The following is a 69,953-nucleotide window of genomic DNA, read 5'->3' as shown; positions in this document are numbered from 1 at the left end:
CAGGATGGTCTCGATCTGACCTCGTGATCTGCCTGCCTCAGCCTCCCAAAGTGCTGAGATTACAGGCATGAGCTACCGCGCCTTGCCTTTTTTTTTTTTTTTTTTTTTTTTTGAGACGGAGTCTTGCTCTGTCGCCCAGGCTGGAGTGCAGTGGCGCGATCTCGGCTCACTGCAAGCTCCGCCTCCCGGGTTCACGCCATTCTCCTGCCTCAGCCTCTCCAAGTAGCTGGGACTACAGGCGCCTGCCACCACGCCCGGCTAATTTTTTGTATTTTTAGTAGAGACAGGGTTTCACCGTGGTCTCGATCTCCTGACCTCGTGATCCGCCCGCCTCGGCCTCCCAAAGTGCTGGGATTACAAGCGTGAGCCACCACGCCCGGCCGAAATAACGCTTTGGATGTATTGGGTGAAATAAAATATATCATTAAAATTAAATTGGCCTGACTTGGTGCCTCACGCCTGTAATACCAGCAATATTAGGTGGATCACCTGAAGTCGGGAGTTCAAGGCCAGCCTGGCTAACATGGTGAAACCCTGTTTCTACTAAAAATACAAAAAATTAGCCAGGTGCTGGCACACGCCTATAATCCCAGCTACTTGGGAGGCTGAGGCAGGAGAATTACTTGAACCCGGGAGGGGGGGGTTGCAGTGAGCTGAGATCAAGCCACTGCACCCCAGCTTGGACAACAAAAGCGAAACTCCATCTCAAAAAAAAAAAAAGAAAAACATTAAATTTCCTGGTATCTTTTTTAATGTGGTTACTGGGAAGTTTTCTTTCTTTCTTTTTAAAAGTATTATTATTTTTTGAGATGGAGTCACCGTGAGCCACTGTGCCCGGCCTGTTGCTGGGAAATTTTAAATTACATTCGGGGTAGAAAACAGTTTGGTGCTTCCTTGAAAAGCCTCAGAGATACTTATCACATCACCAGCAAGTCCCCTCCTAGGTAGAAGCCCCAAAGAATTAACAGCAAAAGGACGCAAACAGATACTTGTACACCCATGGTCATAGCAGCCTGACTCACAACAGAACAAACAGCCCAAAGGTGGAAACTACCCAGATGTCCATCAATAGAAGAACAAATATACCTAGTGTGATCCATCCACACAATGCAATATCACTCAGCCATGAAAAGGCTGGGCGCGGTGGCTCACGTCGGTAATCCCAGCACTTTGGGAGGCCGAGGCAGGTGGATCAGGAGGTCAGGAGATCGAGACCATCCTGGCTGACATGGTGAAACCCAGTCTTTACTGAAAATACAAAAAAATTAGCTGGGCATGGTGGTGGGCGCCTGTACTCCCAGCTACTTGGGAAGCTGAGGCAGGAGAATGGCATGAACCCAGCAGGCGGAACTGGCAGTGAGCCAAGATTGCGCCACTGCACTCCAGCCTGGGCGACAGAGTGAGACTCCGTCTCAAAAAAAAAAAAAAAAAAAAAAAGAAAGAAAACCTGTCTCTACTAAAGATATAAAAAAAAAGAGCTGGGCATGGTGGTGCATGCCTGTAATCCCAGCTACTCGGGAGGCTGAGACAGGAGAATTGCTTGAACCTGGGAGGCGGAGCTTGCAGTGAACCGAGATTGTGCCACTGCACTCCAGCCTGGGCAACAGGGCGAGACTCTGTCTCAGAAAAAAGAAAAGGAGCGAGGCTCTCACACAGGCCACAGCGTGGATGAAGATTGAGGACATCACACTCAAGGAGAGAAGCCAGACACAAAATGCCACACAGTGTGTGATCCCATTTCTAGGAAATGTCCAGGCCAAGCCGATCCACAGAGCCAGGAAGTACAACAGAGGTGACTGGAGGCTGGAGGAGACGGGAGAATGTTTGTTTAATAGGTCCAGAGTTTCTGTTTGGGGCGATGAAAGTTTTGGAAAGACGCTGGAATGACGGTTGCACAACACTGCATGTGATGCCACTGAATTGTGTGCTTACAAATGCCTAAATGGGCCGGGCGCAGTGTCTCACACCTGTCATCCCAGCACTTTGGAAGGCCGAGGCGGGAGGATCACCTGAGGTCAGGAGTTCGAGACCAGCCTGGCCAACATGGCGAAATCCCATCTCTACTAAAAATACAAAAATTAGCTGGGCGTGGTGGTGCACACCTGTAATCCCAGCTACTCAAGAGGCTGAGGCAGAAGACTCGCTTCAAGCCAGGAGGTGGAGGTTGCAGTGAGCAACAAGAGTGAAACTCCATCTTAAAAAAAAAAAAAAAAGCCTAAATGGTGACTTTTATATTATACATACATGTATGGATATATGGAATTACAATTTAAAAAATAAGGTAACACACCAAAAACCATTGACTTATTTACTTGTACACCTTAAGTGGGCTCACTGTATGGTATGTGAATTACATCCTGATGAAGCTATTTTACTTTATTTATTTATTTTTGAGACTGAGTCTTGCTCTGTTGCCCAGGCTGGAGTGCAGTGGCACAGTCTCAGCTCACTGCAACCTCTACCTCCTGGGTTGAAGCGATTCTTGTGCCTTAGCCTCTCAAGTGGCTGGGATTACAGACACACACCACAATGCCCAGCTAATTTTTGTATTTTTAGTAGAGATAGGGTTTCACCATGTTAGCCAGGCTGGTCTCGAACTCCTGACCTCAAGTGATCCACTCGTCTCGGCCTCCCAAAGTGCTGAGATTACAGGCATGAGCCACCGCGCCCAGCCGATGAAGCTGTTTTAAAATGATGTAGCGGTTGCCTGCTTTCTCCATTGGGCCAAGTTGGTCTTAACCTTGCAGCAGGTGACCTGGGTGTGATAAAGTGATCCAGACACCCAGTCCCAAGCTCATGCCGAGGTTCTGGAAAGAGATTCAAAACACAGGCCCTCAGGGCACAGTCCGAGCCCAGAGTGGGAGGGAGGTTGAACTTTGACCAATTACTGCTTTGTACCACTGGACTCTAGAGCCTCAGGCACAGGTTAATTTTTATTTTATTTTTGAGCCGGGCGTGGTGGCTGGGCCCCTGTAGTCCCAGCTACTCAGGAGGCTGAGGCAGGAGAATGGCGTGAACCGGGGAGGTGGAGCTTGCAGTGAGCCAAGATTGCGCCACTGCACTCCAGCCTGGGCGACAGAGCGAGACTCCGTCTCAAAAAAAAAAAAAAGAAAAAAAGAAAAAAAAGAGAAAAAAGAAAAAGAATGCCCAGGCTGGACACAGTGTCTCACACCTGTAATTCCACCACTTTTGGGAGGCTGAGGTGGGTGGATCACCTGAGGTCAGGAGTTTGAGACCAGCCTGGCCAACATGGTGAAACCCTGTCTCTACTAAAAATAAAATATAATTAGTCAGGTGTGGTGGCGGGCGCCTGTAATCCCAGCTACTCAGGAGGCTGAGGCCAGAGAATTACTTGAATCTGGGAGGTGGAGGTTGCAGTGAGCCAAGATGGCGCCACTGTACTCCAACCTGGGTGACAGAGTGAGACTCCGTTCCCCCCCAAAAAAGCATGCCCAGTTCCTCCTGGTTTGGCGAATCAGCCAGAACCTTCCATCCCCTCCTCCATCCCACCACATGCGGCACCCAGAAAGACCTCTGCCTTCGACTAGGGGCTGCTGGCCAAATTCCAGGCCACTGCACAGCCTGCAGACCCTTCTCCGGGGATTTTGTGCCCATCCACCTGCATCCTGAATCACAGCAGACAGGACCGGCGCTGAGGCGGGAACAAACAGTCAGGACGCCTTTCCTACGAGGTCTCCCGTGCTTTCTGGGTTGGGGATAAAGGTGCCCCAAGACTCTCTCCCCGGATGGCGGGGGCAGCATGCCCAGGATGAGAGCACCTCCCCGGGAGGCTGAGGACACAGTACCAGCTGGATTCTCAGGACGTGGAAGAGGCCAGACCAGGTAGCAGCAGGAAGGAGGAAGTTTACCTGGAGCTGAAGCCAGGCTCTGTCCAACCACTGCACCTGCCATCAGGTGACCCAGTGTGTCCAGGACATCCTCTGAGAGCAAATTGTGTGGCTCCTCTAATCCCCGCTGTAGAACTGGAAAGGGTGCAGGGATTTGGAGGCCTAGGTCATGACCCTGGTCCCACCTGTGGCCTCAATGCAATGTGGCTTTGAGCACAAAGGGAAAAGGCTGACCTGAACCACTAGTTCCCAAAGTAGGTTCCACAGGGACACCAGGGGTTCCTTGGGAGGTGGGAACGGGGAAGTGAGCAGAATTTCCACCTTCCTGCCTTCCTTCCCACCAGATCCCACCTCCCACTTAGTTCATCAGCAAATATTTCCTGAAGGCCAGGCACAGTGGCTCACACCTGTAATCCCAGCACTTTGGGAGGCCAAGGCTGGTGGATCACCTGAGGTCAGGAGTTCGAGACCAGCCTGGGCAACATGGTGAAACCCCATCTCTACTAAAAATACAAAAAAAAAAAAAAAAATTAGCCAGGCGTGGTAGTGCCTGTAATCCCAGGTACTCAGGAGGCTGAGGCATGAGACTCACTTGAACCCAGGAGGCAAAGGCTGCAGTGAGCTGAGATCAAAACACTGCATTCCAGCCTGGGCAACAGAGCAAGACTCTGTCTCACAAAAAAACACAAAACCACAAATATTTCCTAAGCACTTATTAAGTGCCAGGCCAAGCACTCCTGCAAGGAGCTAGAGGGTGAGTCAGATAATACATGAGCCTTATAAGGGAACTAACAAAATTGTAGCCTTCTAAATAAAACAGGGAGGGAAAAGCATTCTGGGTAGAGGGAACAACCTATGCAAAGCCCCCGAGGGAGCAGAGGTCCAGGCACGTTGGAGGAACTGTGGGGAGTCTCAGCAGGCTGGGTCTTCACCATGGGAGAGGAGGCAGAGCTGTTGCAGAGGCCAGGCCGTGGTCAGCCATGGGGTGTTCAGTACCAGGGCAATAGGGAGCCATGGGAGGCTTCAAGCAGAGGGGTTACCATGTTGATGTGTGGTTTGAGATGCTCTCTTTTCTGAGATAGTCTTGCTCTGTTGCCCAGGCTGGAGTGCAGGTTAGCGTGCAGTGGCGCGATCTTGGCTCACTGTAGCCTCTGCCTCCTGGGTTCAAGAAATTCACTTGTCTCAGCCTCAGGAGCTGGGATAACAAGTATCTTCCACCACGCCCGCCTAATTTTTGTATTTTTACTAGAGATGGGGATTCACCATGTTGGCCAGGCTGGTCTCGAACTCCTGACCTCAAGTGATCAGCCCACCTCAGCTTCCCAAAGTGCTGGGATTACAGGCGGGAGCCCCCACGCCCGTCCTGAGATGCTCTCTTCTGACACACTAGGCACAGGCCCCACATTGGCGGCCGAGGCCTCCTCTGGTGGCCTCACCAAGACCCTCTGTGTGCCTCAAAGCCACTCCCTTTCCCCACCCACTCCTGCAGGGCAGTGTAAGTCCAGGGAGCCAGGTAAGTTTCCCGGAATGCAGAAGAGAAATGATGTGGATGTTTTTGACAGAGGATGTCCTTAAACTCCGTCACTCCCAAGCTGGGTACAGAGGCGACAGAGCCCACGTTTCACTTTCAGGGATCACGACTTCCCTGTTCTAGAAATCATTTCCGGGAGGCTGCTTCACACTGCCGCAGACTTTCACCGTCTCAGTTCCCAGCCAGGCCCAGGCCAGTCGGGAGGATCGACTGGCCAGGGCTGGGCCAGGGACTGCGGTCTCCCAGGCAAGCCATTTCCAGAAGGGATGACCTGAGTCTGTTCTCTGTTCATGTCCTCGCTGGGGGCATTGTCTGTGACTGATCAAAACATAACTCATGGAGGCTGGGCACAGTGGCTCACACCCATAATCCCAGCACTTTGGGAGGCCAAGGTGAGCAGATCACCTGAGGTCAGGAGTTTGAGACCAGCCTGGCCAACATGGTGAAACCAGGTCTCTGCTAAAAATACAAAAATTAGCCGGGTGTGGTGGTGCACACCTGTAATCCCAGCTACTCTGGAAGCTGAGGCCGGAGAATTGCTTGAATCCGGGAGGCGGAGGTTTGCAGTGAGCCAAGATTGGGCCACTGCACTCCAGCCTGGGTGACAGAGTGAGACTCCACCACAAAAAGAAAAAAAAAAAAACATAACTCATGGGGCTCTCAGTCTTGGTGTCACTTTGTCCTGGAGCCCCAGCCAAGCCTGGACCAGCAACACTTCCATCCCACATAGCTGTCCTGTGGATGTGAAGACAGGTCCCGAGACATGGCGCTCACCACTCAAGTCACTGGGAGTCTCGAACGCACCAGGCTGTCTCCAGCTGGACTCTCTGCCCCCTGCCTCCTGCTTAATTCCCAGTCATCCTTCAGGGCTTGGTGAAAACAGCTCCTCCAGGGAGCCTCCCCAGATAGGGGCTCTCCTGCCCTCCCAGCCAGATCAGTCCGTTCTACTGTCTCCTCCAGCCACCCCATGCCCGATTCTAGGCTCAGGCCACGAGGGTCTCTTCCCTCTGGCTCAGGTGAGCTGAGACTTGCTTAGGGGGTGTGGTGAGGCCATCTGTGCCCCTCGTTGGGGTCCTGGTCTTCATTGGACACCCCAGCTCCTCCCTCAGCCTGGGCTGGTGGGTGATAAAGCTGTCAGCCTGCTGGAAATTTCTCTTCCCTTGGGGCCTAAGGGCTGGGAGCCAAGCGCAGCTGCCGGTCAGGAGGAGGGAGAAGGCCCCATAGGCTGGGCTGGGTGTGCCAAGAACCACATGTGAGATCTGGGCATATGGGGAGACAATGGGGGTTTGAGGGCAGTGCTGGGGTTCCAGAGGGGGCAGGCCAGAGTCCCCCAGTGTTGGCCAAGTGGCTGGGCCTCTGCCCTTGTGGAACCCGAGGAGGGTTTCCATGTCCCTCTAAGCCTCAGAGGAAATTCCAGAAGGAGAGAAAGAGAAGTTGGGAAAGGGAGCTGTTCACTCTGACATCAGCTCAGGTAGAGGCGGAGACCACAGGGGCTCCAGGGGGTCAGGGGACAGAGCAGCCTGTCCCCACACCTCTTACCCGCTGGGGACTGGGCCTGCTCCAGCCTGTTAGGAAGCCCTGGCCTGGCCTCCCGAGGGCCCCGTCCCCCTCCCGGGACCCCTGGCTTGCAGCCAGGTGGTGGGGAGAGGAGCCCAGGTGTGTGGTGTGGGTGGCAAGTGAGTGATGGGCCCAGCAAGGCTGGCTCAGGCCTGGGGTCACCAGAGGGCTTGGCAGAGACTCTCCAGGCCCCCCACACCTTCCCCACCCTATGTCCCTCCACCCTCCCACCTGGGCCTTGGGGAGGCACCACAGGCACCTCTGCATGTCCACTGTACAGATGGGGAAACTGAGACTTAGATAGCACCTGGGAGTCACCACCACCCTCCACCACCAGGTCCCCCTCGGCATTCTCCAGAGAGCAACAATTTCCCCCAACACTAGAATGTTCCAGAATGTTCCGGAATGGTGCAGACATCCTCATTTACAGTCAGAAGCCACCTGCAGCCCCTAAGTGGTGGAGCAGGGCTCTATGGGGGACTTGCCTGACTTTGGAGTTCTTGACCCTGAGATCTTCAGAAAACCGACTTTCACCTCTGGCAGCTGTGTGGCCTTGAGTGAGTTCCTCAACTTCTCTGGGCGTCAGCCACCTCCTCTGTAGAGTGGAGCCACTGCCAGCACCTTCTTCAGGAAGCTGAGGTGACCTGGAAGGTCACACTGATCCTCCCACCACCCCGCAGGGTCTCTGCATACCCCCTCTACAGGCTGGAATGTTTGGCCTGGGTCCCTGGCCCTCTGTGGGCCTTGGTTTCCCCTCCTGTAATACTTTTAAGAACTCAGCCTCCCCCTGCTCATCTACATGGTGCTGGGGCCACTAAACAGACAGGAGTGCGGGAAGCCCCAGGTGATGGTGACAGAAACCTGGCACCCCTAGAAACCTGACCCTGGCCTCACCCTGGGGCCCCCTGGCACCAACACGCTGGGGTCTGCCCACCCCTGGTACCCAGGCCCAGCCGGGTTCCTGCAGCTTAAATTTCAGCCTGTGGTGGGTGAAGAGGCGGGGGCTGGACATGCTTCATTTTCCAATTTCTAGAAATAAAAGCTGTGGGGCCATCTATTGTGGAGTGGAAATAAAGCCATTGCAAAACCTTGTGTGTGAAAAAATAACAATAGCATTTACCTCCCCACCCGGGGAGAGAAAATTCCAGGGAATACATGGGGCCGGGGAACAAAGAGGCCTTTCTCTCATTCTGGAAAGGTTTTGTGAAGGGTGTGAGTGGCAACTTTAGAATCAGAAAAGCTAATGGAGGTATTTTTTTTTTTTTTTTTTTTTTTTTTGAGACTTGCTCTATCGCCCAGGCTGGAGTGCAATGATGCAATCTCGGCTCACTGCAACCTCCCCCCTATTGAGTTCAAGCGATTCTCATGCCTCAACCTCCCGAGTAGCTGGGATTACAGATGCCCGCCACCACGCCCAGCTAATTTTTGTATTTTAAGTAGAGATGGTGTTTCACCATGTTGGCCAGGCTGTTCTTGAACTCCTGACCTCAAGTGATCCGCCCACCTCGGCCTCCCAAAGTGCTGGGATTATAGGCGTGAGCCACCGCACCCGGCCCAATGAAGGTATTTCCGAGAACAAAAACGGTTAGGAGAAGGTCTGTTGGAACCTGGAGGTGAAAAGCATAATTTTCTTTCCTTTTTTTTTTTTTCAGACAGAGTCCCCCTCTGTCGCCCGCCCAGGCTGGAGTGCAGTGGCACAATCTCAGCTCACTGCAACCTCCACCTCCTGGGTTCAAGTGATTCTCCTGTCTCAGCCTCCCGAGTACCTGGAATTACAGGCACGTGCCACCACGCCTGGCTAATTTTTTGTATTTTTAGTAGAGACGGGGTTTCACCGTGTTAGCCAGGATGGTCTCAATCTCCTGACCTTGTGATCAGCCTGTCTTGGCCTCCCAAAGTGCTGGGATTACAGGAGTGAGCCACCGCGCCCGGCTGAAGAGCATAATTTTCTTGGTTTGTTTTCAGGCGATGTTTTCAAGGTTTCTAAGACACCTGTCTCTCCATCGGCAAAAATTACAGCCAGTAGAGCCAGCGACCTGGGCACCTGGGCCAGCCCTGCAGGGAGTGTATGGAGACGCCACTCACCTTGGGAAGATGCACCAGGATTTACGGTCCGCTCTGTCCCTGTTGGCATTCTCTGGAGAGTAGAAATTTTCCCCTACCCAGACTCTGAGAATGTTCCAAAGACCTCAATTTACACTTGGAATCCACCTGCAGCCACTCAGGCCCTCAGCCCAGCTGTAGCCCCTGGTCACTCCCCCTCCCAGAGGGAGACAGTGTTGAGATTTGACTTCAGAACAAGGGCAGAGCCTTGCAAAAAATGAGCTGGGCATGGTGGTGGGCGCCGTAATCCCAGCTACTCATGAGAATGAGGCAGGAGAATCATTTGAACCCAGGAGGTGGAGGTTGCAGTAAGATGAAATCACGCCACTGCTCTCCAGTCTGGGCGACAGAGCAAAACTCTTTCACTCACTCACTCACTCAATAAGTAAAAATAAATAGGCTGGGCACAGGGGCTCACACCTGTAATCCCAGCACTTTGGGAGGCCGAGGTGGGTGGATCACGAGGTAAGGAGTTTGAGACCAGTCTGGCCAACACAGTGAAACCCTGTCTCTACTCAAAATAGAAAAATTAGCTGGGTGGGGTAGTGAGCGCCTGTAATCCCAGCTACTTGGGAGGCCGAGGCTCAAGAATTGCATGAACCTGGGAGGCGGAGGTTGCAGTGAGCCGAGATCGAGCCACTGCACTCCAGCCTGGGCAACAGAGACTCTATCTCAAAAAAACAAAATTGGCTGGGCGCGGTGGCTCAGGCTTATAATCCCAGCACCTTGGGAGGCCAAGGTGGGGGAATTCCTGAAGTCGGGTGTTCGAGACCAGTTGAGGTCTTTGGAACATTCTGAGTCTGGGTAGGGAAAAATTTCTACCCTCCAGGGAATGCCAACAGGGACAGAGAGGACCGCCAATTCTGGCGCATCTCTTCTCAAGGTGGCATCTCCATACACTCCCCGCAACATGGAGAAACCCTGTTTCTACTAAAAATACAAAATTAGCCGGGCGTGGTGGCGCATGCCTGTAATCCCAGCTACTCAGGAGACTGAGGCAGGAGAATCGCTTGAACCTGGGAGGTAGAGGTTGCGGTATGCTGAGATTGCGCCATTGCACTCCAGCCTGGGCAACAAGAGCGAAACTCCGTCTCAAAAAAAAAAAAAAAAAAAAAAAGATCCTATTTATTTCTTGGTTTGTCAGTGTCTTCCCCAGATTGGGTGGCTCATGGGGCAGGGCTTGTGTCCCCAGTATGACCTGGCACCCAGTAGGCACTCAGTAAACAGGTGCTGAATAAATGTCCTTGTCTGTGATGGAAGCTTGAACTCTCACTTGGAGAATTATAAACAAAGACTGAAGATCTTTGGACTTTGGGGCAGGAGTGACCCTCCCCCTGACCCTTCCCCACCCCTCACTGACCACCCCAGAGATTACAGCCTGTCTCAGAGGGATCTGCAGGTGAGGTGGACCTCACCCCCACTGACACAGGGCGGGACCTCGAAGGGCTGGAGATGGAGGAGGCCGGGTGGCAGGCGTAGGCAGGCAAAGAATGCTGCCGCAGACGAGAACGAATAAACAGGCTCCTTGGATGTCAGAGGCTGGGGGTGGGGGGATGCTTTGTACCTCACGCCTGGCTGAGGATGTTTGGACAAGGCAGGCGGCCAGCGGGTGTCATCAGGGCTAAAATTAACCTCCACTTCCCGCTCAGCCCCTCCCCCTGGGCCAGGAGGGAGGCTGGGGCCCCGGCCATCACTTAAGTGAGTGCTGTATGCCGGACCAAGCTCCTTGAAGAAATCAATGCACTTGGTCCTCTCAACAACCCAACAGCTGCCATCAGTAATGGCATTGTGATTTATCCCCATTTTACAGGTGAGGAAACCAAGGCACTGAGAAAAATGGAGGCTGATAGCCACAAAACTTGCAAGCAGCAGAGTCAGGACTCGAACCTGAGATTCAGGGAGTGTGTTCTCACCTGGAGGCCTCCCTGAAAGCCAGGGGAGATGAAAGAGACCCTGAGTGATGAGTCCTTCGGGGAGGCGGGCATGCGGCCCCTCACTCACTCTCCCCTAGGGACCTCTCCAGAGGTTTCCAGAGTTACAGTAACTTTGGGTCGTTTTGTGCAAATTCCAAGAGATGCCTGCTGCACCAGTGACCTGCTGGGGACCTAAAACACCCTCATTGAGCCAGGGAAGGGTCAAGGAGGGGGCGGGGACAGGGCTGGTGGGCTGTGGAAACCTTGTGCAGATGGTGAGATATTAAAATACATCCACTCCACAAAAATTAGCTGGGCGTGATGGTGCACATCTGTAATCCCAGCTACTCAGGAGGCTGAGCCAGAAGAATCACTTGAACCCGGGAGGCAGAGGTTGCAGTGAGCCGAGATTGTGCCACTGCACTCCAGCCTGGGTGACAGAGCGAGACTCTGTCTCAAAAAAATTAAAAAACAAAAATCCACTCCAGACCAGTGCAGTTGCTCATGCCCATAATCCCAGCACTTTGGGAGGCTGAGGCACGAGAATCGCTTGAACCTGGAAGGCGGAGGTTGCAGTGAGCCAGGATCGCACCACTGGACTCCAGCATGGGCAACAGAGCAAAACTCCATCTCAAAAAAAAAAAAAAAAAAAAAAAGGAATGAATGATGCTGTAAGTATATCCCAAGAATTGCATGGGATACACTTACGCCAAGCCGTGATTCATGATCTATCTGAACTCCAAACTTAACTGGATGTCTTGGATTTTTATTTGCTAACTCTGATGACTTCAGCTGAGTGGGGGTGGGGGCGGTCCCTGTAGGGGGCAGGTGCTAAGAGCAAAGGCAGGCAGTAAGGAGGTGAAATCAGAGCCACACCAGGCGCTCAGGTGGCTTCCAGGATGCGACGCCTTCCTGATGGGCTTCCCAGGTGCCTCTGGGACCAGCCAGATGGAAGAGGCTTTGGGGCCTCCCTGGCCCCCACCCCCTGGGCCAGCCCCTCACCACCTCCCAGGTCCCTCCTGCCAGGCTCATTATTCATCTTTAATGGTCGTCACTCGGCAGGGGCAGTGCGGGCTGGGAACACCTGGGACTCCCAGGCTTGCAGTGGGCGGCCTCACTAATGGGGGTGAGGCCCCCATTAGAGAGGCAGTAACGGGTGGGAAGGGGGTCCCGGCCCACCAAGGAGCTGGCCTGGGGCAGGAAGCATCCAATTTGGGGCAGGGGAAACAGACTTCTGCCACCCCCACCCTGCCATTTCCTTTCCTGTCCAGGCAGGAGTCCAGGGAAGCACCTCTGGATGTCATCACCCTTCCCAATCTCCACCTGGACGGGGTCCTGCTGGGCCCCCCAGATGCAGAGGGGGCTGTTCTGGCACTCCTGCCTCCCCATATCCCAGGCAGGGGTAGGATGGATGACCCAGCCTTGACCTTCCAGCTCCTCATGTGCCAGACTTGCTCAAGAGAGTGGCTCACGGCTAAGGAGTGGAAACTGACGCCCAGAGAAGGATCTAGAACCTCGGACTCTTCCGTGCTCTTAGCCACTCTCCTTTTTGTCTCTCCGCTGAGCCATCACACGTGCTGTTCCTCTCTCCTGGGCAACTCTTTTCCTTTCCTGGCAAGCCCCCCTTCCCCTGGAAGCCTCCTCACCCTGGCTGGGTCAGTTACCTCCTCTGGGTCCCCATGGGTCCCCACCTGCCAGTGTGACTTCATCATACCCTGCTTGGCCCAAGTTGTAACTGCCCAGTTACATGTTGTCTCCCACACTGGGCTGCGAGCCTTGGGAGTGGGGACTCGGTCTGTCTTGGGCAAGGTCCAGCTCACAGTGGACAGACGTACTCCAGTGTCAGTCACAGCTGCCCTGGCTTGGCCCCCATTTGCTGTGTGACCCTGGGTAAGTAACTATGCCTCTCTGAGCCTTGTTTTCCCCGTCTGTAAAAATGAGACACCAGCAACCCTATCGTAACCCAAATTGCACTGAGATGGCAAATAAATCATGTACAGAAGTTGCTGGAACTTGGCCGGGCGCGGTGGCTCACGCTTGTAATCCCAGCACTTTGAGAGGCCGAGGCGGGTGGATCACGAAGTCAGGAGATCGAGACCACAGTGAAACCCCGTCTCTACTAAAAATACAAAAAAATTAGCCGGGCGTGGTGGCGGGCGCCTGTAGTCCCAGCTAGTCGGAGAGGCTGAGGCAGGAGAATGGCGTGAACCCGGGAGGCGGAGCTTGCAGTGAGCCGAGATCGCGCCACTGCACTCCAGCCTGGGTGACAGAGCAAGACTCCGTCTCAAAAAAAAAAAAAAAAAAAAAAAAAAAAAAAAAAGAAGTTGCTGGAACTGTGCTTGGGAAACCAGAGAAGGGGCAGCAGGTGTTTATTTAAAATTTTAGGCAAATTGGCCGGGTGCAGTGGCTCACGCCTGTAATCACTGCACTTTAGGAGGCTGAGACAGGTGGATAACATGAGCCCAGGAGTAGGAGACCAGCCTGCGCAAGATCGGGAATAAAAAAAAATCAGGGTGTGATGGTGCACACCTGTAGTCCCAGTTACTTGGGTGGCTGAGGTGGGAGGATCGCTTGGGCCCAGGTGTTGGAGGCTGCAGTGAGCTATGATGCTCCACTGCACTCCAGCCTGGATGACAAAGGGAGATCCTGTCTCTTAAAAAAAAAAAAAAAAAAAACAGACAAGGCCGGGTGCTGTGGCTCACACCTGTAATCCCAGCACTTTGGGAGGCCAAGGCAGGCAGATCACGAGGTCAAGAGATCGAGACCATCCTGGCCAACATGGAGAAACCTTGTCTCTACTAAAAATACAAAAATTAACTGGATATGATGGCACGCACCTGTAGTCCCAGCTACTCAGGAGGCTGAGGCAGGAGAATCGCTTGAACCCGGGAGGTGGAGGTTGCAGTGAGCCGAGATCACACCATTGCACTCCAGCCTGGTCAACAGAGTGAGACTCTGCCTCAAAAAAGAAAAAAGACAAAAAATGCCCCTACACACCTATTAGAGTGGCCAAATCCAACGCCCTGCCAACACCAACCCCAAATGCCACGAACCCGAGGACAGGGAGCAACAGGAAGTGTCATTCATTGCCGGTGAGAATGCAGAACGGTATAGCCACTTTGGAACAGTTTGGCAGTTTCTTATAAAACTACACATACTCTTACGATGAGACCTAGAAATGGCACTCCTAGGTATTTACCCAAAGGAGCTGAAAACCTAACATCCACACAAAAACCTGCACACAGATGTTTAGAGCAGCATTATTCACAGTTGCCAAGACTGGGAAGCAGCCAAGATGTCCTTCAGCAGGAGAATGGGTAAGAACACTGTGGTGTGTTCAGACGATAAAATATTATTCAGGCCGGGCATGGTGGCTCACAGCTGTAATCCTAGCACTTTGGGAGGCAGGGGCGGGCGGATTACCTGAGGCCAGGAGTTCAAGACCAGCCTGGCCAACATGGCGAAACCCTGTCTGTACTAAAAATACAAAAATTAGCTGGGCGTGGTGGCATGAACCTGTAGTCCCAGCTACTCAGGAGGCAGGAGAATCGCTTGAACCCATGAGGCAGAGGCTGCAGTGAGCCGAGATCGCGCCACTGCACCCCAGCCTGGGTGAAAGAGCAAGACTCTGTCTAAAAATATATATATGTATATTATTCAGTGCTAAAAAGAAATGAGCTGTCAAGCCATGAAAAGACATAGAGGAACCTTAAATGCATTTTTTTTTTTTTTTTAGACGGAGTTTCGCTCTTGTTGCCCAGGCTGGAGTGCAGTGGCACGATCTTGGCTCACTGCAACCTCTCCCCAACTCCCCGGGTTCAAGCAATTCTCCTGCCTCAACCTCCCAAGTAGCTGAGATAACAGGCACTGGCCACTACACCTGGCTAACTTTTGTATATTTAGTAGAGACGGGGTTTTGTCATCTTGGCCAGGGTGGTCTCGAACTCCTGACTTCAGGCCTGCCTCAGCCTCCCAAGGTGCTGGGATTACAGGCGTGAGCCAACACGCCCAGCCCTTCAATGCATATTACTGAGTGAAAGAAGCCCATTTGAAAAGGTGACACACTGTATGATTGTAGCTACAGAATATTCCAGAAGGAGGAAAACTATGAAGACAGTAAAAAGGTCAGTGGCTGTCAGGGGCTTGGGGAGGAAGGGATGAACAGGCAGAACACAGTGGATTTTTAGGGTAGTGAAACTACTCTGATGATACTGTAATGGTAGACATATGTCATTACACATTCATCCAAACCCACAGAATATATGCATACAACACCAAGAGTGAACCCTCATGTCAACTATGAACTTTTTTTTTTTTTTTAGATGGAGTTTTGCTCTGTCACCCAGGCTGGAGTGCAATGGCCTGATCTCGGCTCACTGCAACCTCCACCTCCCAGGTTCAAGTGATTCTCCTGTTTCAGCCTCCCAAGTAGCTGGGATTACAGGCATGCGCCACCATGCCCAGCTAATTTTTTGTATTTTTAGTAGAGATGGGGTTTCACCACATTGGCCAGGTTGGTCTCAAACTCCTGAGCTCAGGTGATCTGCCCACCTCGGCCTCCCAAAGTGCTGGGATTAAAGGTGTGAGCCACCACACCCAGCCAAAAATGACATTTATTACAATTTCTTGGCCAAGCCCGGTGGCTCACGCCTGTAATCCCAGCACTTTGGGAGGCTGAGGCGGGCAGATCACGAGGTCAGGAGATTGAGACCATCCTGGCTAACACGGTGAAACCCCATCTCTACTAAAAATACAAAAAATTAGCTGGGCATGGTGGCGGGCGCCTGTAGTCCCAGCTACTCGGGAAGCTGGGGCAGGAGGATGGTGTGAACACGGGAGGTGGAGCTTGCAGTGAGCTGAGATCGTGTCACTGCACTCCAGCCTGGGTGACAGAGCGAGACTCAGTCTCAAAAAAAAAAAAAAAAAAAAAGAAAAGAAAAATTTCTTCATTGCTGCCCGGTGTATAGTAGCAGAAGACTGGAGGCCAGGACATGTGCTTTCACCAGAACAATGGTCCAGCCTCAAGATGGAATATTACACTGTCATTACAAAAGAGGGGAAAGTTCTGCACTCAAAGAAAAGATCTGAGGTGCATTGTTAGAAGTCAACTACGCTGAGCTGCAAGAAAGCACGGAGAGTGTGATGTTGTTTCCACGGGGAAAAGAAAATATACAGACGTGCTTGTTTCAGCGTGGAACATGGCTGGAAGGAGAAACAAGAAACCGACTAATGGCCTCTGGGGATGGCGTGGGGCTTGGGGAGTGGCTGGTATTTATTCTAAACACCCTCTGGAATCTTTTGAATTCTATGGCATGAGTCTGTTTTACCTCTAAAAGAAGGAGGATAAACTGTAAAATGCATTTTAGAAAGCATGCTGAGAAAGGCCAGGCGCGGTGGCTCACGCCTGTAATCCCAGCACTTTGGGAGGCCAAGGCGGATGGATCACGAGGTCAGGAGATCGAGACCATCTTGGCTAACACAGTGAAACCCCGTCTCTACTAGAAATACAAAAAAATTGGCCGGGCTTGGTGCATGCGCCTGTAGTCCCGCCTACTCGGGAGGCTGAGGCAGGAGAATGGTGTGAACCCGGGAGGCAAAACTTGCAGTGAGCCGAGATGGCACCACTGCACTCCAGCCTGGGTGACAGAGAAAGACTCCCTCTCAAAAAAAAAAAAAAAAAAACAAAGAGTGCTGAGAAAAAAAATGGACAAAATAGAAGACTTTGGATGGGTTTGAAAAGGCTGGGGTGGTGGGGGTGGTGGCTCTAGGTTTCAGGCCAGGCCATCGCCCTGCCTGCTGCCCCCCAGTTTGGGCTGAATCCCCCACCAGGCCCCCCCACGAGGCCACCCAGAGCCCTGCTCTTGTCCTGGCTCACACCTTTCCTACTCTGGTTCAGCGAGGGTTCAGAGCCCAGTGGGGACCCCTGGAAGGTGAGATGTGGGCTGGGCTGGGGCCAGGGACAGGGCCAGGCCTGCCGGAGCCCCTTGCAGCTCGGCCCGACCACCCAGCTTTCCAGGAAGCCTGAGGGGGGGCTTGGCTGGCTCAGAGGAAGGACCTGTGTGCGCCAATGGTGGGGCTGGGGGCCAAACCAGGCCCCTCTGAGCGCCCACGCTCTGAGGAGGACCACAGCAAGTGGAGGGAGGGTGGCTAGAAAAGAGATACGCAGGGAGGGAGGCCCGAGCTGCCCTATGCCTCAGTTTCCCCATAGGCCAAATGGCTCGCTGGCTGCATGGCCCTTGTGGACGCAGGGGATGCCCGAGATGATGTGGGACCAGGGAACTATGGCTCCATTGGGTTCTAGCCTTGGACGCCAAGCCAGATAGGATAAGGGGGGGCAAGTCCCGCCCCGACTTCTGGAGCCCTGAAGTAATGACTAACCTGGCTTTAGGCTTTAAGGCTGGGGCCTCCCACCAGAACACAGCCAGGAGAGCATCACGTCCTCTTTCCTAAGATCTCTACCCCTGTCTACTCCCTCTTCCTCCCTCTGTGCTCTGCTGGGGACCCTGTGGGCACAGGGATGTGGCACCCCCAAGGCATTCAGGGCTCTGGGCCCCTCTTTTTTTAGAGACAGGGTCTCCCTCTGTCACCCAGGCTGGAGTGCAGTGGCAGGACCATAGCTTACTGCAGCCTCGAACTCCTGGGCTCAAGACATTCTCCTACCTTAGCCTCCCGAGTAGCTGGGACTACAGGTGTGTACCACCGTGCCTGGCTCTAGCCCCCTTTTTGGCTCTTTTGGGGGTACCCTAGTGGGCCAGTGTTGGTCCCAGGGGTCTTTGTCAGGACAAGGGAAATGTTTGGCCCAGAAGTGCCTGTCTGTGGTGGAAGCAAGATCCGCAGCTGGCCATGGTGACTCCCGCCTGTAATCCCAGCACTTTGGGAGGCTGAAGCAGGAGGGTCACTTGAGGCCAGGAGTTCAAGACCAGCCTGGACAACACAGTGAGACTCCATCTCTACAAAAAATTTAGAAATTATCCAGGTGTGCTGGTGCATGCCTGTAGTCCCAGCTTCTTAGATGCTGAGGCAGGAGAATTGTTTGAGCCCAGGAGTTTGAGGTTGCAGTAAGCTATGATCTCACCACTGCACTCTAATCTGGGCAACAGGGCAAGACCCTGTCTTCTTCTTATTTTTGGGGATGGAGTTTTGCTCTTGTCACTCAGGCTGGAGTGCAGTGGCTCGATCTCAGCTCACTGCAACCTCCACCTCCTGGGTACAAGTGATTCTCCTGCCTTAGTCTCCTGAGTAGCTGGCATTACAGGCTCACACCACGATGCCTAGCTGATTTTCATTTATTTATTTATTTATTTTGTTCATTTTTTTTGGAGACGGAGTCTTGCTCTATCCCTCAGGCTGGAGTGCAGTGACGCAATCTCGGCTTACTGCAACCTCCGCCTCTCAGGTTCAAGCAATTCTCATGCCTCAGCCTCCCAAGTAGCTGGGATTACAGGCACCTGCCACCATGCCTGGCTAATTTTTGCATTTTTAGTAGAGATGGGGTTTTGCCATGTTGGCTAGGCTGGTCTCAAACTCCTGGCCTCAAGTGATCTGCCGACCTCGGCCTCCCAAAGTGCTGAGATTACAGGCGAGAGCCACTGCGACTGGCTAAGACCCTGTCTTTCTTTTTCTTTCTTTCTTTTTTTTTTTTTTTTTTGAGACGTAGTCTCACTCTGTGGCCCAGGCTGGAGTGCAGTGGCACGATCTCGGCTTGCTGCAAGCTCCGCCTCCCGGGTTCACGCCATTCTCTCGCCTCAGCCTCCCGAGCAGCTGGAACTACAGGCGCCCGCCACCACGCCCGGCTAAATTTTTTTTTGTATTTTTTAGTAGAGACAGGGTTTCTCCGTGCTAGCCAGGATGGTCTCGATCTCCTGACCTCGTGATCTGCCTGCCTCGGCCTCCCAAAGTGCTGGGATTACAGGCATGAGCCACCACGCCTGGCCAAGACCCTTTCTTAGAAAAAAAAAAAAAAAAATATATATATATATATATACACACACACACACACACACACACACACACACACACACACACAGTAGTTGCTTCATGATGGGTATATGTTCTGAGAAATTCGTCATTAGATGATTTTGTCATGCACACACATCCTAGCGTACACACGCCTAGATGGTAAAACGTACTGCACACCAGGCTTCATGGTACCGTCTACTGCTCCCAGCAGAGCATGTGACTGTACAGAATACTGCGGGCAACTGTAACATGATGACAAGTATTTCTCTCTAAACATCCACAAACAGAAAAGGTACCATAAAAATATGGTATAAAATCTTATGGGAGCCGGGCGCGGTGGCTCACGCTTGTAATCCCAGCACTTTGGGAGGCCGAGGCGGGTGGATCACAAGGTCAGGAGATTGAGACCATCCTGGCTAACACGGTGAAACCCCGTCTCTACTAAAAATACAAAAAAATTGGCTGGGTGTGGCGGTAGGCGCCTGTAGTCCCAGCTACTTAGGAGGCTGAGGCAGGAGAATGGCGTGAACCTGGGAGGTGGAGCTTGCAGTGAGCCGAGATCGCGCCGCTGCACTCCAGCCTGGGCGACAAAGCAAGAGAGCAAGACTCTGTCTCAAAAAAACACACAAACAAACAAACAAACAAAAAAATAAAAAATAAAAAGAAAAGAAACAAAAACAAAAAACAAAAAATTAGCTGAGTGTGGTGGTGCACACCTGTAATCCCAGATACTCGGGAGGCTGATGCAGGAGAATTGCTTGAACCCCTGGGCGACAGAGACTCTGCCTCAGAAAAAAAAACAAAAAAGTCTCATGGGACCCCTTCACATATGCGGTCCGTCAGTGACCGAAATGCTGTTATACTGCACATGACTGTTTGTTGAATGAATTCTGAGTCTTGCCCCCAGGCCTGGAGGGCTTCTCTTCCCGTGCCTTCCCACACTCCACTGCAGCCATCATCTCATGGGGGGAGAGTGAGAAGGACCCTGATCCCCCTCCGAGAGCCTACACCACCCAGGCAGTAAAGCAGGGCCAGGCAGGGTGCAGAGCCACCCCTAAGTGGTTCTCAGGCCCCACCTCTGGACCTCCCACCCTTTGCAGACCTGGAGATTCATTCATTTGTTTATCCATTCATTCATTCCACGCATAGTTCTGGAGCCCTGCTGCGTTCCTCGGCTGGGTGCCGGGGTGGAGGCAGAGGATATAACAGCCAGGATATGTCCCAGCTCTCAAGGAGGTACACATAAATAACACACGCGATGGTGACGTGGGATTTAGAAACTGGCATGGGCTACGGGCAAAACTAGAAGGCAAATGAGTGTCGAGTGCTGGTGGCCTGGGGGTGGGGGATGAGGAGGTGGCTTGTGAACTGAGAATTGAAGGAGGTGAGGGGTGAGCTTGGGGATGTCTAGGGGACAGGCATTGCAGGCAGAGGGCATAGCCTATGCAAAGGCCCTAGGGCTGGACTCTGCCGGGGATGTTGGAACAAGAGTGAGGAGGCTAGTGGGGCTGGAGCAGTGAAGAGGGGAGGAGAGGGAGGGGAGGGAGGGGACGGGTCTGGACACACAGGGCATAGTGGGCTGTAGAGAGGATTTGGGCTTTTCCCCCAAGTGGGGTGGGAGCCATGGAGGGCTGTGGGCAGGGGAGGGGTGGGACCTGACTTAGGGACTCACAAGTGCCTTCTGGCTCAGGGGGTAGCCGGGTGACCAGGGCAGAGGGGACTATGCTTGTCGTGATGATGGAATCAGACCAGAGGCAGATCTGGGACAGATTCTGAAGGCAAAGGGGCTCGAGATGCGGGGAGGGCAGGAGCAGCTCTTCAGCCCCAGGAGGGGCACATATCAGCCCTGTGGGGTCTTCTCAGCTATGTCCCACCCCAATCATGTCAAACACATTTATAGGAGCCCACAGCCCACATTCAACACAAGTTTAAAGGAGTACAGTTGTGCTCAAGCTGGCAGCGAAAACACCTTCCTTTTCTCAGTGAGGTATTTTCTTTTTTTTTTGAGAGAGTCTCGCTCTGTCGCCCAGGCTGGAGTGCAGTGGCGCGATCTCGGCTCACTGCAAGCTCCGCCTCCCGGGTTCACGCCATTCTCCTGCCTCAGCCTCCCGAGTAGCTGGGACTACAGGCGCCCGCCACCATGCCAGGCTAAGTTTTTGTATTTTTAGTAGAGACGGGGTTTCACCATGTTAGCCAGGATGGTCTCAATCTCCTGACCTTGTGATCCGCCCGCCTTGGCCTCCCAAAGTGCTGGGATTACAGGCGTGAGCCACCGCACCCGGCCCTCAGTGGGGTGTTTTCGCTTCAATCTCCAAGACCACTGAGAAAGTCTTAAAGGAACAAATTGCCATTTTCCAAACAATAGCTATTCTTAGGAGAAGAAGTAACACTTCTTTTAGCTACTGCCAGGCCCTGGGAAGTCACCTCCTGGGCCTCAGTTTCCTCATCTGTAAAATAGGACTAATGCCTAACACAGCTCACGCAGGGCTGTGCAGACTAAAATGAGCCAAAAATAATAATATCAACTGCACCTGCCTGGCAGGTGGGAAAAGCTTTATATTCCCCCCCGCCTTTTTTTTGTCTTGTGAATGTTTTCTTGGCTCACCCAAGAGCTTAGAGACCCCCGGTGGCGGGGCCCGGGTCAGCGCCAGCCCAGGCCAGCGTTATTTATTTATTTAGTTTTGATACGAAGTCTCACTCATTGTCTCCCAGGCTGGAGTACAGTGGCGTGATCTCGGCTCACTGCAACCTCCACCTCCCGGGTTCAAGGGATTCTCGTGCCTCAGCCTCCCAAATAGCTGGGATTACAGGTGCCTGCTGCCACACCTGGCTTATTTTTGTACAGTAGAGACAGGGCTTCACTGTGTTGGCCAGGGTGGTCTGAAACTCCTGACCTCAAGTGATACCCCAGCCTCAGCCTCCCAAAGTACTGGGATTACAGGCATGAGCCAAGGCGCAGGGCCAGGCCAGTGTCCTTGGAGCCTTGTCTCTGCTGGGGATGTGTCTCCAGGGATGGAATCTTGGGATGCAAGTGCGTGCCCTGCAGCCCCCAGGCACCTCTCCTGGGCCAGGAGGCCCCTGATCGCTCACTGCTCTCCCTCGCAACAGGCCTTTGCTGTCGTTGTGTGCTCTGCCTGGACCACCCTCCCGCTAGGTACACAAAGCCTCTTCAACCTTGGGCCCTCTCTGCTGCACCGCCTCTTCCTCTAGGAAGCCCTCCTAGCTCCCCAAGGAGGTTCTGCCCCTCCTCAGTTCCAGCCCTGACTGCCTGGGGCTGGGAAGGATTCCATGAAGTCCAGGGTAAACTCAGGAAGGGTCCCCCACAGCCCCCCAGGCAGCCTGCTGGGACCGATGTTCCAGACGCCCCTGTGGGGTGTGTGGGGTGGGACTGATGTCAGCCCTCCACAACCTAGTAAATGTTTATGGGCCAGGGGGCCTGGGCTTTGGGGTTCCCTGGAGCCCAGCAAGAGACCACCCCCTCCTGTTCCATTCTGGGGGGCCTGTCCTGCAGGCAGGGTGGGGTCGCCTGGCAGGCCTGCACCAACCCTGGCTGCTGGCCCAGAATGGGCTGGGTGGGCGGCGAGCACAGCCCTGGTCTGAGCCGTCGGCTCCCTTGAACACAAGGGGCACCTGGGGCTGGGAGGTGCGAAGGGGCTTGCTGCCTTTAAATTTCCAGCTCCACTACCCCGGGCGGGCCTTAGTGTGTGCATCTGCGGAACAGGGCTGAGAGATCTGGTACAGGGTTTGGGCCGCACACGGGCCTGGAGGGCTGGGGAAGGGCTTGCAGGGGGCGGAGGCCTGCATGGAACCGGTCCCGGAAGTGGCCGTGGTGCAGGGCTGAGGGTGACCGTCGTGGGGACGTGGACTAGTCTTTTCTCCTGTCCAGCCTTTGGTGTCCTTGGCTGGAGGTTTGGGGCTGTACCGCCCATTCCTAGAAACTGTCACTTCCTGGCTGCTGCGGGCAGGACACATGGGAAGGAAGGGGGATGAGGGACAGACAAGGCCTGGAGTGCAGAGGAAGGGATGGAATCTGATGCCTGTGGTCACTGCGGGACTGGGGGCCTGGGGATGACCACCCGGGTCCACGCTGCCCGGCAGGCCGTGCTGTGGTGGGCACTGCCCCCTGCCGGCCGCAGTAGAGACAGAGGAAGCCGGTGCCTTTGAGTGGATGGGATGCCTGCAGGGAGCTGGAATCTTTTCTTTGTGGGGCATCTCTGAGAGGCCCTTATTCCCATTTACCAGGTGGCAAAGCTGAGGCCTGGGTGCTGCTGTCCTCTGAGGACAGAACAAGGAAAGAATCAAGTTCCGGGATTTGAACAGGGCCTTTAACGATGACTCTGTTAGGGCTTGGACAGGTGTCAGGGCCCCTGCCCCTCCAGGTGCGGGGTGGGTGTGTCCGCCCTTTCTCAGGGAGCCCGAGGCCCGGGCACCCAGCTCCGGAAGTGGACATGACCCTGAGCTGTTGCATGCCCCCCTTGCGCTGGAACACGCGTGGACATCTGTGCTCTTTCCAGAGAGGACGTTCAAGGCAGGCGCTGGAAGAAGGGACCAGAATCTCTGTGCACAGTGGCTCATGCCTATAATCCCAGCACTCTGGGAGGCTGGGGTGGGAGGACTGCTGGAGTCCAGGAGTTTGAGACCAGCCTGTACAACACAGTGAGATCCTGTCTCTACAAAAAATAAAAATAAAAACAATTAGCGGGGTGTGGTGGTGCACGCCTGCAGTCCCAGCTACCAAGGAGGCTGAGATGAGAGGGTCGCATGAGCCAGAGAGGTCAAGGTTCCAGTGAGCCATGATCCTGCCACTGCCCTCCAGCTTGAGAGACAGAGCAAGACTATGTCTCAAAAAGACGAATTTTTTGGTAGAGACAGGGTCTCACTGCGTTGCCCAGGCTGGTTCCAAGCTCCTGGCCTCAAGCAATCCTCCCACCTCAACCTCCCAAAGTGCTGGGATTACAGGCTCAAACCACCAGCCCCAGCCTACAAAAAATTTTTTTTAAATTAACCAGGCATAGTGGCAGTGGCCACAGTCCTGGCTACTCGGGAGGCTGAGGTGGGAGGATTGCTTGGGACTGGGAGTTCCAGGCTGAGTTCCTACTGGGGGGCGGACAGAGAAGGATATGAGGCTGAAAGTGAAGTTTGGCTTTTCACATCTAGGCCCCATGGGTGGGCTTGAGAAAAGGTGAGGAGGGGGCAGGAGGGCCACAGCCAGCCCTGCCGGCTCCTGCTGTCCCCGGCCCGCCAGCAGGGCCCAGATCCATCCCAGCCGGGGCTGTGCACAGCTCTGCTCCCCTGGGTGGAGCCTGGAGCGCCCTAATTTGCAGCCCACCACAGCATGTGGGAGCTTGCAGGCTTCCTCTCCAGCTGCCAGGGAGCACGAGCCAGTTCTGGAGAAGGGGCCTGGGGTGGTGCCAGCATTCCAGGGCCACCTAAATCACCAGCCTGACAGGTGGCGGGAAGGGATCGCAATTCTTTCCCTTGTCGCTGCCACCAGCCAGGTGCTGAGGGGGGTCCTGTCCCACTCTGCCCCAGCCCCAGCCCCAGGGGCTGCGAGTGACCTGCCGGATGGGGACGGCTGCTGGGCCAGCCTGTCCGGGGCTCTCCGCTCCAGTGCCCAAGAATTTGGAGACGGGGCCTGGGCGTGTTTTCCACATGTTGTTGGCTTTGGGGACAGGCCCAGAGAAAGGATGGCTCAAGATCTGCAGGGGGGTTGTGACCACAGCCGACAGCGCTGAGGGAAGGGCTGTGGGCGGCGGGGCCGTTTCCACTTGCTGGCAGGTCACTGGCATGCTCCCGCCCTGCCCTGGGAACTGGTGGAAGCAGAGGCTGGGACGCATCCCAGCCGTCTCCCCTCCTGGGCTCCCGATGGCCCCAGCCTGATGCACTACCAGTTCTGTGGGGCCAGGCTGGTACCCTTGGCAGGGACGGTGGGCGGCAGGCAGGCGCGTGTGCAGGGGGCGTTATCTTATCTCCCTTCCTCACTCCCTCCCAGATCTGCCCTCACCGGCCGCTGTGTCGCCGTCATCAAGCCCTCCAGACACTGACACACACATAGACACAGAATTTATTTCTGGACGCATTCTGCAGGCTGGAGGTCCCGGCAGGCACAGGGCTCACACCTTGGGTTTTGCAAACACCTCCCAGCCCTCCAGCCGGCCCATCTTGACCAGGGAGGCCACTAAGCCCAAGTACACACAGGCGGCGGCGCCAATCCCGTAGTTGTGCGCTGTGGGAGTGGGGAAATGATGTCAGGCCCGGGTGGGGCTCGGCTGGACCAAGACGCTCCACGCCCCGGCCAGTGCCCACCCTGGGAACCAGACTGAGACCCCTGACAGGACACTTTCTTCAGGGATTAAGTCACTCAGGAAGAGGGCCCGAGACTCTGGAGATGTGGAAACTGACGCACAGAGGGAGGCCGGAGTCCAGGTTGCTTCCCAGCAGGAACCCAGGCTGTGGGTCCTCATCCCGCCCCACACTGATTCCCCCCGCGAGAAGGACACCGTGCTGCCCCCGGCTGGGGCTGGGGCAAGGCTGGGCACCGGGCAGTGGTGACACATCGGTGTGTCTCAGTGTCTCCTCTGCCCATGGATGCCAGAGCCAGGCCAAGCATCTGTCCCGTGGTCTGTGTACCGAGGAGCCCAGACAGTGCCCCCACTTCCCCAGGCTCTCTGCTCGGAAGCCTCTGGGCCAGAGGAGGAAGGAAGTGTGTCTCACACACCAGGACCTAAAGGGACTCACACCCTTTGAAGAGAGACAGGGAGGCTGGCCTGGGGACAGGGAGCAGTTCCAGCCCGAGCTGGGCTACAGTCAAGACCTCAACCCACCTTCAACCTCTGACCAGTTCCAGTGGGAGCTGGGGAGGGACAAGGCCTCCCCAAGGTCTTGACGCACAGACAGCAGTGATGGCGTAGGCCCTGCCCTCGCACCCTCCCTCTCTGCCTGCCTGGAACCTGCCATTCATCACTCCCAACATGCCAGGCCAGAGCGGCTGAGCTGCAAGAGGGCTCGTTCACTCCTCCCGCCGGCCCTGAGGGCCCAAGCCTTGGCGGGCTGGGGGTAGGCCAGGGGCACAGGCGGGCACTGACCCCGAGCCCGGGCCTGTGGAAGGGCAGGAGTGGTGTCTGGCTCATGCTCCAGACGGGCTCCCCTGTGCCAAGCGTGGCCTCCTCCACCAGGGCTGCACCCTCTGATGGCTGCAAAGAAGGTCACTTGTTCCTCCAGGTGACCTCGGGCCACTTAATTCCCTCCCTGAGCCCTAATACCCTTTTCTGTAAAGTGAAGGTTGCGGGGGCAGCTCCCCTGCAGGGCTCCAGATGCAGGGAGAGAGATGGCAGGGCGAGACTCCATCCTCCTCTGACTCACAGGCCAGTGGCAGACGGGGGTGAACTTGGTGACCTGTGTCCTCTGACAAGGCATGCAGAAGGAAGGCGGCACAGCGCGAGGGCGGCGGGGATGCTGGCTTATACACAGGGTGGTCAGGACAGTGAGGGGAACAGCATTCCAGGCAGTGCACTGCCCATGCAAAGGCCCTGGGGCAGGACTGTACCTGGCATGTGGGAGGAACAGTGAGGAGGCCTGTGCGGCTGGAGCAGAGTGAGGAGGGGAGGGTGGGGAGGGGACAAGGCAGGTCAGAGAGGGCCACAGTAGGTGCTTAAGCAGCAGCAGCAGCTGTCACTATGACTGAAATGGCTGGTGTTCAAGAAGGCTGCTTTGCTTCTTATCCGGGATGGAACAGAGAGGGTGGAGGATGGGCAGAGGTCAGGGGTCATTCTGCCAGGCTGGGAGGAGGGTGGGGGTGGGGAGGGGCCCACTCACTGCGTGCTCCCAGAGTCAGGCCTCCGGCGCAGCCACCGAGGAAGTAGTTCAGGGGGTCATCGGGCTTCTCGCGGACCTGGGCGCTGATGCAGGTGGTGAGGCCAAACACAGCCCCGACAGCAGCTGTGGGGTAGATGGGAAGAGGAAGGGCCTCGAAACGGGCACAGCAGCAGCCTCTTGGGCGCTCACTGCCAGCATCTGGATGGAGACAGACGCCACGGGTCGGCTGCTCACTGTGCATGGCAGCCTCCTGGCCCCAGTCCTGGAGCTGGTCTCCTGGGCCTCCCCACACTACATGCATTCCTCATAAAGGAACACCCGACTTTCTCTGGGTGGCCGGCACTGTGGACACGGGCCGGGGAGTCAGGGAGAAGAGGCAGCCGTCAAATGTGCTCTGAGAGCTGGGACTGTGCCAGGAAAGGGCCCAGCCACGCCCAGCCCAGCTTGCTCACCTGCAGTGAACGTGTATTGTCCGACCTTAGCCACTCCTTCAAGGAAGGTGCCCGGAGGATTGAGTGTGACTCTGTAGGCAGCGGCGGTCAGGCCTGCGAGACAGAGGAGGGAGGCTGTTCAGACCCCACTGCTGCTAAACCCTTGCTTGGCCAGGCACCCCACTGGGTGGTCTCCCTCCCTCAGTCCTCACGATGCCCCCCAGGTGGCTCCCAGTAGCCCCCCTTCTTTGCCCATGGTGCACCCGGCTGCTGAGTGGCAGAGCTGGATTTGAACTTGGGTTTGCTGCTCCAAAGTTGGGGGGCCTCTCACTTCCTTCCCCACTCCCCGCCAGGCCTCCCTTGGCCACTTTCTCAAGCCTGACCAGTACTGGCTCCTGCAGAGCACTTGCTGGGCGCCCATCAGCCATGCTGGCCCTGGCAGGGCACCGGCTGGCAGATGGAGACTCATCCACGTGGTGGACACAAGAACAGGCCTGAGACCTCGGTTCTGCGGCTGCTTCCGGCCTCACACCGCCAGCTCAGCGGCGCCCCCCACTGGCCCTGGCACCAGGGCCCCAGCTCCAGGTTCCCATCAATGGCTCTATTCTCCTGTGGGGCCCAGGGCTCCTGGGCCTAATCCCCCTTGGCAGCGGCTCCGCTTCCCTGCCTGGCTGCCAACGCCTCCTCCTTGCCACTCTCGACCCCCTCCTGCTGGCAGCTCGGGCCTGGGCTCGTCCCGCACACCTGGCTGCCTGGCTGCTGCCCCCGCCACCCAGCCTCGCCACTCCGGTCAGCTTTTCCATCTCTGCCATTTCCCTGGCTGCCTGGCCCCTGACACTGGCTTCTATGCATGAGGAGCCTGGCAGGTCTGACCACAGCGTACGCTTCACCCGCCACGACCGCCCCAGGGGAGTGGGCTCCACCCCAGTTCCCCATTCAGCTTTAAGGGACTCATGGGACATGCCAGGCCTGGCAGTGACCCCCCCAAATAGCACCCTAGCCTCAGATCCAATTCAGCTCATGTTGGTTCTGTCCCTCAAGAGCGACTGGGGGAACTCTCACATCCAGCAGTGGGGTTCATATTCAGAGCAGCCCAGAGGAGGGACCATCTGCTCCCCACAAGCACAGATGGGGAAACTGAGACACGGGATGCAGAGAAAGGGACCACATATAAAGAGTACCCTGTGGATCTGGTTTCTCCTAATCCCACACCAACCCCTGGGACTCCTGCTCGACCTCAGAAAGGTGGATGGAGGACCAGGCGCGGTGGCTCACGCCTGTAATCCCAGCACTTTAAGAGGCCAAGGTGGGCGGATCATTTGAGGTTAGGGGTTTGAGATCAGCCTGACCGACATGGTGAAATCCCATCTCTACTAAAAATACAAAAATTAGCCAGGCATGGTAGTACACGTCTGTAGTCCCAGCTACTCGGGAGGCTGAGTCAGGAGAACCGCTTGAACCCAGGAGGCGGAGGTTGCAGTGAGCCAACATTGCGCCACTGCACTCCAGCCTGGGTGATAGAGTGAGACTCTGTCTCAAAAAAAAAAAAAAAAAAGAGAAAGGTGGATGGAGCGGAGTGCCAGGTCTGGGGACTGCAGCAGGAAAGGGGGTTGCTACTGCATCCAGGGCAAGGGACTGGAGTCCAGTACAGGGGTCCCCCCAGGACTCCCCACCTGCTCCTGGCCCAGCAGCCCCAGCCTCAGTCACACTTCAGTCAGTGCACACACACACACACACATACACACATCCCCCCCTTCCAAATTTTTATTTATTTACTAACTGAAAGAAAGCTGGAGTCTATGAAGATTTTTTTTTGTTCTTGAGATAGAGTCTCGCTCTGTCCCCCAGGCTGCAGCGATCTCTGCAAGCCCCGCCCCCCGGGTTCACGCCATTCTTCTGCCTCAGCCTCCTGAGTAGCTGGGACTACAGGCGCCCGCCACCACACCCAGCTAATTTTTTGTATTTTTAGTAGAGACGGGGTTTCACTGTGTTAACCAGGATGGTCTCGATCTCCTGACATCGTGATCCGCCTGCCTTGGCCTCCCAAAGTGCTGGGATTACAGGCGTGAGCCACTGCGCCCGGCCTCTTTTTTTTTTTTTTTTTTTCTTTTTTTTTGAGACAGAGTCTTGCTCTGTAGCCCAGGCTAGAGTGCAGTGGTGCAATCTCGGCTCACTGCAACCTCTGCCTCCCGGGTTCAAGCAATTTTCCCGCCTCAGCCTCCTGAGTAGCTGGGATTACAGGCGCCCACCACCATGCCCAGCTAATTATTATTATTATTATTTTGGTATTTTTAGTAGAGACGGGTTTTACCATGTTGGCCAGGCTGGTCTCGAACTCCTGACCTCAGGTGATCCGCCCACTCAGCCTCCCAAAGTGCTGGGATTAAAGGCGTGAGCATGTCCTTTTTTTTTTTTTTTTTTTTTTTTTTTTTTTTTTTTTTTTTTTGGGAGTCTCGCTCTTCGCCCAGCTGAGTCAGTGCGCATCTCGCTCACTGCAAGCTCCCCCCCCCCCCCCCCCCCCCCGTAGCTGGACTACCGCCCCCACCCCGGCAATTTTTTTTTTTTTTAGTAGAGGTTCACCGTTCGATCCTGACCTCGTGATCGCCCCCTCGGCCCCAAAGTGCTGGATAAAGCGTGAGCACCGGCCGGCCTTGAAGATTCTTAATGAGAGGGGACTGCCAGCCCTGCCTGGGACTTGAAGAGTCCTGATCCAGGGCTGGGCCAGCCATGACAGTCTTATAACCCTCTCATCTCAAGAGGGAACCACTGACAAGACTCAGTGACGCCCCCAGAACCGTCACCGAGGGACTCCTGGGCGGAACCTCCTTACGCCACCCCCACATGCCAGCGGTCCTGGCCAAAGGACCCCTAGCTCATGGAGCATGCCTGACATGGTGAGTGCGTCCACCATCCTCCATCCCTTCCAAAGTCCTTGAACTGAGAGTGGACGAGCTGGGACCCCCTGATTATCCCATAGAGGTCAAGGACTGCCCCACCCCAACTCTGCCCCAGCTGTCATCCAGCTGTGGTATCCTGCCACATCCACCTCTCTCCACCTCTCCTCATCCATCCCCTAGCGCCGTTCAAAAGGCCCCCTTCCCTCTGCTTCCCAACTGCTGGTTCCCTCTGAGCCTCCCACAGTGACTGCCAGACCCAGTGTGAATTCATTCATTCATTCAGCTACTGCCACTCATTCACTCATTCACAAAGTTACCGAGTACCTAACAAGGTGCCACATTCACTCATTCATTCACTCACAAATGGTGCCCACAAGATGCTTTATTCATTCATTCATTCATTCATCCATAGTTATCGTGTGCCCACAGGTCCTGGGCTCTGCCGAGTACAGTCTCCCCGTCGTCCAGGGTCCCCAACTCAGGGAAACCAGCCAGGAAACAATTTATCTCCCTCAGATGAGAAGTGAGGGGAGCCTCGGAATGAAGTGAGTGGGGCAGTGAGGGGAGGACCCAGAAACAAGTTTCAGCAGTTCTGCACAATGAGTGGAGCTGGTCACTGAAGAATTTAGGGAGAAGGGCGGGCATACTGGCTCACGCCTGTAATCCCAGCACTTTGGGAGGCTAAGGTGGGCGGATCACCTGAGGTCAGGAGGTTGAGACCAGCTTGGCCAACATGGCGAAACCGTGTCTCTACTAAAAATACAAAAATTAACCAGGCACGGTGGCAGGCACTTGTAATCCCAGCTACTTGGGAGGGTGAGACACAAGAATTGCTTGAACCTGGGAGGCAGAGGTTGCAGTGAGCCAAGATCGCACCACTGCACTCCAGCCTGGGTGACAGAATGAGATTCCGTCTCAAAAAAAAAAAAAAAAAAAGAAAGAAAGAAAGAAAAAAGAAAAATTTAGGGAGAATGAATGTCACCCTCCTCGAAGACCCCTGGGCACCCTTGGAGGGCTCACAGAAGCCACTGAACACCCCTAAATCTAAATCTGATGCCATCAGAGATCCCCTGACGTGGCAACTCTGTCAAAATTTCCGTCAAAAGTTCCAACCTCCCCCTCTAAGACCCTCTGGGAAGCCCCCCTGGTCCCAGAGACCCTTCACTCAGCAGCACCACACCCCAAGACAAGCTGTCTCCTCCAACGGCCTCCTGAGACCGCAGCCCACTCATTTTGTATTCATGCATGAGGAATGCACACACTCTCTCACATGAACACCAACACGCATGTCTTTCTCAGTTTCAGATCCTATCCCCTGGGTGGCCCCCTTCAGCCCTTTCTCTTGAAGACCCTCAATAAGGACCTGATGGGAACATTCCTTGCTTCAGAGACCCCTAGGAGCAGGTCAGCCGACCTGGATTTGCAGCCCAGCTTCAAATGACCCTGGAGCAGTTAATATGCTTCTCCAACCTTCAGTCCCTACCTGTAAGAAATGGAGATACAATAACGTCTGTCTTACTATTAATAAATATGCAAAATATGGGTGTGATGATTAGGTCTGCCCTAATTCAAATGCCTCCCAATGGAGCCGCAACTTTGGCCAGGCCCTGTTTCACATATGCTGGAAATACAGAGTTGACCAAAATGATTCCTCAGCTTATACACACACCAGGTTGTAAAGACTGTTTCTTTGGGGTTTTTTTTTTTTTTTTCTTTTTGAGACAGAATCTTACTCTGTCGCCCAGGCTGGAGTGCAGCAGCACAATCTCAGCTCACTGCAAGCTCCACCTGCCCCGGGTTCACGCCATTCTCCTGCCTCAGCCTCCCGAGTAGCTGGGACTACAGGCGCCCACCACCACGCCCGGCTAATTTTTTTTTTTTTTTTTTTTGAGATGGAGTCTTGCTCTGTCGCCCAGGCTGGAGTGCAGTGGAGCGATCTCGGCTCACTGCAAGCTCCGCCTCCTGGTTCACGCCATTCTCCTGCCTCAGCCTCCCGAGTAGCTGGGACTAGAGGCCCACAACCACGCTCGGCTAATTTTTTATATTTTTTAGTACAGACGGGGTTTCACCATGTTAGCCAGGATGGTCTCGATCTCCTGACCTCGTGATCCGCCCGCCTTGGCCTCCCAAAGTGCTGGGATTACAGGCGTGAGCCATGGCACCCGGCCTACGCCCGGCTAATTTTTTTGTATTGTTAGTAGAGACGGGGTTACACCGTGTTAGCCAGGATGGTCTTGATCTCCTGACCTCGTGATCCACCTGCCTTGGCCTCCCAAAGTGCTGGGATTACAGGCATGAGCCACCACGCCCAGCTGGTTTTTTTTTTGTTTTTTTTTTTTTTTGAGACAGAGTCTCACTCTATTGCCCAGGCTGGAGTGCGGTGGCACAATCTCGGCTCACTGCAACCTCTGCCTCCTGGGTTCACGCCATTCTCCTGCCTCAGCCTCCCAAGTAGCTGGGACTACAGGCGCCCGCCACAATGCCCGGCTAATTTTTTGTATTTTTAGTAGAGACGGGGTTTCACCGTGTTAGCCAGGATGGTCTCAATCTCCTGACCTCGTGATCCGCCTCCCAAAGTGCTGGGATTACAGGCGTGAGCCACCGTGCCCGGCCTATTATTTTTATTTTTTGAGACAAGGTCTCGCTCTGTCACCCAGGCTGGTGTGCAGTGGCACAATCATAGCTCACTAGAGCCTGGAACTCCTGGTTTCAAGTGATCCTCCTGTCTCAGCCTCCTGAGTAGCTGGGACTACAGGTACGCACCACCATGCCCAGCTAATTGTTTTACTTTTTTGCAGAGATGGGGATCTTGCTATTTTGCCCAGGCTGGTCTGGAACTCCTGGCCTCAAGCGATCCTTCCACTTTAGCCTCCTGAGCGCCAGATTACAGGTGTGAGCCACCGCGCCTGGCCCAGTTTGTAAAGATTCTTCATTAGAGGGAAGGGGACTTCCAGCTCCATCCGGGACCTGATGAGTCCCGACCTGTGGCTGAGAATTAAAGGACATGACGCCCATGAAACGCTCAGGCTGGAAGGGGCAAGACTCAGATTTACCCTATGAGAGAATGCCAGGGCCGGCCAGGCATGGTGGCTCACGCCTGTAATCCCAGCACTTTGGGAGCCCGAGATGGGCGAATTGCCTGAGACCAGGAGTTCCAGATCAGTCTGGCCAACAAGGTGAAATCCCGTCTCTACTAAAAATACAAAATAATTAGCTGGGCGCGGTGGCGTGCGCCCATAATCCCAGCTACTTGGGAGGCTGAGGCAGGGGAATTGCTTGAACCAGGGAGCTGAAGGTTGCAGTGATCCGAGATCGCGCCACTGCACTCCAGCCTGGGCGACAGAGCAAGGCTCTGTCTCAAAAAAAAAAAAAAAAAAAAAAAAAAAAAAGAGAATGCCAGGGCTTGTGGGTCCCCCTCATTCCCCTGCAAGGCTACCCTCACAGTAGCTCCTGATCCACCTCACCTAGGACCTCTCTGGCGGTCCCAGTAAAAGCTTCAGGTATCCCTAACCACCCAGCACCCCCTGACCACAGAAAGACCTCATCCCACCCCAAAGCTTTCTCAAACATTGTACCGCCCTCAGATGCCCCAATCATGACTCATGATCCCCTCTAACAATCTGCTACCCCGTTGGAAAGTCTCGTGGTCCCTTAGCTCCTTGGACTTGATAATGGCCCTGTCTCACTCCACAATTTCCCCGAGCCTGGCGATAGCTTGGGACCGCCTCAGACGACCCCAGGGACTAGCTTGTCGCATGTCACGACCTCCCAGTGCTCCCCAACCCTGCTGGACTCCTACCAACATCCATTTCACGCAAGATCCTCCCCCCCACGACCGCCCAAGATACCCCGATGACGACCACGTGAGTACCCGCGAGACTCCCAGACCCGTTCGATCCAAACAGCCCCCAGTAACCCCACGACCTCCCTGCGGCCTCGGCCCTCCACCCTTGGGGCCAGGCCGGCGCTCACCAGCGACGCTGGCAATACTGGTGGTGCTGTAGGCTTTGCGGTGGCAATCGGTGCCATCGGGGATATCCCAGTACTGACGAAAAACCGTCGGCGCCATAGCCTGCAACCCAGATCCCGCACCTCGGCAAGCGCAAGGGCAGCCTCGGCTGGCTATCGCGAGACTTCTCGGGCTGCGCGCGCAACCTTTCGGGCTAGCGGGCCGGCAACAAGTGAGCAACTTTATTGATAGGCGCGGACACGGACATGGATCGCGCGCACGCACCGGGGACAGGCCTGGTGGAAGAGAGCAGCAAGTGCACCCCCAGGCCGATTCCCAGAGGGTGAAACTGAGGACGACTGCGATCAGTGCAGACAGATTTCGCTAGTCCCAGCTCAGGGAGTCCTAGGTTAGGGACGGTTTGACTACTAGAGGCGGGGACTAATCTACTAGGGGAGGGGCCAGGCTCAGACTGGGACGAGCGGGACTCCAGTTGATAGGAGCGAGACATGACGAGACAAGGACTGTGGGGCGGGGCATGGCGGGGATGTGGCCACACCCAGTGTCAGAATCTGTATAGCGAGTGGTCATGCCCTGTGGTCAGTCACCAAGCTGGAGTCTGAGCCGGGTGCTACTGTTTTGGGCCGTGGACAGGATCAGGGGCGGGGATTATCGGGAAAGTGACCAATGACAATACGAGAAGCTCGGCGGGACGTGGCCTCTGTCCAACCCGCGGGTGTCCCACGCCCTAGGCCGGATGAAGTACACAGGCGCTGGACTTGGGGGCGTGGCTAGAATTGGAGGAATAACCTAAAAGGGACTTGACCAATCCGAGACTGTATAAGGGATGAAGGGGCGAGGCCGTGCCTGGATCTACCCCTGACAGGCCACAGGTTCGGGGGGGCGTGGTCAGGCTTGCTGTTTCGCGGAGTACGGGCCAATCCCGGTGTTAGCTTCCAAGTAGGGCGGGGACAGTATCGAAGGTGTGACCAATCCCGTTTTCAGAGCCTGAGTTGCGCGAGCCGCCAAAAAATGTGGCCAGCCTGGGGGCGTGGCTGTCAAGATCTTGTCCAATCCTAGAGTGAGCCCAAACTCAGGGGCGGAGTTTCATGATCCCGGAACCGGTGGTAGTGTTTGGGTTGGAGGAGAGCACGACCCAGCCCTGCGGGGTGGGGTCTAGCGGGGTCAGCGACCAATCGCGCCGAGGTCTAGTGGGGCGGGGCCCTCCCGGGGGCGGGGCCTGCGCCAGTTCGGGGCCGCCTGGGGCCGTGGCCGGGCCTGGACAGCGGCCTGGGACATGTCGGCGCTGCCGGCCCTGTAGATCCAGGAGGCTAACGCACACCTGGCGGCCGTGCACCGGCGCGCGGCGGAGCGCACGGTGCACGCCCAAGCCGAGCACCTGGCCCTCCACGACCAGCAGCTGCGCGCCGCCGTAGACGAACTGGGTCGCGCCAAGGACTGGTGAGGCCCGGGGCCGGCCAGGTGGACTTCACCGAGGCGGTAGGCGGAGGCAGAGCCGAGGCTGGAAAGCGAGGAAGGGCAGGGTGAACCGTGTGCACTTGTATGGAAGCTAGACTGAGTATAGGATTGACAAAAACACCAAAAAACTCGAATTAGTAATCAGTATGTAAAGTTGAGAGGAGTGACACAGGTGTGGACCTCTAACTTCAAACAGGCCCACTTTCCCACAGGTGCTGAGCGACGCAGGGACCACAGACAGCCCAGCGTAGGCATTGGGAGCCATAGCAGGCTCTTCAGCAGGGGAGGAGGGGATCGTATCAGCATTTTAACTTTTTAAATTTATTATTATTTTTTTGAGACGGAGTTTCGCTTTTGTCGCCTAGGCTGGAGTGCAGTGGCGTGATCTCAGCTTACTGCAGCCTTCACCTCCCGGATTCAAGCGATTCTCCTGCCTCAGCCTCCCGTGTAGCTGGGATTACAGGCGCCCGCCACCACGCCCGGTCAAGTTTTGTATTTTTAGTAGAGACTGGTTTTCGTCACGTTGTGCAGGCTGGTCTCTAACTCCTGACCTCAGATGATCCGCCTACCTCAGCCTCCTAAAATGCTGGGATTACAGGCGTGAGCCACTGCATCCGGCCTAAAATTATTTTTGAGGCAGGGCCCCACTCCTATGCCCAGGCTGGAGTGCAGCCTCGACCTCCGGAGCTCAGGTGATTCTCCCACCTGTCTCCCAAGCAGCTGGCACTACAGGCGTCCACCACCACGCATGGCTAATTTTTTGTATTTTTTTGTAGAGACAGTTTTGCCATGTTGCCCAGTTTGGTCTTGAACTGCTGGGCTCAAGCAATCCTCCCACCTCACCCTTCCAAAGTGCTGGGATTACAGGCATGAGCCACCACGCATATCTCTTTTATTATTTTTGAGACAGGGTCTTGCTCTTTTGCCCAGGCTGGAATGCAGTGGTGCGATCTCGACTCACTGCAGTCTCACCCTCCCTCCTCAGCCTCTCAAGGAGCTGGGATTACAGGCGTGCGACAGCACACCTGGCTGATTAAAAAAAAAATCCTTTAGAAATGGGGTCAGACTATGTTGCCTAGGCTGGCCTTGAACTCCTGGGCTCAAGTGATCCTCCCGCCTCAGCCTCCCGAAGTGCTGGGATTACAGGCACGAGCCATCATGCTGGCCCATATCAGCATTGTTGAAGAGTCCTTCTGACAGCTGAGGATGAAAGAGATGAGACAGGCACCCAGGGAGGTGGGAGGAGCTGGGTCCCAGGTGGGAACTATTAATTCAGAGCTAATTGGACGTATTCATTTTTACTGAGCCCCTGCTGTGTGCCAGGCACTCATCCATTCATCTTCATTGAGCACCTGCTATGTATCAGGCATTCTGCTGGGTACTGGGGCACATCAGTAAGACCTACTTAGCCTTGCCCATTGGGCATCCACAGACCAGTGGAGAGACAGACATGTCACTGGGCAGTTACATCATCGGTGGCCAACGGCTGTGGTGAAGGGGCATATGGGGCTCTGAGGGATCTCAGAGGGAAGGCTTCCCAGAGGAAGAGCCTACTAAGAATAGATGGGAAAAGATACTGGAAAAGAAGGAACTGCAGGAAGAGTGAGGGGACGAAATGAGGGTTCTCATAAGAAAATGCCATAAACTGGCTGGGCGGTGGCTCACGCCTTTAATCCCAGCACTTTGGAAGGCTGAGGCAGGCAGATCACCTGAGGTCAGGAGTTCGAGACCAGCCTGGCCAATATGGCGAAACCTTGTCTCTACCAAAAATATAAAAAATTAGCTGGGTGTGGTGGCACGCACCTGTACTCCCAGCTACTCGGGAGGTTGAGGCACGAGAATCGCTTGAACCCAGGAGGCAGAGGTTGCGGTGAGCCAAAATTGCGCCACTGCACTCCAGCCTGGGCAACAGAGAGAGACTCTGTCTCCAACAACAACAACAAAATGCCATAAATTAAGTGGCTTAAACAAGAGGTTTGTTTCTCAGCGTTCTGGAGGCTGGACGTCCGAGAGCAGGGTGCCAGCATGGTTAGGTTATGGGAGGGCCCTCTTCCGGGCTTGCAAATTTCTGGCTTCTCTCTGCGTCCTCACAGGGCAGAGAGAGCCAGGAGTTCTTTTGTATCTCTTCATATAAGCACACTAATCCCATCATAGAGACCCCCACCCTGACAACCTCATTTAACCCTAATCACCTCCAAAAAGTTCCATCTCTAAATACCGTTCTGCTATGGTTAGGCTTTGTGTCTCCACCCAAATGTCAGCTTGAATTGTAATCCCATAATGCCCACGTGTTGTGGAAGGAACTGGTGGGAGGTAAGTGAATCATGGGGGATGGTTTCCCCTTCATGCTGTTCTCGTGATAGTGAGTTCTCACGAGATCTGATGGCCGGGTGCAATGGCTCACACCTGTAATCTCAGCACTTTGGGAGGCTGAAGCGGGCAGATCACCTGAGGTCACGAGTTCGAGACTAGCCTGGCCAACATGGTGAAACCCTGTATCTACTGAAAAAAAAAAAATTAGCTGGACATGGTGGCACACGCCTGCAGTCCTAGCTACTGGGGAGGCTGAGGCAGAATTGCTTGACCTCGGGAGGCGGAGGTTGCAGTGAGCTGAGATCACACCACCGCACTCCAGCCTGGATGATAGAGCTAGATTCCATCTCAATGAATCAATAAGGGAGATCTGAGGGTTTTATAAGGGATTCCCCCTTCGCTGGTCTCTCACTCTCTCCTGCTGCCCTATAAAGGGTGCCTTCCGTCATGATTGTAAGTTTCCCGAGGCCACCCCAGCCATGTGGAAATGAGTCACTTACACCTCTTTATAAATCACCCAGTATCAGGTATGTCCTTAGAGCATCGTGAGAATGGACTAATACACCTCCCACTGGGGTTAGGACTTCATCATATGAATTTTGCGGAGACAGAAAGATTCAGTTCAGGCCAGGTACAGTGGCTCAGCTTGTAATCCCAGTACTTCGGGAGGCCAAGGCGGGCGATCACTTGAGGTCAGGAGTTCAAGACCAGCCTGGCCAACATGGCGAAACTTTGTCTCTACTAAATATACAAAAATCAGCCTTCCTTCTTTCTCCTTTCCTTTCCTTTCCCCTTTCCCTTTCCCTTTCCTTTCTTCTCTCTTCTTCCCTCTGTGGCTCAGGCTGGAGTATAGTCAACTCGCTGCAGACTCCCTGCCTCAGGCTCCCGTGATTCTCCTACCTCGGCCTGCGGGCTGCCTGGGATTGCGGGCACGCGCCACCACCCCTGCCTGCTTTTTGTCCTTTGGCTGGAGGTGCGGTTTCGCCATGTTGGCCACGCTGGTCTCCAGCTCCTGACCTCGAGTAGTCTGCCCGTCTCGGCCTCCTGAGGTGCTGGGACTGCAGACGGAGTCTCGCTCACTCGGCGCTCGGTGTTGCCGGGGCTGGAGTGCGGTGGCGTGGTCTTGGCTCGCTGCAGCCTCCGCCTCCCAGCCGCCTGCCTTGGCCTCCCAGGGTGCTGGGATTGCAGCCTCTGCCTGGCCGCCACCCGTCTGGGAGGTGGGGAGCCTCTCTGCCTGGCCACCCATCGTCTGGGATGTGAGGAGCTCCTCTGCCCGGCCGCCCCTTCTGGGAAGTGAGGAGCGCCTCTACCTGGCCGCCCCACCTGGGAAGTGAGGAGCGCCTCTGCCCGGCCGCCCCATCTGGGAGGAAGTGAGAAGAGTCTCTGCCCGGCCGCCCCGTCTGGGAGTTGAGGGGCGCCTCTGCCCGGCCGCCCATCGTCTGGGAGGTGATGGGTGCCTCTGCCCGGCCGCCCATCGTCTGGGATGTGGGGAGTGCCTCTCTCTGCCCGGCCGCCCCGTCTGGGTTGTGGGGAGCACCTCTGCCCGGCCGCCCCGTCTGGGAAGCGAGGAGCGAGGCCTCTGCCCGCCGCCCATCATCTGGGATGTGAGGAGCGCCTCTGCCCGGCCACCCGTCTGGGAAGTGAGGAGCGCCTCTGCCCGGCCGCCCCGTCTGGGAAGAAGTGAGGAGCGCCTCTGCCCGGCCGCCCCGTCTGGGAAGAAGTGAGGAGCGCCTCTGCCCGGCCGCCCCGTCTGGGAAGAAGTGGGGAGTGCCTCTGCCCGGCCGCCCCGTCTGGGAAGAAGTGAGGAGCGCCTCTGCCCGGCCACCCCGTCTGGGAAGAGGTGGGTGGCGTCTCTGCCCGGCCACCCATCGTCTGGATGTGAGGAGTGCCTCTGCCCGGCCACGCCATCTGGGAAGTGAGGAGCGCCTCTGCCCGGCCGCCCATCGTCTGGGATGTGACGAGTGCCTCTGCCCGGCCGCCCCGTCTGGGAAGAAGTGAGGAGCGTCTCTGCCCGGCCGCCCATCGTCTGGGATGTGAGGAGCGCCTCTGCCGTGCCGCCCCGTCTGGGAAGTGAGGAGCGCCTCTGCCCGGCTGCCCCCTCTGGGAAGTGAGGAGCGCCTCTGCCCGGCCGCCCATCGTCTGGGATGTGAGGAGCGCCTCTGCCCGGCCGCCCATCATCTGGGAAGTGAGGAGCGCCTCTGCCTGGCCGCCCTGTCTGGGAGGTCTACCACGGACGCCAGACGCAATGTGGGGGCTGGATGTGGTGGCTCACGCCTGTAGTCCCGGCACTCTAGGAGGCCGAGGTGGGTTGATCACTTGGGGCTAGGAGTTCGAGACCAGCCTGGCCAACATGGCGAAACATATGAAAAATACAACAGACAAACCAACCAACCAACCCAGCGACAACAAAACAGGTCTACCCTGGAGTCACACTCTAATTTTTTCTATTTTCCTCCCTTTCTGATCCTTTATCCCACTTTCTTTTTCTTCCTCTTCCTTCTCCTTCTTCTTTGTCAAATAGAGGATTATTATCATTGATCCATACAAAGTCCCTCTCTCATTTATTTTCTTTAATTCCCACCCCCATTTCTATTCCCCGTCTTCCCATGTGCAACCTTCCTAATATGTTTGATATGCATCTTTTTGTTTGTATGTATTTTTAGAAAATGTTTTTGTGTGCAAAAAAAATAAAAATAAAATTAAAAAATACAAAAATCAGTCGGGCATGGTGGCGCATGCCTGTAAACCCAGCTACTCGGGAGGTTGAGGCAGGACAGTTGTTTGAACCTGGAGGCAGAGGTTGCACTGAACTCCAGCCTGGGCAACAGAGCGAGACTCTGTCTCAAAAATTATAATAGGCTGGGTATGGTGGCTCACGCTTGTGATCCCAGAACTTTAAGAGGGCATGGCGGGTGGATCACGAGGTCAGGAGTTCGAGACCAGCCTGGCCAGCATGGTGAAACCCCGTCTCTACTGAAGATACAAAAAACTAGCCGGGCGTGGTGGTGGGCACCTGTAATCCCAGCTACTAGGGAGGCTGAGTCAGGAGAATCGCTTGAACCCTGGAGGCGGAGGTTGCAGTAAGCTGAGATCACGCCATTGCACTCCAGCCTGGGTGACAGGGCAAGACTTCATCTCAAAAAAAAAAAAATAACATAATATAATAATAAAAACAAACAAACACTCTGTTCATAACCAGGGAGGACCCTGAGGCAGTGGTGAGGAATGCGGGCTTTATCCCGAAGGTGATGGGGAGCCTCTTGCGGGTCCGGAGCAGGGAGGAGCAGGTGCTGTGGTCCTCAGTTCCGTAATCACCTCCTCTTGCCTTCCTGCCAGTGAGATTGCCACACTCCAGGAGCAGCTGATGACCTCACAGGCCACTGTCCACAGCCTGCAGGCCACTGTGCACCCGGGGGACGAGCTCATTAGGCAGTTGCAGCCCCGGGCTGAGCTGCTGCAGGACATCTGCCGCCGCCGGCCACCCCTGGCCGCGCTGCTTGATGCCCTGGCTGAGGCTGGGTGTGTACCTCTTCCTTGCAACCCACCAGGACCTAACACATCATATCCCCACTTTTGAAATTAGGAAACAGCCTCAGAGGTCCAAGAGCTTGACCAAAGTAACTCAGCTGTTAGGTAGCAGAACCAGGTTGGTATGATTCTTCTTCAATATCCTGCCAGTTATATGGGCAAGTGGCCTCAAAATCAACAAAAGACAAGTAGAGGTTGACATGCATCTATGGAGAGAGGCTCAAAAGGAAGAGTTTATACACAAGAATAGAGCAGAAATGTTCTGGAAGTATGTCTGGCGGTGTGAAGTAGGAGGGGGCACACCAGGTTTCACCTTGGTCAACTGAATCTATAATTCCAACTTGGGCCTCACCCCTGAGCTCCAGACTTAGCTATCTGTTTTTCTCACTCTGATATAAAATCCATAGGGCAGGACTTAATCTCTAGGTTGTTCACCACAAATTAAAGCAGAGTCTGGTTTATAGTAAGTACTTAATAAATAAATAAATAAACAAACTATCAAAGAAGCTAAAGAAACATTCTACACTCCTGGGGGAAGGGATTACCATGAAATGCCATCTGTCCTTTTTCTACTTTTCAGTATTTGGGGTGTTCTTCATTGAAAAAGATTAGCTTCTTGAATGTTCCAGAAAGGGAGGGAGAGGGAGAGAGAGAGGAATAGATAGAAGTTTCGTATTTTAACTATGGTTCAATTCTAAGCATTCTAAAATTGCATGCAGTTTTTTTAAACCATGAATTACAAGGGTGTTTAATTTCCAAATTCCTGTAGCTTTTTGTTAATCTCTTCACTATTGCCTTCTAACTTTAATTGCTTCATATTTAAATTATAAATTATATGGTGTGGATGGTACCAATTGTTTTTAAGTCTTCTGACTTGCTTTATGAATTAATATATAATTAATGTTTCTCCCACAGTCCACATATGCTTAAGAATACAGAATATCTAATTATTGGGTACAAAGGTCTATATTTGTCCATTACACCATGTCCATTCACTGGTTATTCAAATCTACATATGGGGATTCTGTGTAACTTACTTATGGTAAGCAGGGTATGGTGAAATCTCCAAATACGATGGCAGACTCGTCAATTTCTCCCTGGGGTTTTATCAGTTTTTCTTCTGTATTTTGAGGCTATTTTGACAGGTACATAAAATATGAAAATTGCTACATCCTAATTAACAGTCACTTAGCATCAAGTTCTTACTAATGCTTTCTATTCCAAAACTCTTTTCTGTTTGATACGGAAGCTCCATCACTTGTGTTTGGTTAATGTATACTGGCATATCTTTATCACTCTCTCTCATTTATAAAAACTTTCAATCTTCTCATATCCTTATATTTTAAATATGATAGATTAAAACAGCTGGATATTCTTTTATTAGTTCCATCTCTCCAACTGGTAACTTTAGGCCATTTACATTTGTTGTGACTGATTTATGTGGACTTCCTCCTATCACCTTTAGAACTTCTATTTCTCTCACTTTCTAATATAATTTTAATAGATCCTCCTGGGATTCCACTAAGACATATTTTAGATCTCATTCTGATCTCCCTCCCCCCACAACCCCACCAACTTCTGCCCTATCATCTATCCTCATGTCTCTCTGTGAAACATACTGACTTACTTTTGGGAGATAATTGTCTAACCAATTAATTCTTTCTTCTGATGTCTAATCCATCCACTGAGTTTTTTATTTCAACAATTACATTTTTTATTTCTTTATTTCATTTTACTCTGAGACGGAGTCTTACTCTGTCACCCAGGCTGGACTGCAGCGGCATGCACATGCAGCCCTTGCCTCCTGGGCTCAAGTGATCCTCCCTCCGCGGCCTCCTGACTAGCTAGGACAATAGACACGTGCCCTATACCCAGCTATTTTTTTTTTTTTTTTGGTGGTGTGTTGGGGTATTTTTTATAGAAACGAGTTCTCACCATGTTGCCCAGGCTTGTCTCCCCAACTCCTGGGCTCATACCATCCTCCCACCTCAGTCTCCCAAAGAGTGCTGGGATTACAGGTGGGAGCCACCAGACCCAGCTATATATTTTCTTTCTGTAAGTTCTATTTCATCCATTTTCTTTTCAGGTCCTCCTCATCATTCCTGGTGGTCTTAGTGCTTACTCAATTTTATGAGTCCATCTTTCTTTTATATTAGGTTTCACATATAACTATTGTCTCACAATTCTAATATTTGAAGTCTGTGTTCTGTATCTGATAATTCCAAAACCTAGCCTTTGGGAAACATATTCGTTGTTTCTAACAATTCTCAAATATGTTGGGTTGAGAGTACGTGAATGCTATGATTTGACTGAATTCATATTTGCCTGCTTTTAATCTTTGAGAATCCTACGGGCTTAAGTTAGAGATGTTTTCCTACAAAAAGTTGCTGTGTCTGCTTCTGATGAGAACTCTGGGTACAACTAACATGAGACCACTTTACCACCATGCATAATCCTGACATTCTCTTGGAGCATCTCAGCATTACACAAGGTTCTCAAATCTGGCTCCCCAACCTTGCTCATTTATACACAGAAGACTAGACTGCTTAGTATAGGTGGTGACTGGGTTCCTGCTACCCTGGAAAAAACAAAACAGATCTCTCATCTGAATGTGATCACAGACTAGGAAATTCTGAAGGTGAATAACTAGAGGCTGTGGGCAGCAGGGAAAGATAGGTGTCTTTCCTGACCACAGAAATAGGTCAGAAGCTGCCCTAAAGGCTGTGTGCTACAGCATTTCACTATTTAGCTCAACTACCATTCCCTCCATAAGTGTGAGTGGAAGTTGCTTAGAGCACCATGTTGCCTTTAAACGAAATCAGATTTTTGCTCAAAAGTCATAGTCATGGTAAAAAAAAACCTCTGGCTTTGGAAGGCTTTCTCAGTAATTAAGGTTACAGCCTGCATTTCATGTTAACTGAACAGAAAACCAGCCTCCAACATCCTTCTGCCCCATGGCTTTCTCTCAGCTCCTCTTGGTTGGGCCTAGGGCAGTCAGACTGGTTCCAACCCCTGCTCTGCCACCTGTTACCTTGGACAAGTTGCCAACCTTCAGTTGCCTCATCCGTAAAATGCAGATATTAATAATACCCTCTTTTAAAGTTATTAAGAGGATTGAAAGAGCTAATAAAAAGTAAAAAATAAAAAGACTTGGTCAGCATAGGCACAGAGGGAAAGAAAAAAAGTAAAAATAAATAAATAAAAAGACTAGTGCCTAGCACATAAAAGTTCATCAGGAATTAATTCTATAACATGAACTCAATTTTGCAAAACTTCAAAGTACATATAACTTTTACTACGGTATACATAACGATAATAAATTTACAACTGTAGACATGTTTCTCTACAGTAAGTATAAGAAAGACTAAACAGATACTAAATCATTAAGTGATTATCAGTTAGTAACTTTAATTTTCTTATACTTCTATATTTTCTATAGATCATCTTTGTAACAAAAAGAAAACAAACCAAATGAAAATGAAATGAATTCTCTCAAAAAGAATTAAGACAGGAAGAAGGCTCACAAAGTAACATAAAATATATCTTATGGTTTATGTAAAATTCTTTTTTTTTTTTTGAGACGGACTCTCACTCTGTCACCCAGGCTGGAGTGCAGTGGCGCGATCTCGGCTCACTGCAAGCTCCGCCTCCCGGGTTCACGCCATTCTCCTGCCTCAGCCTCTCCGAGTAGCTGGGACTACAGGCGCCCGCCACCACGCCCGGCTAATTTTTTTTGTATTTTTAGTAGAGACGGGGTTTCACCGTGGTCTCGATCTCCTGACCTCGTGATCCGCCCGCCTAGGCCTCCCAAAGTGCTGGGATTACAAGCGTGAGCCACCGCGCCCGGCCCGTAAAATTTTTAATAAAAGTACCTTCTTTGCTCCAAGCTGCACTCTGGCTTTGCCTTTGACTCAGGTGGCATTTATTTGCATGATGACTGATTCTATCGAGTAGGCCCTTCTTCAGCCCTACAGGACGAACAAAACATCTCTAGAACACAGCAGCGTTCCTGATTCCCACTTGAGAAGGCCTAACAAAATGGCATATAACTTAACAGCAGCAGACCAGTGTTAAAAAGTCTGGAGTCAAGGGGAAAAGGTAAAATTGGAACGTTTCCAGAATCTCACAAAAAACAACAAACCGATGTTCTAAGTGCCCAACGTGAGCAAATTAAATCCTTAAATACAGGTCACTGTTAATGCCTATCCTAGCATAGATTCAGGACCAAGTACGATGTCATTTTACTGGTTTACTTTTTCCTTTTTTTTTTTTTTTTTTTTTTTGAGATGGAGTCTCGCTCTGTCACCCAGGCTGGAGTGCAGTGGCGCCATCTCAGCTCACTGCAAGCTCTGCCTCCCGGGTTCACGCCATTCTCCTGCCTCAGCCTCCCGAGTAGCATGGACTACAGTCGCTCGCCATCACGCCCGGCTAATTTTTTTTGTACTTTTTAGTAGAGACGGGGTTTCACCGTGTTAGCCAGGATGGTCTCGCTCTCCTGACCTCGTGATCCGCCCGCCTCGCCTCCCAAACTGCTGGGATACCTTTTCCATTCTTGAAAGTAGGAGCTACGAAAAAACAAAAACAAACAAAAAACAAAACACTACACGTCTTTAAGAGAACCGTCTACTTACGATCTAACTTACATAATCAAAACACTCTATTGAGGGTGAAAATTGAGTATAATAAGAAAATAATCACTTGTTTCGTGAGAAGTTCCATACATAATGCTCCTCCACCCAATACACACCTTAAAAAAAGGAAACATATAAAATTATCTGGAGAATTATTCCTGCTTAAACAATCTCCATGTGGCATTATTAAGAAAGTATGCACACAGTCAAGATAAGAAGAGAACACGCAAACATGAACATACTTGTTAGGGATATAGGACTATGGGTGATTTAAAAATTCTAATGCTATTACTCATGTAATTGCTCTGAAATTCTAGTCAATTGTTTGAAATGGCAATCAGAACAGAATACTTTGAAATTTTTATGATGTCAAAAACTAAGAACGTGGCCCTAAATATTCCAAAGAATAGGGGCAGAAGAACCCATTTCCTTAAATGGCATTTGAGTATTCTTTACAATGGAAACTTTCTCTCCCATCCTGCGATGGCCGAGAGTTTTTCCTTTGACAATGGCACTGACCCTACCCTATCCAAAATATGAACATCTGCATGGTTTCATGGTTCAAACTGTTTTTATCCATTCTGTTGTGAGAATCAAATGGTTCACACCATGCAGCTCCTCTCTGGGACTCCTCAAGTCCTTTCTAGGTCTGAAGACTATTCTCTGAACCAAAGACAACCTCTGGGGATGTACCAAATCTCCCATTAGAAAATTATTTAGATCAAGATGTTTTAACCTTTTAACTCTTTCTCAAACAAAATAATTGCATTCTCCTTTAATGTTATTTTACATTTCAAAATACCCAGATAGCATGCCTAAAGTAAAATCAAGGGAATGATAGTTTTAGAACAAAAACTGTGGTAATTTTGAAAACACAAAAGCTAAGACCACTGATTAGATCTATGTGGACACCAAGTCCACCACAAACTGTTCTGTCCTCCGGGGCTCTGCCCACACCTTTCCCTTGCTTAAGATTCCTTCTGCTTCCAACCCTTCCAAATGCTGTATTTCCCCCCAGAAGACTTGCCAAGACCAGTCTAGCCTGTGCATCTTCCATTCCAGCTAACCAAAGGCATCCTTGCATTGACTAAACCAAATTATTTTGCAGAGAAGGCATCTAAAAACTTCTACTGTAGACCATTCACCTTAATAATTGTTATCATGACATTATTCAATAATAAAATGAAGGAAAGAAGTCCTGTTTAACTCCCTTGCCCTGGAGAATCCAAGCAAGTGTCCCACTTGCTTTGCCCAAACCCTGGGAACTTTCAAAGTGAAAGTTTAATGGAAGGAAAAGAAAATCTAAAAGAAAAACTCTCCAAAAATTTAAACTCAGATAAAGAATCATGGGATTAAAAATTTTTATTCTTTGTGTATTTGATTTCTGAAACACAGAAATCTCTCACTCCTTAAATCTGCCACTGGGCTAAGAGAGTATTGTATATAATGTGCACTCATTGATTTAATAGAATTAGAACATCCAGGCACTCACTTAGATTTTGGTTCCACAGCTGCTCAAAGTCTAGTCATTAGTTAATGAGTTAACACCACACTTGAGGTCGGGCGCGGTGGCTCACGCCTGTAATCCCAGCACTTTGGGAGGCCGAGGCGGGCGGATCACGAGGTCAGGAGATCCAGACCATCCTGGTTAACACGGTGAAACCCCGTCTCTACTAAAAACACAAAAAATTAGCCGGGCCCAGTGGCGGGCGCCTGTAGTCCCAGCCACTCGGGGGCTGAGGCAGGAGAATGGCGTGAACCCGGGAGGCGGAGGCGGAGCTTGCCGTGAGCCGATCCGGGCTGGGCGAAAGAGCGAGACCCCGTCTCAAAAAAACAAAAAAAAACCACCACACTTGATCTTCAAATTTTGGAGATGCTGATGGTAGACAGGAACTTGTTTTGGGAAAAGGAACTATATGGTAGACATTGTTACCCATTATCCAACCATCACCACCTTTCCTTTAAAGTACCCCACTCTTCCTTTAAGGTTGCAGAGTCTCAGAAAGTGGGAAGAAAGGAAGTTTTTGCATTTTCAGGTCAAAAGACAGTACGTTTGTACGACCACATAATACCTATGCAAATGTTTGTTGAAATCTAAACAGAAGACAGAAGTAGTTCTAATACCTTCACTAGGTAAGTAAGATAAGTAAACTTTTCCTTAACATACGCTTTCGGCAGCGTTGACACCAAAAAGTAGTCGACTCTGCTACTGTATTAAATGACATTCATTTTGTCAATATGTGTTCCAAATTCTTACTGCTCTTTGTCTCCAAAGGGGGGTTCCTACTGAATATTGAGACAGTTCAAGAATACTAGGGAAAAAAATTCTAATAATTGAAGTAAGGGTCATCTAAGGATAATATGCCACATATACAGACACAGTAATATTTTCAACTTAAAAAAAATTCAGTTGTCAAAGCTGTACAGCAAACACTATCCTAAGCTTAGCCTCTTCAGGCATTTGCTTTATAATCACTTCAAAGAAAAGTCAGTCACAAAATGCCACATTTTGTATGATTCTATTTATATGAAATGTCCAGGATAGGCAAATCTACAGAGATAGAAATTAGATCAGAGGTTGCCAGGATCAACGGTGGGGGAGATGAGTACAGAGAGTGACTGCTAATGGGTACGGGGTTTCTTTTTGGGGAGAAGAAAAGGTTCTGAAATGAGGTAGTGGTAATGGCTGCATAACTCTGAGTATACTAAAAACCACTGAACTGTACACTTCAAAGGGTGAGGCTTATCATATAAAAGCTGTATCACAATAGTTTAAAAAATGTTTGGGTATGTCAAGAAATAAAGAATAGGATCATAGCTCAAAGATACGGGATATAAAATAAATGGAACAAAACTGCTCAATAATCTATCTAGAATCACATAATGCTTAAGCTTTACCCTGACTAAAATTGCAAGCCTGGTGTTTTATTGGTATTTCACATTTTTTCGTTCTTCCTAAGTCAGGCAATAATTCCTCCTCCTCACTTAATAGTTGACGATGAAGACCAAGCCATTTTGATTCTTCCTCCAATGAGCTTTCACATTTCATTCCACTCCCATGACTACCACACCCATGTAGGTTCTCCTCACTTCACTCTAAGAAAACAGCAGGGCCTAAACAAGGAGAATTCAAACAAGTTTCTAGAAAGCCAAACTACTTTCTAGAAAGTAGTCAAAGATAATTATATTTTTTGTCATGACTGTAAGAATGCCCATTTCATTGCACACTTTCTAACATTTTTACCAATCTGATAAATAAAAGCTGGTACTGAGATGAAAAAAGTCTGGGCACAGTGGCTCACACCTGTAATCCCAACACTTTGGGAGGCTGAGGTGGCCAAATCACCTGAGGTCCGGAGTTCAAGACCAGCCTGGCCAACATGGTGAAACTCCGTCTCTACTAAAAATACAAAAATTAGCCAGGCATGGTGGCATGCGCCTGTAATCTCAGCTACTTGGGAGGCTGAGGCAAGAGAATTGCTTGAACCTAGGAGGTGGAGGTTGCAGTGAGCTGAGATCACGCCATTGCATTCCTGCCTGGGCGACAAGAACAAGACTTCATCTCAAAAAAAAAAAAAAAGAAAGAAAGAAAAAGAAGAAAAAGTTCCCATACAATATAATTTCTTCCATCTCTGGAAACAAATTCAGCAATGAGAACTGAAAGCCACCACGTGGAAGGTTTCAAGGATTTAGGTCTACCTATTGATGTCTAAAGCATTAGTTAAGTTAGAAAAAAATACGCACACACACGCGCATGCACACACACATACCCCTATGTATTCAGTACCAGAAAACATGACTGACTACATGGGACAGTCATCCAACAGAAAGCACACAATAACTGAAGGCAATGCAGAGGAGCAAGTTATAACATGGATCTACAATACTGCTGAGTGAAAAAGCAGATTACAAACAAATATCTGATTTTTAAGGGAGAGGAAACATATACAAGCATAGGAGAAAAGAGATGAGCAGATGACTGGAAAGATACAAATTTCTCACAGTGGCACCTTCTGAGTGGTAGAATTATATAGGTACCATTTTCTAGTTTTGCCTAAAAGTTTTCTAAACTTCTTAAAATAAGAAGGTTTTGTTTTCCATATTATAAAATACCCATCACCCCAGGAAATTTAACCTTCAGCACAAACTCTACAACATGTTCAAAGTTTGTTCAGTTTAATATTTAAGAGACAATCTATTTTGAAAGACATCTAGAATGACCGATATTTAAACCTATGCATTAATATTTTTCAATCACATGTTTTAAATTTTGTAATTTTGATAAGGTTAAGCTTTAGATCCATCTTGAAAAGATAAATTTTCTATTTGTCTTTAAAATATTACCTACAATATGCCTGTTTTTAAACAGTGAATTGTGCTCAAAAATTGCAATATAAATTCAGGCAGTGTTCCTTACATAGAATGTGTAAGTGCTTCTAATACTGCTCTTTTCTCTTTTTCACTGGTTATGAAAACACAGAACAATTATCTAAGCATCTGATTATTCAAGTCCTTTGTTTCTCCTCCATTCTGCTAGTTTTTTACTAATTTCAAGGCCTGTGAGGATGAAGTTGTCTGTGACAGCTACCACAAAGGTTACTATAAGCAGACAAATTTCCAACAAGTTTATCACCACTACCATCCCCACCATAAAACTGTCTCAATCAAGGGCAACACAATTCAAGGTTAGCCAAGACAGCCTCTTTACCTGTCACTGCTTAAGAAAAGGATTTTTTGGTCTTATTTAGAAATAACTTTCTGTATCTATTTTTCTCCATAAATCCACTGAGACCAATATGTGCCTCTATCTCAAGCACCAGCAAGCAAAACTGCCTGCCAGTATGCTCAGTTTTTGTATCTTTCCAAATGTAGGGCACAGCTATTTTTGATATCATAATTTTTTGAAAACTGATGCACAAACTTCTTCTGGAAAGTTCAGCCGGGCACGGTAGCTGACGCCTGTAATCCCAGCACTTTGGAAGGCCGAGGCAGGCAGATCACGAGGTCAGGAATTCAAGACCAGCCTGGCCAACATGGTGAAATCTGTCTCTACTAAAACTACAAAAATTAGCCAGGTGCGGTGGCAGGTGCCTGTAATCCCAGCTACTCAGGAGGCTGAGGCAGGAGAATCGCTTGAACATGGGCGGCAGAGGTTCCAGTGAGCCAAGATCGCACGACTGTACTCCGGCCTGGGTGATAGAGTGAGACTCCATCTCCAAAGAAAAAAAAAAGAAAAAAAAAATTTCAGATATACAGCAGTTGTAATTCTTCTGAAGGCTGCTTATGGGACACATTACTTTCATATTTTGCTGTTCAATAAATGTGGGGTGGAGAATAAATTGGCAGAATTACCATATAAAATAAAATTCGAAGTCCTGTGACAACAAAAGAAACTTAAAATACACACGTACACACACACAGGCACACGGCTTTCCCTGCTAATCATTTTACAACCAAGCAGCTAACCCAGAGCCCACAAAAGCAGAGTAAAAATTCTAACACTTGGTAAAATAAAAATGCACATATATCCCTGTCATCTAAAAAAAATGCTTAAGTATTCAAAGACAGACAGCAATTACAGCTACTGAGAACATCACTGTAAGCAAACTGAGGCAGAGAAAACAAAGGTGCCGATGAGGATTTGAACCACCTAAGCTGCAGAAACCCACTGGATGGTTTCCTAGGTTCTGAGTCGGCATTATCTTTCAGAACGATGTTCTAGAAGAGATCACATAACACTGTTACAAAGGATCTGGAGAAAGGGACCCTGGCTTCATCACTCTGGCTCTCCAGTCATGCTTTACATTTTCACTTCTTACACTCTCTTTCATAGGAAGTCAATTTACAGACTTCCATCAAGCCCTTAGAGACCTTTTTGGACTCTCCATGACAAGTTCTTGATGTTATGTCTGCACTTGGGACAAATTCTTAGCAGTTAACTTACAAGGCAGTGAAGATTTTTGTTCAAGCACAATATAGCTAGAATAGGGTCATACATTCAATAAAACAAATACTTACCAAGCATTTATTGAGTGGAAGATAAAAAGCACAAAGCATAATTATAAAACATTCTCCCCTGCCACCATAAAAATTGTTTTTAAGCCTTACAGAATACAGCATAACATGACCAAAGCAAAAATAGTGAGGACTAAAGAGGGGAGGAAGGGGAAATATCAGCATCAACTAAATATGACCCAGGACAGCCTTGATGGTCAGACGCGTAAAGACAAATTGGGTAGGGTTAGGGGGTGGCTGTCAGGGGCACATTCTACAGGGGAAAAACAGCTGATACAGAAGCCTGAAAGGAAAAGCGGGCAGAGCACCTGGACATGACTCTTACTTGCTGCATCCACGGTACAATGCGCCTTTCCAGAACACAGCAGCTGTCCGGGGGAGAGGGATCGCTCAAACAGCACCAGAGGCTGCATTCCAACTTTTCCTCCATCCACGAGTCCGTTTTCATTGTTAGTTTCTCCTTAAAAACGATTGGCTGAACACGCACATGCGGGAACAAGGAAAACCTGACTGAAGAATGAGGCGTTTAAGCTTAAGGGCCTTGGATCCGGGCGCGGTGGCTCAGGCCTGTAATCCCAGAACTTTGGGAGGCAGAGATGGGTCATTTGAAGTCAGGAGTGCGAGACCAGCCTGGCCAACATGGTGAAACCCAGTCTCTACTAAACAACACAAAAGTTAGCCAGGCGTGGTGTCAGGCACCTGTAATCCCAGCTACTCGGGAGGCTGAGGCAGGAGAATCGCTTGAACCCATGGCCTGTCAAGAGACGGAGGCTGCAGTAAGCCGAGATCGCCCCACTGCACTCCAGCCTGGGCGACAGAGTGAGACTCCATCTCAACAAGCGCCTGCCACCATACCCGGCTAAGTTTTGTATTGTTCGTAGAGACAGGGTTTTACCATGTTGGCCAGGCTGGTCTAGAACTCCTGACCTCAGGCGATCCAGCTGCCTCAGTCTCCCAAAGTGCCGGAATTACAGGAATGAGCACTAAGCCCGGCCAAAAAACCGAAAATCTTAAAGGCCTTTCCCCTTCCCCGCCTGGGCTCAAACAACAGCCGGAGCCGCCCTGCCACGCCCCGTCGCGGTCCCGGGGAGCAGGCTGGCCGACTGAGGGCGATCATGGGCCCCGAAAGGGCTGCGGGCGACGCGGGCTCCCACCTCGGGGCGCGGCGACTGGGGCGAGAGGTGCTGGCAGCCCCCAAGCCAGCCCCGTGCAAGGAGCCAGAGAGACGCGCCCCCCCACCCCGCCCACCCAAGCCTCACGCAGCGGGGCGGGCCAGTCGCGGGAGAAAGGGGCGCGCTCGCCCCGCCCGGGGAACTGGGGCCTCTTCCGGGCAGGCTCCCCTCTGTCCCGGGACTCTGGGCGCCTCCTCTCCGCCCTCGCCCTGCCCCGTGAGGCCGTCACTGGGCGCCTCACCGTGATGTTGCAGTGGAGCCTGAGCTGCGGCGGCGGCTCCTGGTTCTTGTGGAAGATAGAGGCCAGCAACTTCAGCTTGGCCTTGAACCCTCACACGGACATTTTACTCTCACCTCTGGCGGGAGGGGTGCGGAAGGTGAGCCGGTCGGGAGCCGCTGTCATGGCCGCGACCACCCGCGGGACCTCTCGGCGGCGCTCTCGCGGCTCCGCCTCTCCCCGCTGCCTCCACTCTAGTCGGAGTAGGGCTGGAAAATGGCAAGGGGCACCGAGGCCTCTGCGGGGAGCTGTGTGGCGGCCTGGGCGGCTGCTCCCCTTGTAACAGACTCCACCGACAGGAGGCGCTGCTCCCGTCAAGCCGCAGCTTAAAAGGGCAACAGCACTACCGCCCCCACTACCGCCTGGGAAAGGGCTGCCCCTACCCGGCTCCCGTCCCTCTCGCCCCTCACCCCTCACCCCTCACACCCCTCACCCCTCACCCCTCACCCCCGCGCGCCCCGTGCGCACCCGTTTCGGCGGGTGCACGAGTCCAGAGCATGCGCGCGCTTCCGGCTGCCCCCTCCTCGCCTTGACCCAGCACTGTTGGACCCATCTGGTCCGTTCTTCACACTCGCGGACTGGAGGCTCCGGGCAGCACAACCACCAACTCGTGTGTGTGTTGGGGTGGGGGTGGGATGCAGAAAACCCCCAACTCTGTGTGTGTGTGTGGTGTGTGTGTGTGTGTGTGTGTGTGGTGTGGTGTGTGTCTCCCCCAAGGGAACAACACTGCTGAGTTCAGGCTATTAGCTCGTGGACTGTCAGCAAAATACAGTCACAAGAAGGCTGTGTGCTGTTTTGTCTTTTGCGGTGACATCATGTTGCTCATGTTTTATGTTTTTCAGAGTTCATCAGTTTCTGTTTGTTCTCAGTTAATATCCAGCTCAATAGATTGTGTAAGTAGAATACCCCCAAACTGAAACTCACCTACATAAAATATACTGAAAAATATGTCACCCACTTAAACTATAGTTGAAAATATGTACTCATTAGTTTTGTGTAGCCAATACTGGATAATGGGTAAGGGCACAGGATCCCAGGGCTAGACTACCGTCTGGAGATCAGTGGCACGGTCTCGCTCACTGCAGCCTCAACCTCCCGGGTTCAAACAATCTTCCCACCTCAGCTCCCCGAGTAGCTGGGACTACAGGCATGCACCATCATGCCTGGCTAATTTCTTAAAAAAATTTTTTTAGGCCGGGCGCGGTGGCTCACGCCTGTTATCCCAGCACTTTGGGAGGCCGAGACAGAGGATCACCTGGGGTCGGGAGTTTGAGACCAGCCTGACCAGCATGGTGAAACCCCATCTGTACTAAAAACACAAAATTAGCCGGGCCTGGTGGTGTGCGCCTGTAATCCCAGCTACTCGGGAGGCTGAGGCAGGTGAATCCCTTGAACCTGGGGTGGCGTCGGTTGCAGTGAGCCGAGATCGCGCCATTGCACCCCAGCCTGGGCAACAAGAGGGAAACTCCGTCTGAAAAAAAAAAGTTTTTTATTGAGGTGAAATTCACATAATATAAAATGAACCATTTAGAAGTGTACACAGCTGGGCAAGGTGGTTCATGCCACCAGCACTTTGTAATTCCAGCACTTTGGGAGGCCAAGGCGGGAGGATCACTTGAGCCCCGGAGTTCAAGACCAGCTGGGGCAACATGGTGGGACCCCGTCTCTACAAAAACTTTAAAAATTAAGGACCGGGCGCGGTGGCTCACGCCTGTAATCCCAGCACTTTGGGAGGCCGAGGCGGGCGGATCACCAGGTCAGGAGATTGAGACCATCCCGGCTAACACGGTGAAACTCCGTCTCTACTAAAAATACAAAAAAAAAAAATTAGCCGGGCATGGTGGCGGGCGCCTGTAGTCCCAGCTACTCAGGAGGCTGAGGCAGGAGAATGGCGTGGACCCAGGACGTGGAGCTTGCAGTGAGCCGAGATGGTGCCACTGCACTCCAGCCTGGGCAACAGAGCGAGACTCCGTCTCAAACAAACAAACAAACAAACAAACAAAAACACCAAAGGGCTGAGTGTGGTGGTTCATGCCTGTAATCCCAACACTTTGGGAGGCTGAGGCAGGAAGATCGCTTAAGCCAAGGAGTTTGAGATCAGCCTGGGCAACATGGCAAAACCCTGTCTCTACTAAAAATACAAAAATACCAAAAAAAAAAAAAAAAAAAATTAGCTGGGCGAGGTGGTGCATCTCTGTAGTCCCAGCCACTCACAAGGCTGAGGTGGCCACAAGAATCACCCAAGCCTAGGAGGTCGAGGCTGCAGTGAGCCGTGATCATGCCACGGCACTCCAGCCTGGGTGACAGGATTGAGACCCTATCTCTAAATGAATACATAAACCACTAAAGGTTTGAACGTGGCTGTATAGTCTTTGGGTAACCTACCCTCACCTAAATTTTCCCAAAAGGCTCATTTAATTCTAACATGCTATTGACCAGGCACAGTGGCTCACGCCTGTAATCCTAGCATTTTGGGAGACCGAAGTGGGCAGATTACTTGAGGTCAAGAGTTTGAGACCAGCCCGGCCAGCATGGTGAAACCCCATGTCTGCTACAAATACAAAAATTAGCCAGATGTGGTGGCACACACCTGTAATCCCAGCTACTGGGGAGGCTGAGGCAGGAGAATTGCTTCAACTTGAGAGGCAGAGATTGCAGTGAGCCGAGATCACGACACTGCACTCCAGCCTGTGCAACAGAGCGAGGCTCTGTCTCAAAAACAAAAAAACAGCCGAGCGCAGTGGCTCATACCTGTATTCCCAGCACTTTGGGAGGCCAAGGCGGGCGGATCACGAGGTCAGGAGATTGAGACCATCCTGGCTAACACGGTGAAAACCTGTCTCTACTAAAAATATGAAAAATTAGCTGGGCGTGGTGGCAGGTGTCTGTAGTTCCAGCTACTCGGGAGGCTGAGGCGGGAGAATGGCCAGAACCCGGGAGGCAGAGCTTGCAGTGAGCCTAGATCTCGCCACTGCACTCCAGCCTGGGCAACAGAGCGAGACTTCATCTCAAAACAAAACAAAACAAAAGAACAACAAAAAAAAACAAAAAACAAACATGCTATTGAGCAGAATATAAGGCTCTTCAGAATGCATGTCAATGCCTATAATATGACTGTTGTTTTTACGTTTATTGGAATGAGGACTAGGACAGTCAGAGAAGCTTCCTGCCAAAATGGCTCCCAATGGAGTGATGCCTCCAAGCCTGAGAAAAAGTCACGGTAAAGCATCTTTGGGTATAACCGTTTTGGAGCAGAAAATGATAGACAAACAATTTCAAGGATGGACAGAGGCCCCAGGCCCTGTGCCAGGAAGCAAAAACCTTGAGTACTGGGCTCAGATTCAAGGAACATGACTCATGTAATTATATAGGGAAAAAGAAGAAGAGTATGAACCTTAGAAAAAGGAAGTGTGTCTGTTCTTCAGAGATGATGTTGTTATCGATAGAGGGTCTTGACTGCAAGTTGTCTAGGTTCTTGGTGTTTTGAGCAAAGAATTGGACAAAACGCAAAGCAAGGAAAGCAGAGATTTATCAGAAGTGAAAGTACACACCACAGTGTGGGAGCAGGCCCCAGCGGCTGCTCAAGGGCCCCGGATACAGAATGTTCTCAGGTCCAAATACCTCCTATAGGTTTCCCATTGGCCGCTTATTTTTATTTATTTTGAGGTGGAGTCTCACGCTTGTCGCCCAGGCTGGAGTGCAATGGTGCAATCTTGGCTCACAGCCACCTCTGCCTCCCGGGTTCAAGCAATTCTCCTGCCTCAGCCTCCCGAGTAGCTGGGATTACAGGTGTCTGTCACCACACCTGGCTAATTTTTGTATATTTTTTAGTAGAGACGGGGTTTCACCATGTTGGCCAGACTGGTCTGGAACTCCTGACCTCAGGTGATCCGCCGGCCTTGGCCTCTTAAAGTGCTGGGATTACATGCTTGAGCCACTGCACCCGGCCCTCCCATTGGCCACTTGGTGTTCACCCCATGTAAATGAAGTGGTGGTCTGCAATCATTCTGGTAGGTTGCAAAAAGCAACCAATCAGAGGCTAAAGTGAAGTTACAAAGTTGCACTTCTATGCAAACAAAGACCTCGCCTGCAATCAGTCTGATTGGTTGTAGACGGTGGTTGTGTACAGCAACCAATCAGAGGCTGAAGTGAAGTTAGGAAGTTACACTCCTATGCTTTCTGCAACCAATCAGAGGTACCTTCGATTTCCCGTCTGCCCCACAGAAAAGGTTGGGGTTTGCAGGAGTGTCCCCTGGTCCTTTCGTTACTTAAGCGTGGGGGTTAAGTACTTAAGGTTGAGGTTTTTCTTTTGATGTAGTTCTAGAAGTCAGGGTGAATCAGCCTTAGGTTCCCTGCCTCCAGGCCCTATTCTCCTGCCTCAATGTGACTGTATACTTTGAAAGAGAACCCATAAACTATTGGAAGAAATGAGAATTGAGCACGGGGGCTCTGGGGTTGCAAAATTAATATCCTCAACCTAAACAAGTGCCAGTATACAGAAAACTGGCTTAGAAAACAAGCAGAAGAAAAGAACATTGCATTGACTCAAGCAAGAATTAAAAGATAATAAAAATATCTTGGAATGAGCTTATCAAAAATGGCACAGGATCTAGTTCAAAAAATTTGAAACTGCTGCTAGGGCTGAGCATACAAGATTTGAATATTTGGGAAGATCCAGTATTAAAAAGTTGAACCTAGTTTCCCCCCGAATCTATGAATTTAATCTAGCCTTATTTAAAACACTAGAAGTCTCTTTTAAAGTTAGGCAGGTTGATTCTGAGGTTCAAAAGAAAAAAAAAATGTGAAAAGATCCAGAACATTTCTGAAAAAGTAAGAGGAAACCAGCACTTCTGCATTTGAAAACTCATCATAAAAGTATAGTTTTCAAACAGTTTGGAGCTGGCCCATAAATGGACAGACAACTGGTTAAAAGGGACAGATTAGAGGAGCCAGAAATACATGTGGGAATTTACATCTTTTTTTTTTTTTTTTTATCTGAGACGGAGTCTTGGTCTGTCACCCAGGCTGGAGTGCAGTGGCACGATCTTGGCTCACTGAAACCTCTGCCTCCCAGATTCAAGCTATTCTCCTGCCTCAGCCTCCCAAGTAGCTGGGATTACAGGCACACGCCACCACACCTGGCTAATTTTATGTATTTTTAGTAGAGACGGGGTTTCACTGTGTTAGCCAGGATGGTCTCGATCTCCTGACCTCATGATCCGCCCACCTTGGCCTCCCAAAGTGCTGGGATTACAGGCATGAGCCACTGCACCCAGCCGGGAATTTACATCTTAACAGTGGAATTTCATATCATTGAAAACGAGATGGACTTTTCTCCATAAAACTAAGACACTCAATAGCCATCTGGAAAGGTATAAAGTTAGAGGTAGATTGGAGATTTATTATTTATTTATTTATTTTTTGAGAGAGAGTCTTACTCTGTCTCTCAGGCTGGAGTGCAGTGGCGTCATCTCGGCTCACTGCAACCTCCACCTCCTGGGTGGAGGCGATTCTCCTGCCTCAGCCTCCCAAGTAGCTGGGATTACAGGCGTGCACCACCATCCTCAGCCTAGATGGCAGATTTAAATGTCAAAAACGACACCTTAGGCAGGGCGTGGTGGCTCACACCTGTAATCCCAGCACTTTGAGAGGCCGAGATAAGTGTATCACCTGAGGTCAGGAGTTTGTGACCAGCCTGGGCAACATGTTGAGACCCCATCTCTACTAAAAATACAAAAATTAGCTGGGTGTGGTTGTGTGCTCCTGTAATCCCAGCTACTTGGGAGGTTGAGGCAGGAGAATCGCTTGAACCCAGGAGGCAGAGGTTGCAGTGAGCCAAGATGATGCCACTGCACTCCAGCCTGGGTGACAGAGAGAGACCCTGTCTCAAAAAAAAAAAAAAAGTTCATAACTCATGTAAGGTATGAGTGGCTAAATTCCTGGCATTACATTTTATTTGTATTAATATCTATTGGGCTCACTGTTAACACAAGGTTTGGAACAGAGCCAGAGTTAAATGTATAAATATGTATATTTGCTGTGTGAAGGATTAATTGTTCCTTTTTGACTCCCAGAAACCTACATCCTCCTACTCCAACATCGTTCCTGACTGGCAAACTCCTATAACGCCCTGGCCCTCAGTTATCTCATCAAACCTCCCCACCTTGAGTGTTCCATCTCACCCAGAGAAAAGTCCCAAGTCCCCACCAGGAGCTTTGAGGTCTTGTAAGATCTGGCTGTCACCTCCTCTCTCGCGTGGCCTGCCTTTTCTTGAGCTTTCTTCTCAACACTCCCTTGCTCCCTCTGCAGCCAGGCACCACTGGTTTCTGCTGTTCTTCAAATACACCAGGCAAGCTCCAGCCTCAGGGCCTTTGCACCGACTTGTTGTTTTTTTTTTGAGACGGAGTCTCACTCTGTCGCCCAGGCTGGAGTACAGTGGCGTTTTCTTAAAAGTTCAAGCAATTCTGCTGCCTCAGCCTCCTGAGTAGCTGGGATTACAGATACACACCACCACACCCGGCTAATTTTTTGTATTTTAGTAGAGACAGGGTTTCACCATGTTGCCCAGCTGGTCTCGAACTCCTGAGCTCAGGCAATCCACCCGCCTTGGCCTCCCAAAGTGCTGGGATTACAGGCGTGAGCTGCCATGCCCGGCACACTGACTGTTCTTTCTGCTTGGAACACAGTTCCCTCACATATTCATAAGGTGGCTCTCTTACCTCCTTCAGGTCTTTGCTCAAAATGTCACCTCCATGAAACCTTTACTTGGCACACTGTAAATTATAACATCCTCTCCTAATACACACTCTCTATGCCTGTCTCTCTCGCTCTCTCTCTCTTTTTTTTTTTTTTTTGAGACGGAGTCTCGCTCTGTCGCCCAGGCTGGAGTGCAGTGGCACGATCTTGGCTCACTACAAGCTCCTCCTCCCGGGTTCATGCCATTCTCCTGCCTCAGCCTCCCGAGTAGCTGGGACTACAGGCGCCCACCACCACGCCTGGCTAATTTTTTGTATTTTTAGTAGAGACGGGGTTTCATCGTGTTAGACAGGATGGTCTCAATCTCCTGACCTCGTGATCCGCCCACCTCGGCCTCCCAAAGTGCTGTGATTACAGGCGTGAGCCACCGTGCCCGGCCCTCTCTCTGTCTTTTTAATTTAATTTAATTTTTTCTTTTGAGATGGGATCTCACTCTGTCTCCCAGGCTGGAGCACAGTGGTATAATCATAGCTCACTGCAGCCTCGAACTCCCTGGTTCCAGGAACCCTTCCACTTCAGCTTCCCGAGTACCTGCAACCACAGGTGTGTGCCACCACACCCAACTAATTTTTTTTTTTTTTTTTTTAGAGATGGGGTCTCACTTTGTTGCCCAGTCTGGTCTCAAACTCCTGGGCTCAAGCAGTCCTCCTGCCTTGGCCTCTTAAAGTGCTGGTATTACAGGTGTGAGTCCCCACGTCTGGCCCTTCTCTGTCTTTCCTGCTTTATTTTTCCCCGTAACCAATCCTGATCACCACATGACATATTATATATCTTATTTATTTGTCCCTGCTCTGTCGGCCCAATACAATGTCAGCTTTTGGAAATTAGGGGATTTTGTCCATCTCATTCATTGCTGTCTATCGCCACAGCCCAGACTCCAACCAACAAGTAACTTAGCCAAGGCCGGGCGCGGTGGACCACGCCTGCAATCCCAGCACTTTGGAAGGCTGAGGCAAGTGGATCACTTGAGGTCAGGAGTTTAAGACCAGCCTGGCCAACATGGTGAAACCTCGACTCTACTAAAAATACAAAGAAATTAGCCAGGCGTGGTGGCTCATGCCTGTAATACCATCTACTCAGGAGGCTGAGGCAGGAGAATCGCTTCAACCTGGGAAGCAGAGGTTGCAGTGAGCCAAGATTGCACCACTGCACTCCAGCCTGGGCAACAAAGTGAGACTCCATCTCAAAAATAAAATAATAATAATAAATAAATATAAATAAATTATTAAAAAAAAAAACCACCATCGTCCAGGAGCAGTGGCTCACGCCTGTAATCCTAGCACTTTGGGAGGTCGAGGTGGGTGGATCACCTAAGCTCAGGAGTTCGAGACCAGCCTGGCCAACATGGTGAAACCCCCTCTCTACCAAAAATACAAAAATTAGCCAGGCGTAGTGGTGGGGAGCTGTAATTCCAGCTACTCAGGTGGCTGAGGCAGGAGAATCATTTGAACATGGGAGGCGGAGGTTGCAGTGAGCTGAGATCACGCCATTGCACTCCAGCCTGGGTGACAGAGAGCGAGGCTCCATCTCAAAAAAAAAAAAAAAAAGGCCGGGCACGGTGGCTCACGCCTGTAATCCCAGCACTTTAGGAGGTCGAGGCAGGCGGATCACGGGGTCAGGAGATCGAGACCATCCTGGCTAACACGGTGAAACCCCGTCTCTACTAAAAAAAATACAAAAAATTAGCCGGGCATGATGGCGGGCACCTGTATTCCCAGCTACTCGGGAGGCTGAGGCAAGAGAATGGCATGAACCCGGGAGGCGGAAGTTGCAGTGAGCCGAGATCGCGCCACTGCACTCGGGGCTGGGCGACAGAGCGAGACTCCGTCTCAAAAAAAAAAAAAAAAAGGAAAGAAAACTCATTTGACAAGGCACAGTGGCTCATACCTGTAATCCCAGCACTTTGAGAGACTGAGTCAGGAGGATTGCTTGAGTTCAGGAGTTTGAGACCAGCCTGGGCAACATAGTGAGACTCTGTCTCTCCAAAAAAAAAAAAAAAATTAAGTTAGCTAGGTGTGGTGGCATGCTTCTATAGTCCCGGTTACTCAGGAGGCTGAGGTGGGAAGATTGCTTGAGCCTGGGAGGTTGAGGCTGCAGTGAGCCATGACTGCGTCACTGCATTCCAGCCTGGGTAACAGAGCAAGACCTATCTCAAAAAAAAAAAACAAAACTCACTAGCTGTGTGGCCCCAGGTAAGTGATTCAACCTCTCTGGTCCTCAATTTTCCTGACTATAAGATACAGGAACTATTCAATAAATACTTGTTGAATGAATAAATGAATCAATAAAACATCTAACACATGGACTGTTGTAAAAATTAGATGACTTAGTACACATGGAAGGCTTAGAATATTTTAGTATGCCCTACGCAAAAGTTAGCAGTTACTACTTTTTAAAATAGTATTATTTGTGGTTATTATATGCATCCATCAAGATTTCTCTCAAATGTCACCTTCTGCGGGAAGCCTTCCCAGATGAGACCAGACAGATGAATTCCTTTATGGAGAATTAATCAGAGACGTTGAAGAGTGAATTAATAAAAAGGTTACTCATACAGTAATGACGTCAGTCAGGCATCTCAGGGCCTCCAAAGGACTTTATGCGGTTCTCTCTTTAAACTCTAGCAAAACATGTTCCAGGAAAACTAAGCCCACTTGATATATTCTGTATTCTACACCCCACACCAGGATCGGAACACATCGTGGTAATTATAGGGCTTCTCTCCCTGCCTGTAAACAGACTGAGCTAGCCTGTCGTAACCACTGGACTGAGCTCCTCAAAGCAGAGCCTGTCTCACTCACTCAAGTATGCCCAGCACGTTACCCAAGCCTAGAACAAGGACACTTCTCAGTAAATCTTGGTGGATCAAATGAATGAACCGTTCTCTTCCCTTGCTTCTCAATTTGGAACATGCATAAGCCCAGGGATATGCAATGGAGTGTAAAGGATTCATAAACTCGTGGCAAATATTTTGGATCAACAATTTTACTTCATCTTTGGAAGGAAAACTCATCTTTGTATTAAAATGGTCATGTCATGGAGTCAAATGTGATTTTTTTTTTTTTTGAAACAGAGTCTCACTCTATCACCCAGGCTGGAGCGCAGTGGTGCGATCTCGGCTCACTGCAACCTCCACCTGCCAGGTTCAAGTGATTCTCCTGCCTCAGTCTCCCAAGTAGCTGGGATTACTGGTGTGTGCCAACACACCCGGCTAATTTTTGTATTTTTACCAGAGATGGGGTTTCGTCATGTTGGCCAGGAATGTTGGTCTGGAACTCCTGACCTCAGGTAATCCACCCGTCTCGGCCTCCCAAAGTACTGGGATTACAGGTGTGAGCCACCATGCCCGGCTCGAATGCAAAATTTTTTATGACGAAATTAGACTTAAAAGAAATCTCTGTGGAAGAGCTGGTTCCTAAAACCCCTAAATGAGAGGGCACATTTCCCTTGTTTTCTCTCTATTGGAAAACCTGAAAAGTAATATATTAGTGCAACTGATGTTTATAAAGGAAGAGTCATGGTTGTTCAGGATCGGTCGGTGTTAAACAGAAGGAGGTCTATGAGCCACATGGGATAAGAAACATTATGTGATTGGATCTTAGACAATTGTGGCTGAATCTGGGGAGGTGAGGACCCAGCAAGGGATGGTGGTCAAAACTAAAACAAGATAAAGATATCATCTCACCCCAGTTAAAATAGCTTATATCCGGTCAGATGCGATGGCTGACGCCTGTAATCCCAGCACTTTGGGAGGCTGAGGCGGGCAGATCACCTGAGGTCGGGAGTTCACGACCAGCCTGACCAACATGGAGAAATGTCTTCTCTACCAAAAATACAAAAAATTAGCCAGGCGTGGTGGCGCACGCCTGTAATCCCAGCTACTCATGAGGCCGAGGCAGGAGAATTGCTCGAACCTGAGAGGCGGAGGTTGCAGTGAGCCGAGATTGCGCAATTGCACTCCAGCCTTGGCAATAAGAGTGAAACTCCGTCTCAACAACAACAACAACAAAAAAGCTTATATCCAAAAGACAGCAAAGAACAAATGCTGGTGGAGAAAAGGGAATCCTCATACTCTGTTGGTGGGAATGTAAATTAGTACAACCACTATGGAGAATAATTTGGAGGTTCCTCAAAACTAAAAATTAAGCTAAAAATTGATCCTGCCATCCCACTGCTGGGTATATACCCAAAAGACAGGAAATCAGTAGCTTAAGGAGATCTCTGCACTCCCATGTTTGTTGCAGCACTGTCCACGACAGCGAAGATTAGGAAACAACCTGAGTGTCCATCAACAGAAGAATGGATACAGAAAATGTGTTGCTTATACACAATGGAGTACTATTCAGCCACGAAAAAGAATGAGATCCTGCCATTTGCAAAAACATGGATGGAACTGGAGGTCATTATGTTAAGTGAAATAAGCCAGGCACAGAAAGACAAACTGCATGTTCTCATTTATTTGTGGGAATTAAAATAATCAAAACAATTGAATGAGGACAGGCACGGTGGCTCATGCCTGTAATCTCAGCACTCTGGGAGGCCGAGGTGGGTGGATCAGTTGAGGTCAGGAGTTCCAGACCAGCCTGGCTGACATGGTGAAACCCCATCTGTACTAAAAATACAAAAATTAGCCAGGCTTGGTGGCACATGCCTGTAATCTCAGCTGCTAGGGAGGCTGAGGCATGAGAATCACTTGAACCTGGGAGGCAGAGGTTACAGTGAGCCAAGATCGCACCATTACACTCCAGCCTGGGTGACAGAGTGAGACTCCCTCTCCAAACAAAACAAAACAAAACAAAACAAAACAGTTGAACATATAGACAGAAGGTTACCAGAGGCTGGGAAGGGTCGTCGGGGGGATGGATGGGGAAGGTGGGGATGGTTAATGGGTACAATACACAACACAAATAGAAAGAATGAATAAGACATACTATCTGATAGCACAACAGGATGACTATTGTTAATAATAATAGTACATTTCAAAATAACTAAATGAATGTAATTGGATTGTTTGTCACACAAAGTTCTTAAGGGGATGGTGACCTCATTCTCCACAATGCGATTATTTCTCATTGCATGCCTGTATCAAATATGTCATGTACCCCATACATATATACAGCGACCATGTATCCACACAATTCAAAATTAAAAATTAAAAAATAAACTATATTCGTGATGGCAAAACAATAATAATAGTATAGGGATGGCGGGATCTTGTTTAAAAGTTACTGAGGCTGGTCGTGGTGGCTCATGCCTGTAATCCCAACACTTTGGGAGGCCGAGGTGGGAGAATCACTTGAACTCAGGAGTTCGATACCAGCCTGGGCAACATAGAGAGACCCTTATCTACCAAAAAAAAAAAAAAAAAAGTTACCATCCAGGAAGCGCTGGGGTTGCCGGAGGAGGGGTGTATCAAAGTTTTTCTTTCTGTGACTAGTATTGGGTTTTAAGTCTCTGTAGGTCAGTCTGCTGGGCAATTTAGAAACTGAACCGGGACAGGGAGGACAAATTGGAACCTACAAGGACAATCTAGGCCAGGTGCGGTGGCTCACTCCTGCAATCCCAGCATTTTTGGAAGTCGAGGCAGGCGGATCATTTGAAGTCAGGAGTTTGAGACAAGCCTGGCCAACATGGTAAAACCTCATCTCTACGAAAATACAAAAATTAGCCGGTCATGATGGTGGGTGCCTGTAATCCCAGCTACTCAGGAGGCTGAGGCCGGAGAATCACTTGAACCCAGGAGGTGGAGGTTGCAGTGAGCAGAGATGGAGCCATTGCATTCCAGCCTGGGCAACAGAGCGAGATTCCGTCTCGAAAAAAAAAATAATTAGGGGGGGGGGGGGGGGGGGGGGGGGGGGGGGGGGGGGGGGGGGGGGGGGGGGGGGGGGGGGGGGGGGGGGGGGGGGGGGGGGGGGGGGGGGGGGGGCAGAGCGAGATCCGTCTCAAAAAAAAAAAAATAATAATTAGAATCCTTGAAGACAAACTGGAACCCCTGCCCCCCACCAACGTCTCTTTTCCCACCTTCAACCTCAATTCCACGCTTGACCTGCAGGGGAAGCTGGTGCCCTTCGCCCCCACAGAGCTGCTCCGGTGCTGGCCCCAAGTTCACCGACGCTGAAAAGGAGACCGGCAGGAGCAGGTGGAGTCCCAGAGGCTGCCCGAAGCCAACAAGGTGAGCCCACAGACCAGTCACGAAATGCATGAGCCATGTGGCACCCGCACCCTGTGCAGACCTTCTCACAGCACCAGCCGCTGTGTAAATCTAATGCACATTTCTCTTTTAGACAACTCTAACCAACAGCCACCTGCAGAAAGCTATTCTAGGACACACAGGCCCAGCTTAGCTAAACTGGCACTGAACAAAATCAGCATACAGCCGAGAGAGGGAACTGTCATCCAGAAACTTCACGACGGAACAGGAACTAAGCCACGTGACACAATATGGGACCCCTTTCTCAGGGAACTCCATGGTATTGTATAATGTTAAATCTGTGCGCCCAAGAGTCAGGGTGCTGAGGTGGGAAGTCTAGCTTTGCCATTTGCTAGCTGTGTGACCTTAGGTAAGTGAATTAACCTCTCTGATCTTCAGTTTTCCTGACTATAAAACCGGAGGCATCAGGCCAGGCGCGGTGGCTCACTCCTGTAATCCCAGCACTTTGGGAGGCCAAGATGGGCAGATCACGAGGTCAGGAGATCGAGACCATCCTGGCTAACACGGTGAAACCCCATCTCTACTAAAAATACAAAAAAATTAGCCGGGCGTAGTGGCAGGAGCCTGTAGTCCCAGCTACTCGGGAGGCTGAGGCAGGAGAATGGCATGAACCCGGGAGGCGGAGCTTGCAGTGAGCCAAGATCGTGCCACTGCACTCCAGCCTGGGTGACAGAGCGAGACTCCGTCTTAAAAAACAAAAAAAAAGTGCCCATGTCATAAGGTTGTTGTGAAATGAAACAATGTGTACAGAGCTGAACCTGGTGCGGTGCACATTGTCTGGGCTTGTGGTGGACTTTACTGTGTTTCTATGATTTCCAATTCCCCATTACTTGTTCCTGCTCTGTGATCTAACCTATGCTGACTGATACATGATACCAACCAATGAATGTTAAAACCAACGTTAGTAGTAGTAGTATTTGTGGTAGTATCATTATTAGCAATATCATTTTTTCTTTCTTTGAGACAGAGTCTCCCTCTATTGCCCAGGCTGGAGTGCAGTGGGGTCATTTTGGCTCACTGCAGCCTCTGCCTCTAGGTTCAAGTGATTCTCCTACCTCAGCCTCCCGAGTAACTGAGATTACAGGCGTATGCCACCATGCCTGGCTAATTTTTGTATTTTTTGGTAAAGACTGGGTTTCACCATGTTGGTCAGGCTGGTCTTGAACTCCTGACTTCAAGTGATCCTCCCGCCTCAGCCTGCCTAAGTGCTGGGATTACAAGGGTGAGCCACCATGCCCAGCCAACATCATTTTCTTTTTTTTGAGACAAATTCTATGTCCCCTAAGCCGGAGTGCAGTGGCACAATCATGACTCACTGTAGCCTCTACCTCCTGGACTCAACCAATCCTCCCACCGCAGCTCCCCAAAGTAGCTGGGACCACAGGCACCATGCCTGGCTAATTTTTTGATTTTTTTGTAGAGACAAGGTCTTACTATGTTGCCCAGGTTGGTCTCAAACTCCTAGGCTCAAGCGATTCTCCTGCCTCGGCCTCCCAAAGTGTTGGTGGCACAGGGTGTGAACCACCATGCCCAGCCTCAAATTTTTGAAACGTAGAGTTGAACAAATAAAGCATATCTGAAGCCCCATTTCCACTGTTTAGGCTTCTAATCTGTGGCCTCTGATTTAAACATATTCTTCTAACAAACGGACCTTCCCCAAGGCATTACCCAAGGTCATTGTAACACTCCCCACTTTTCCTGAGACACTGCCCACATGCTCACTGACATACCTACGCTAGCCATTCAGTGCTGGCACGCATGGATGCGTGGGGTGCCATTGCAAAGTGCTGAGTGCAAGGTGTCATAGAGAGGTGAAATATGGAGTTAAGTTGATTCCCAGTTAGATGGACTTGTCACGTTCTAGGTCAGTTCCTGATCCCTGCTAGTCCTGCCCTCAAGATCAAGGAGTCTACCTGTCCAGTCTCCAGTCTGCTCCCAGGAGGACTCAAAGGAGGAGGCACTGAGAATTGAAGTGTCTTTGAAATTTGAGAGAGACAACCGGGCGCAGTGGCTCACGCCAGCAATCCCAGCACTTTGGGAGGCTGAGGTGGGAGGATCACTTGAGGCCAGGAGTTCAAGACCAGCCTGACCAACACAGTGAAACCCAGTCTCTACTAAAATACAAAAATTAGCCGGGCATGGTGGCATGCCTGTAATCCCAGCTACTTGGGAGGCTGAGGTAGGAGAATTGCTTGAACCAGGGAGGTGGAGATTGCAGTGAGCTGAGATCGCGCCACTGCACTCCAGTCTGGGCGACAGAGACTTGGTCCCCCCCAAAAACAAAACAAAACAAAAAAATTGAGAGAGAGAAGTTTCTCAGTAGGTAATAAACCTACTGTGCTGCCTCTGTTGTAAAAAAGAATCAGCTTATGGCCATAACAATTATGAGATGTGAAAAAGACAAAACAAAATGTTGTATGTGGCAAACTCATGAGTCTTTCTGTGGTAGTTAAGCTGTCTTTTGGGATGCAACTTACAGAAAATAAAACTCAAATCAGCTTAAAACAATCCTGATAATGTCCAACATATATAAAGAATTACAACTGGGGACCAGGTGCAGTGGCTCATGCCTGTAATCCCAGCACCGAGGGAGGCTCAGGTGGGCAGATCACTTGAACTCAGGAGTTTGAGACCAGCCTGGGCAACATAGCGAGACCCTAGCTCTACAAAAAATACAAAAATTAGCTAGGTGTGGTGGTGTGCGCCTGTAATCCCAAATCTACTGAGGAGGGTAAGGTGGGAGGATCCCTTGAGCTTGGGAGGTGGAGGTTGCAGTGAGCCAAGATCGTGCTACTGCACTCCAGCCTGGGCGACTGAGCCAGATCCTGTCTAAAAAAAAAAAAAAAAAAAAAAGGTCAGGCACGGTGGCCCAAGCCTGTAATCCCAGCACTTTGGCAGGCAGAGACGGGTGGATCATGAGGTCAGAAGTTCAAGACCAGACTGGCCAAGATGATAAAACTCCATCTGTACTAAAAATACAAAAATTAGCTGGGTGTGGTGGTGGGTGCCTGTAATCCCAGCTACTCGGGAGGCTGAGGCAGAGAATTGCTTAACCCGGGAGGCGGAAGTTGCAGTGAGCCGAGATCACGCCACTGCACTCCAGCCTGGGTGATGGAGCGAGACTCCATCTCAAAAAAAAAAAAAAAATTACAGCCAGGCACAGTGGCTCATGCCTATAATCCCATTACTTTGGGAGGCAGAGGTGAGAGGATTGCTTGAGTCTGGGATTTCAGGACCAGCCTGGGCAACATGGTAAGACGCCATCTCTACAAAAAAAATTTTTTTAAGTTAGCTAGGCGTGGTGACATATGCCTGTAGTTCCAGCTACTCAGGAGCCTGAGGTGGGAGGATCACTTGAGTCCAGGAGTTTGAGGCTGCAGTGAGCTATGATTGGGCCACTGCACTGCAGCCTGGGTGACAGAATGAGACCCTGTTTCAAAAAAAAAAAAAAAAGAAAGAAAGAAAGAAAGAAAAATTACAATTCAATAAGAAAAAGATGACAATCCAATAGAATAACAAGTGAAAGACTTTAGCAGACTCTTCCCAAAACAGAATATCCAAATGGCCA

General features: G+C 51.1%; 3 protein-coding genes and 1 pseudogene across 3 annotated transcripts; 1 reads left to right on the top strand and 3 right to left on the bottom strand.

The window, feature by feature from the left end:
- Window positions 1-22,592: 22,592 nt before the first annotated feature.
- On the bottom strand, window positions 22,593-23,450 carry LOC115830833 (annotated as a pseudogene).
- A 1,507-nt stretch (window positions 23,451-24,957) lies between these two features.
- NDUFA11 (NADH:ubiquinone oxidoreductase subunit A11) lies at window positions 24,958-34,456 on the bottom strand. Its single transcript, XM_003280586.4, has 4 exons — window positions 34,027-34,456; window positions 27,179-27,271; window positions 26,727-26,849; window positions 24,958-25,137 (listed from the first exon to the last, which is right to left on the bottom strand). Exons 1-4 carry the CDS (start codon window positions 34,121-34,123, stop codon window positions 25,025-25,027), a joined length of 426 nt encoding a protein of 141 aa, XP_003280634.1. The 5' UTR covers window positions 34,124-34,456; the 3' UTR covers window positions 24,958-25,024.
- Window positions 34,457-35,300: 844 nt separating this feature from the next.
- Window positions 35,301-41,372, top strand: VMAC (vimentin type intermediate filament associated coiled-coil protein). Its single transcript, XM_004093265.2, is given in 2 exon segments — window positions 35,301-35,464; window positions 41,132-41,372. Coding segments are annotated over 2 exon segments (405 nt in total).
- A 3,827-nt stretch (window positions 41,373-45,199) lies between these two features.
- Window positions 45,200-53,815, bottom strand: LOC101178885 (putative ubiquitin-conjugating enzyme E2Q2-like protein). Its single transcript, XM_030796344.1, has 3 exons — window positions 53,496-53,815; window positions 52,295-52,479; window positions 45,200-45,291 (listed from the first exon to the last, which is right to left on the bottom strand). The coding sequence occupies exons 1-3, from the start codon at window positions 53,542-53,544 to the stop codon at window positions 45,286-45,288; spliced, it is 240 nt and encodes a 79-aa protein (XP_030652204.1). The 5' UTR covers window positions 53,545-53,815; the 3' UTR covers window positions 45,200-45,285.
- Between the last annotated feature and the right edge of the window lie 16,138 nt (window positions 53,816-69,953).

Source organism: Nomascus leucogenys, chromosome 17 (assembly GCF_006542625.1).
Source record: "Nomascus leucogenys isolate Asia chromosome 17, Asia_NLE_v1, whole genome shotgun sequence".
Lineage (NCBI taxonomy): Eukaryota > Metazoa > Chordata > Mammalia > Primates > Hylobatidae > Nomascus > Nomascus leucogenys.
Note: the sequence above shows the minus strand (reverse complement) of the source record. Positions and strands in the feature narration are given on the sequence as shown.

What these genes read in the sequence shown, in the direction of transcription:
- LOC101178885 (XM_030796344.1), bottom strand. Translation starts at nt 53,544, where the DNA reads ATGACAGCGGCTCCCGACCGGCTCACCTTCCGCACCCCTCCCGCCAGA. An exon ending in CCGCACCCCTCCCGCCAGAG is followed by an intron (nt 52,480 to 53,495) that starts GTGAGAGTAAAA and finishes CTCATTCTTCAG; the next exon opens with TCAGGTTTTCCTTGTTCCCG.
- NDUFA11 (XM_003280586.4), bottom strand. Translation starts at nt 34,123, where the DNA reads ATGGCGCCGACGGTTTTTCGTCAGTACTGGGATATCCCCGATGGCACC. An exon ending in CAGTATTGCCAGCGTCGCTG is followed by an intron (nt 27,272 to 34,026) that starts GTGAGCGCCGGC and finishes TCTGTCTCGCAG; the next exon opens with GCCTGACCGCCGCTGCCTAC. An exon ending in CCTGACTCTGGGAGCACGCA is followed by an intron (nt 25,138 to 26,726) that starts GTGAGTGGGCCC and finishes CCACTCCCACAG; the next exon opens with CGCACAACTACGGGATTGGC.